The following is a 72,089-nucleotide window of genomic DNA, read 5'->3' on the forward strand; positions in this document are numbered from 1 at the left end:
TTGTATAATCTTTGATCTTGTGATTTCTTCTTACACATGAATCCCCTTCAGAGAAGAAATCATAATGTAGGGTCTTCAGCCAATTGGAACACAGAAGTAGAGACACCTGTGTTTGTACTTTGAGATATGCCTTGTGAATGAACCGATTTGTTGTTTTATGAATCCTCGGCAGTGTCTTTCTAAAAGCTGATACTCAAAGAAAATATTTGTCAAATGGAAACATTTTATGATTAAAATTTTCTTGAGGTGGTGGAGAATCAATGCCCAGCATATCAATGGCTCAAGTGCATGTAGAATGCATTCAATACCACACTTTAAATCTGCTGTGCTCTATGCCTTGAAAGTCAGCAATGTTGATTCTGCTGATAAAAATAACTACCATTTCTTGAATATCTACTTGAAACTAGGCACTTAACTGAGACACATTCCTAGTATATACCAGGCACTTACAGTCATCCTTGATCCATACAGGATAGCTGTGAAATATGCATCACCCATCCTCCCTACCCCCATTTTAAAGATGAGGAAATGGAGGGTTAATAACTCATGAAAATCACTCAGCTAGTGGGTACAATGCAGTGCCAGAACCAGAACTTTGAACTGGGGAAAACTCAAAATCACATTACTTTAATGGGAATCTTCAACATCAGAGGTAGACCCTGTGCCAATTAGCAATGGATGACATTTTGAAAGAGTCAGCAGGAAGAGTTGGCTTGACACAGCATGGCCTGTTTTTCAGTCCAGGTCCGTGATGGCTCTTTCTCTTTCTCTTTAGAGACAGGCCAACCCAGTCTCCATTCCAGATACATAAAGCATCATAAGCTGCTTCTGGAAGTGGGACCTACGAGTCTAACTAGTTAAAGTGAGAGGTTAATCTTCCAGCAGGATTGTAAAATGACAAGACTGGAGATATGACTTCAAGTTGTAGAAAGCAATATTATTTGTCAGCATCTTCTATTATATAAAAATGAGAAAGTCAGAGGTAGAGAAGGGAAGGAGGGAGAGAGACAAACACACAACTAAATAAATTGTGCCAAGTAAAATCATCGTGTTAAAATGTAGGGCTTAAACAGACTGTTTCCATCATAACTATGCAAAACAATACTTGAACCTTTTGCTTAACCTCTCTGGGCTTCAGTTTCCTCAAGGGGAAAACTATTGGTGCTACTCTGATAAATACGGGTGACAGCTGAATGGTTGACCAACTGTGGACCAAGAGTTCTAGGGATTAAAATCTTGGCTCCACTACTTTGTTTCTTCACATATAAAATGAGGGCAGTAACAGTACAAACTTTATATTTAAAAAAATTAACTTGAAACCAGCCCAGACTTTGCATTTCTCATTATGAGAAAAAAATTTCCTGCAGATGATGAACTATATGACATTTAATGACACATGGTAAAAATTTTAGCCCATATTCCTCTGAGTGACTCATAATGTGTTTTCTAGAAGAAAAAAAACTGTCCTGTAAACCAAGAAAGGCCTTCTGAGAAAATGAGAGAACAGAGGTCTGGTACTGGTTCTGGAGATTTGGAGAGCCCGCTCAAGAGGACTGCTTTCCAAATCGTGGTCTCCATCTTGAGCCTGTATACATTCGTTTTACTTTAATAGTGTGGTTTAATTGGGAAAAAATGGATACTTACTGTATAAAGAGGATTTTAGGAAGTTTTATGGCAGCCACTCAAGTATACAAGCATACAAACAAAACTATTTAGCACATTAAAATATTTACTTCTGATCTTCATTGGTTTTAGAGCCAGAATTTTATGGATACAGTTGAAATCTCACTGGTATTCACCTTATTTTCATCATCTTGCCACTCACTCCAAGGGCAATTATCATCTTGAAATCAGTGTCTCTCCTTCCACAGTGGAGTAATTTTACTCCATCAGTGAAAATTTAAAAAGAGTAAGATTCCATTTTAAACATCTGCATGCTTTGTTTTTTAGGGAACAAATCAAAGTTTAAAATTAAATTTATGTTTTGGAGATCTATTTATATTGATATATATTAGGTTAAACTGCATACAGTTGCCAATAATCAACTAATTTTGACCTATAAAAATAGTGGTCTTATACAAGTAAACACAGTACATCAACTTCGCTCAGTTTAAATGCTGTACTACACAACTTTCCATACATTCCCCCATTGTTGCACACTGAACTTGATTTCTACTTTTTACGATTATAAACTGTACTATAATTAATTTGCCCAAGTCTAGGTCAAGAACTTTTAAAAGTCTGGAGTTTTACCTTATTCATAAGCTAACAATTTTGTCTGCCACAGTTTCATGAATTCTGGCAAAAGACATGAGGTGCTTGCGGCAGAGGCAAAGGACTTTATTACACCTGGCTCATGAAAGTTAACATATCTGCACCATTTCCCCTTGCCTCTCAGTTTCCATAGGCGTAACCTGTAGGGGAACAAGTAGATACTATGCATGCAGTGGACTTGCGTAGTAGCTGAGGAGCCCTGAGCTTAGGGAACCTGATTTTTTTATAATTCACTGTGGGTTGATTAATACACAACACTGGTCCCTGGAGAATTCCCAGTAAAGTAGTTATTGGTATTGGTTGACTGACCTTATGAGACCAGTAGGAATATCTCAATGGACTATTGGTCATATGACCTTCGCAAGATAGCCACACCTTTTTTTTCAATAAAGGAATCATCGTTAGTCCTAATGGGTTAAGAATACAAAAAACTGAGGAATGGAAGAGGGGATTCTCCATTCCCCAGATTTTTCAAGAGTCATTTTCCTTACACATACTCTTGACTTTTCTCAATCTGTCCTTTTCTTCCTCCTCTCCTAATGTGGAATGATGTATTAACTGGAAAATTTAGAAAGAATAAGCAGACATTGTGGGCTCAGGAATGAGAGATCATTCGCTTCCTTTTTCTGTCCATAGAAAGTATATTCCAGGGCTCTCTCCTGCCCAGCAGGTTCCCATTCAGGCAAGACTGCTCCAGTCTATGCTGGTAGGACTTGGTAAGTGAGTTTGCCTGATTATACCATTTATATTAGCAAATCTACTTGCCTTTTGTTCTCAAGACAGGATTCTCCAAATTGGCCTTGATCAGTAATAAAAGTGTTTTTTAAAAACCCCATCTGCCATTCATTTGTTATATATCTCAATTTATGCAAAACTCCAATAATAGAGAGAGATGCTCTTTGTTGGGAGTTATTTAGGCCCCCAATGTGTAAAATAAGCTTAACATGCTGTTTTGGGCTGCCGTAGCAAAATACCACGGATTGAGTGGCTTAAGCAACAAAAATTAATTTCTCACAGTTCCGGAGGCTAGAAAGCTCAGATCAAGATATTTGATTTCTCCTGAGCTGTCTCTCCTTGGCTTGTAGAGGGCTGCCTTCTCTCTGTGTCCTCATGTGACCTTCCCTCTGTGTGCATGCCTCCCAAGTATCTCTTCCTTTTTTTATGAGGACACCAGTCATATTAGAGCTCCATCCTTATGACCTAATTTAACCTTAATTATTGTGTTAAAGGCCTTACCTCCAAATATAGTGACTTTGGGAGTTAGGGCTTCAACATGAATTTGGGGGGAACACAATTCAGCCCATAACAAACACCTATAAAAAAAACAGCTTAAAACAGATATTTAAAATTTCCAGGTTTTTATTATTATAGATACAACTGATATAAACAATTGTGTATAGGTTGTCTTATGGACATAAGTGTTCATTTGTCTGAGGTAAGTGCTCAGGAATACAGTTTCTAGGTCATATAGGATTTGAATGTTTAGTTTTCTTAAGAAAGTGTCAAACTGTTTTCCCATTGTCTGTACCATTTTACATTCCCACTAGCAATGTATGAGTAATTCAGTTTCTCTGCATCTTTGCGAGCATTTAGTGTGGTTATTACTCATTTTTCAGCCATTTCTATGGGTATATAGAGATATCTCATTGTGATTTTACTCTGCATTTTTCTAATGACAAATTATGTTGAACATCTTTTTATGTGCTTGTTTGCCATCCATATGTCCATACCGGTGAAGAGTCTTATCATGTATTTTGTTCATTTTCTAATTGGAGTTTTTGGATTTTTATTGTTGAGTTTATATCAGATACTAGTCCTTTGTTAAAAGGTCTGCAAATATTTCCTTCCACTCTATAGCTCTTCTTTCCATTCTCTTAACAGGGTCTTTTGCAAAAGAGATGTTTTAAATATTGCTAAAGTTCAATTTATCCATTTTTAAAAATAGATATTGCTTTTGATGTCAAATCTAAGAACTCCTTGCTTAACATTATAATCTGGACATTTTCTTTTATGTTTTCTTCTAAAAGATATATAGTCATATGCTTTATGTTTAAGCCTGTGATCATTTTGAGTTACGTTGTCAATAAAATGTGATACTTAGGTAGAGATTCATTTTCTGATTATGGCTGTCCATTTGCTCCTGCACAGCTTATTGAGATGGCTATCTTTCCTCCATTGAATTGTTTTAGTGTTTCTGTCAGAACTTTGTTGACCACGTTTTTGTTGGTCTATTTCTGAGTTCTCTGTTCTATTCCATTGGTCTGTGTTTCTCTTCTGTCAATAACACACATTCTTGATTATTGTGACTATACAAGAAACCTTAAGATGAGGTTGACTGTTTTGTTTTCTACTTTATTATTGTTTTTTCAAGATTATTTTAGCTATTCTGTTTCCTTTGCCTTTCCATACAAATTACAGAATAATCTTGTCTGCATCTGTAAAAACTCTTGCTGGAATTTTGATTGGAATTTTATGAAACATGCATATCAATTTGGGAAGGATTGGCATCTTTTCTATATTGAGTCTTCTGATTCAGAAACATAGTATATCTCTCTGTTTATTTAGATCTTATGGCACTGCTGTAGCACCCGAAGGAGGGATGCTGCTTCATTACTGCCAGGTAGAAGCAGGAGTCGAGGTTTCCCACTTGGCCTCTGTTGGTAACCCCAGGGTAGGCTTCTCATTACTGTTGGGATGTGGTAGGAATCTGGGTTCCCCTCAGGGTTTCCACTGACACTGGAGTGTGGATGGCCTTATTACTGATGCGTGATGGTCAAAGTCCTGACTCTTCACTAGGCCTCTTCTGTCACCAATCCAGTGAGGAGTGGAAGGGGCATCTTGTTATTGCTAGGCTGGGGTAGAAGTACAGAATCTCTACGTGTCTCTACTGACAGTACAGATAAAGAAGGACCTTCTCATTGGCCAACATGGATACGAGTCCAGCCTCCTTAATTAGCCTTCTCTGATACTATGCCAGCAGCAGTGTTAGGGGTATCTTGTTACAGCCTCATGAGGGTGGATGTCTAGCCTTCACTCGCATGAGTTGGTCAATTTTTCTGTTTTGTTTGGCTAGAGTGGCTATTGTTTAAAAGTTTTCTGTCCTGTTAAGCTGCCTGTTTCTTCATCCTTTGACTAGAGAGAGCAGGCTTCTGTTGGGGTTTATTTTTCATCTGTATCCATTGGTGTTTCTAATTCAGTGGCTTATTTGTCTTCAAGGCTGGGATATATGATGAGAAACAAAACAAAACAATCAAAAACACCTAAAGGCACTCACAACCTTTTCATTCCTTGGGTCCTGTGGTCCCCAGCCTCTTTTCTCTCCAACATTCAGAGCCTTCTTTATGTTTGTTTTATGTATAATATCCAGGGTTTAGTTGCATTTATCAGGAGTAAAACAGAAAAGTACATGTATTCCACCTCCAGGAAATGAAAGTCCCCGCTTGACTTTTAAGGAGACTAAAGAGGTGAAAGTACACACAAGATTATCATTCATAAAAATATTGTAGAAAACCTTTTGTGTCAGCACATACAGATGTTCCCTGGCCCACACACAGCAAATTTGGACAACAAAATAATCTCTAGCCCCCTAAAGCAATTATCACTGGGAAAATTATATTCCTGGAACACAGTATTTACCATTGCCAAAAAGCATAGCAGAAGCTTAGTGATATGTGAATGAAAGGGAAAATCTTCTTGGTATGGTCTCACCACAGTGCCAATCAACTGATGACAGGTTGCTGGAATTCATGACTTGTAAACTCACTTGGGAGAAATCTCCTACCTACATTTTGTCACTATGCATCCACCTATTTCAGAAGGAAATCTGCCAGTACATAACTTCTTTCTAGAGGATACTCTGGTGTTCATCTTGAATTCCTTCTGTAGTGCCAACATACCCACATCTTCATGGCCAGCAGCTGAATCCTTCACTAAAACTAGTCCTTGGCCACAGAGTTTACTTTACTCAAGGCCACGACCTTCTCAAGGAGCCCTGATCAGGACAAGGACTGACTCAGGTAGGGATACAAAGTCTCCTGCTGCAATTTGGGACAGCTCTGATAGGTCGTCCCAGCTCCAGAGCTCTCTGTAAGACCTGCTGAGGCCTCAAATGCAGCCACACCATGGATCAGTTCCTGCCTTTGCTCAATTCTGCCTTCCACACTCTGCTACAAGTGTGTCTGCAGGTAAACTTTCTGCATGTATTCTCTGTATTAAACTATTTTTTTAGAGAAAGCAGTTTTAGACACTCAATTTTCATTTCTCCCTTGAGCCTTCCACTTCTCACTTTACTGTTCTGAAGTGAGTGTAAAATAGCATCTACATTCATTTGGAAACAGAGAACTTTGGTCTTGTGCCTCTGTAACTCTTTCACAACTATTTGATATGGAGTTATTTTGGCTTAAGATATCTGCTTCCCCAGATGTTTTCTCCCTCATATGCTCTTAACCAATTAAAGACAACTAGAGGCTTCATGTTGGAGAGGGACCATTTGTTGAGTGTATAGCCAATACTGAGGGATCCAAGGTTTTGCATCTTCACAGTGTTCTCCTTGGCCATGAATCCAGCACGGCCTTGGGGGCAGTGGATACAATGTTCTTATCTTAAGCATTTTGTGATGGGATTATTTCAGTTGCTTGGGTCAAAGTCTTGACTTTTCTCTCTCAATAAACTTTGATCAAACAGTAAATTCTATGGGCTCTACCTTCAAAATATATCCAGAATCTTTTTACTTCTCATTGTCATTAATTTGTGCCCTTAAGTTCCCAATCTACTTCAGCCAAAGACATGCTCCAAATCTTGTGGATCTAAAGGTAATGGGATACCTCAGAATGGAAGTCTTCAAGTTACAAATTGCTCACTTGAGTCTAAGGATTCCTACCTCTTCTATTTGATTTTATATTCATGGCTGATAAGGAAGTTTTCTTGGAGGAAATTGTGGCAAGAGATTTTGTTTTGAATTAATTATTATTGGAGTATAGTTGCTTTACAATGTTGTGTTAGTGTCTGCTGTACAGCAAAGTGCATCAGCTATACATATACATACATTCCCTCTTTTTTGGATTTCCTTCCCATTTAGGTCACCACAGAGCACTGAGTAGGGCTATTCAGTAGGTTCTCATTGCGGCAAGAATTTTTGATAAATACTTCATTAAGAGGAAGACAATGATGATATTATGGTATGGAACGTCTGTCCATAAGTTCTCCCCAAAATACAGGAATATAAACCTACTGGAACTCCCATTCAATACCTTAAAGAGACTAAGGATGATAGACCGGGAATCATGGCATTAAGAACTTTACAATGTTATCATTTCCCAATATTTTTAATTTGTAAAAAGTTGTCTTCTCCAACTGGTTTTCTATAAGTGATCAGAGATAAAACACAGAACATAATGATTTTACACTAAATGATTAGATAAAAGCCTTGTCTAGGTACTGTCACTACTCTCCTTCCAAGCCAATGATGGAAACTCCAAATCAATCACAACAGTTTTCACTGAACCTGGCCTCACAGTGCTTCTCAGAATTCCATGATGTCTCTGATGGTCTGAGCCAACGAAGGGGAAGATACTTGCTCGCTGTTCCTCACCTAAAGGCTTGTCTTTGAGAGCAGCAATAAGGAGCTGGGGTAAGTGGTGAGCCTGTTGGGGAGGGCAATCTGAAGAGGCAAGACCCCATTACTCTGCAAGGCGTAGACATGCAGAGAACATTCCTAAAATGTAGAGTATATGGTAGCAGTTGCTGAAAAGAGAGAAAAGCAGGCCAAGTGTCTGGAGTCCATGATAAAGAAAAGAAGAAAGATTAACATAAGACACCCTGCGTCTGAGTCTGAGAAAGAGTACAGAACCTGAGCAGGAAAGAGGCCATTTAGGACTATACATTGGACTCAGTTTATACACTATCCTAAATGATGCCTCCCATGTACCCTGACTCTAGCTGAAGACACTTGTCTTGCTTTCAGACTGGAGAGAACCTAATAAGGGTGTACGTCCCCTTCAATGCTCATGGATCCAAATTGCTGTTGCTGCTGCTACAGACTGAGTTGCCCCATGCACAGCTCTGACTTATAAAGAGATCACCTTGTCTGTACACTGGCCAAAAGTATCCTGGGGGGCTCTGGTTTCCACAGAGAAGTGCAATTAATGCTCCACGAGGTAGACTTTGACCAATAGGAGATAAAGGACAGGAAGGAAGGAACCAGAAGGAACCAGAATATATTTATTCTTCTTTCTTCCCCACGGTATGGAAAGAATGTTTTGAAACACTGTATTTTGTTTAGCCTATTTGAAAACATCTTGTAAGATCAAGGAATCAACGGCTTGTTTGCAAAGCATTGACTAGCTTGGTGGCACACACCTTGAATTTGTTCTCCTTCTTTTCCTACCCGTTTTTGCTTCCCTCCTGTTTCCTTGAGATTGCATCCCCCCAGTAAGTTTTTACTTCAAGTTCTGGGGTGTTTTGTTTTGTTTTTTAATCTAACTAAGTCAAGCTAGAATACATCTCATTCATTTATCCAACAAACATGTGTTAAGCAGTCACTAGGTATAAATACCAAGTACAGCATTTATAAACTACCACATAGGGTATTTGGTGAATGAAATGTGTCAACCTATGCATATGTCAGATACTGTCTGATACTAAGCAAATGTCCTAGACATGTGAAGCCATTTACTTTATTTTTTCCCCATCTTTTCTGTGATAATGGGAAAAATAAACAAGCAAACTCTGTCATTATTATTTGGTGATTGTGGTCCTTGGCCACCTTTGGAAAAGGAAGGATAAAGGGTGGCTATTAAAGGAAGCACCATCAATGGTTTGGTCTCTGGGTCAGACTGTCCTGGTCAGGCCATCCATTGCCACAGATGAGCAATTCTATTGTAAAAAGACCAGAGTGACCATTCTTTGTGATTTGTCCGTAAACGCATTTTAAATACCTCTTCTGCAGGAAATGAGGAAATGCTGTGACGACACAGACAGTCATCAGAGGTTTGGGAGCTGCAGTAAGTGTTGGATACTCTGGCTCCTGGTGCATTTATAGTTGCTTCAAGCAGTTCCCAAACCTTAGAACTAGCTGAGGAACTTTGACACAAGCTCAGCCCTCCATTTCAGGATTCACCCGTTAAGACTTTCTCATCAGAATAGAGATTCAATAAAATTTCCTGAGTTCCTACTTCGTGCCAGTCCCTGGAAATGGACAATGGCAAGATAAGCTGCAGCGCATATTTTGGTTTGGCACATATAGACATAGGCAGTAGCAATGCGATGTGTAATCCTATGGGAGCAAAAAGCACACAGAATTATGGTACCACTGAGTAACAGAAGAAGCAGTAATGAATCTTGTCACTCTGTTCTGGTAGGGACCCCAGAAGGCCACATTGATTGGAAGGTAAGTTTGCTCTTCATAGGTGAATCTCAAAGGGATACTGGGCTATTGCAGTTTAGTAGAATGGACACAAACTTTGATTTAGACACACTTGAGCTTTAATCCCAAACCTACTTCTTAGCTGTGTGAATTTCATTATCACCTTGATCTCTTTTCTTTCCTTGTCTGTCAAATGGGCATAATAGTGCCCCACTAAATTTGTCTATGGTGAGAATTAATTATATAATGTAGAGTTGGGAATACACTAAGCATGCAATAAGTGATACTAGTTACCAATCTCTCAACATGGTGTCACCTCAGAGCAGAGTTTTGAGGTTGTGTGGACATGAGATAGAATCTTAGATTTTCTATTCAGCATCATTTGACCTACAAGAATGATATAACATTTCTGAGGCTCAATTTCTTCATCTAAAAGTGGAGATAATATATTGTAGAGCATCTGAAATGTAAGAGCTGTTTGACAATATTGCTCTCCTACTGTGAGTCTTCCATGAAATGATTTATCCAGATTTAGTTTGAAACTATGTATCCTTAACCCATAATAAGTTTCCTGGGTTTTTTTGTTTTTTTTTTTTATTCCTCCAGGTCTCTCTCCTGCTTCTCTCTGAGTAGAGAAAGTCAGAGGGCCTCATCTTCTCCAAGTGGGACTCTTGTCTAGGTGTTGAAAACCTTTGTTCACTGGGAATCCACAATGAGGGAACCAACAATAGTATTGGAGGAGGGCATACACACTTTTTGTTATGGATACCACTCTTCTTCTCTCCTTTCTCAAAAAACAGTGTACCCATAAACTTGGAAATGGTTTCAATAATTCTTTTCTAAAGAACTTAAACAGTTGCTTTAAAGTTATAGAAAATATACATGATTCCATGTATGTGTGTGTGTGTTTGTGTGTATGTATATGTGAGAAGTTTGTATGTGATGATGGAGATTAGGAGAAATACAGGGACAGAGCATAGTTTCCTTGGTCTACCTTCTTGACTCTCTTTCAGAAGAGTGTTATGTAGGCGTCTGTTGATCCCTAGATAGTCCCTACAGTTTTTGAGCTGCCCAGGTGAAAAATCCCCTTTTCTCTAAACCTGCCATTCTCCCGTACCTCTGCTGCATTTTCCACTTAATTCCTCTCCCCATCTTATAGGATATCAGTGGTCTTCCCCTTCAAATAATCAAGTATCAATCTCCAGATATTTTCTTATACCTTGCAGATTGGACAATTTCCATGATCAGTTTCTGTTGAGGAGAAGGGAACGCTCCCTGCAGTGGCAGAGCCTGCCAGCCCCACCAGGGAAGGAGTTAGGATGAGTACTAGTCACACACTTAAAATAAAATGAAAAATATTCCTGTTAAGATCAATCACCTTCTTCAAAACCACTGTCTAATAATTACTAAAATATTTATATTATTCTCATTTAGATGCTATTTCAAATGAGTGAACAACTCTGGACTGATTATACAAAGGAGAGGTTGGTCCCTCCCTGTCCTACTGTTTCTCTCACATAACTACATGGTTGTATAGTTGCTAACCTGTTTGTGTTTATTCACTTGTGGGTAAAGATGAATAAAGAAAAGGGTCCTTGGGCTTCCCTGGTGGCACAGTAGTTAAGAATCCACCTGCCAATGCAGGGCACACAGGTTCGATCCCTGGTCTGGGAAGATCCCACATGCCATGGAGCAACTAAGCCCGTGCGCCACAACTACTGAGCCTGTGCTCTAGAGCCTGCAAGCCACAACTACTGAGTCCTTGTGCCACAACTACTGAAGCCCACACACCTAGAGCCTGTGCTCTGCAACAAGAGAAGCCACCACAGTGAGAAGCCCGCGCACCGCAACTAGAGAAAGCCCGCTAGCAGAAACGAAGACCCAACGCAGCCAAAAACAAAATAAATAAATTTATATAAAAAAAGAAAAGGGTCCTTACTGTATAGCACAGGGAACTCTACCCAATACTCTGTAATGACCTGTATGGGAAAAGAATCTAAAAAAGAATGGATATATGTATATGTATTACTGATTCACTTTGCTGTACTCCTGAAACTAACAGAACATTGTAAATCAACTATATTCCAATAAAAATTTTTTAAAATAAAAATAAAAATGTCCTTTCTTGATAAAATGAAAGTACTGATGAGCCAAGGCCAACTCAAAAAAGAAAAAAAGAAGAAAAGAAAAGAAAAGGGTGATTTCAACCATCCCATGCATTTTCCCCAAGTTCGACCTCTTAAGGTAGGACATCTATAATGTTTTAATAATAATGTGAGCTAACATGTCTAAGGCATCTTCCATTACTCAAAGTTCTTTTCACTCATACATTACCTAGTTCACCCGCATAACGCCATCATGAGGTTGGAAGACTTTCATTCACATTGCTTAAAGATAGTGAAAGAGCTTCAGAGAGGTTAAGTGACTAACCCAAGATCACATAACTTATAAATGACAGAACTAGATTCCAAACCAATGTCTTCTGAATTCACCTAACAAGTCCCTGACACATAACAGAGGGCAATTTATAGTTAATGTGCTTAAACAAATTTAATTAAGTTGGTAAACACAGTTGGATAATCTCTAAGATTCCTCTAAAATTTATCAGCTTAATATTTGGAATTTATTTTGAATAAACATTATTGTCTTCATGCCTCACTCAGTATTTTTAAAAACATGCAATATAGATAAACCAGAAGTATCGTTCATTGTCTTATTGGAAAAGAAAAATGATGCAGCAACTCTATCTTTGATAAGCAGTTTGCACAAGAATTTGGAAATGACTGTTGATGCACCATGAGTTAATTACACAAGTGAGTTTAATCTAATTTCGGACACCATATTAAGTCTCCTTGAACTCATCATATCTCTATATGGAGTGGTAGCTAATGGCTCTACGTGTCCTCCTGTCTGCTGCCATGAAATTCTAAGGATTATTTTCTTACCTCTAACTAATAGGCACCTCTTTCATATGTGACCTGGAAAAGTGTACAGTGGTTGATATTAAACAAGAGTCCTTTCCACCACCACCACCACCCCCACACACACATGTTCATGACCATAGTGAGAAGTTACTATGTAATCATTGGTCAGTAGCTGACCTTGTCAGAAAAATGAAACAAATTCAATAGACTCTTCAACTGATGGTTAGGCTATTCTGACCACCTTAGAAATGCTTCGACCTTAAACATGCCATTTCAATAAATGGCTTTGTTTCAACTCATCAGTGGTCAGATTGCTTTCAAAATGTCCAACTTTTCTCCAAATCTAGCTCCAACATATTTTTCCAAATTAAACTTTTCTCCACTGCCCTTTTTTACTGAATTACCCTGTAAAACTGTAAGCTTCAGACCTCTAAACACAAAGTCTCTGATATTTGGAACAACTGGCCCATTTTCCACTTGCCGAATCCTTTAAGGATCAAAATCAAAGCTACCTCTATCCTAACCACTTAATACCTTAGTTTTAAAGATGAATATTCACACTTCAATTTGAATTATGACTAACAACTATTTTGTCTCTTCTACTAGATTGCAAGTTTTTGAAGATAGGAGCCTTGCTTGATTCAGTACTTTATTGGTGATAGGGCATGAAAAATAATTAAAATATAAACTAAAATATATTGAATAAAGCAATAGTTCTATAAGTGCAGGAGAAAGAAACAGTTATCTTGGGATAAAATTAGAGATAGCACAGTATTAAAAATAAATCTCACAATCAACTTTGATCCATAAATGTACCACTCTTATGTTATAATTATTGGTCTGTATATCTCTAAATACCACTGGAACGACAACTCTTTTTCTTGGGACGGTGTGAGGGAAAGTGTCTTCTATCTTGTATCCCCAGAGACTATACACAGAAGGTTGATAGTCATTATTTGTTGAATGAGTAAATGAATTGCCAAAGCTTTATTCCTCTTAGCTCTTAGCTACCACCTAGTGAGAGAGTAATAGTACTCCTAATCCCAGATAAACATCGTCTTATTTTCAGACTTTACTGGGACACTAAACCCTTTACTCTTCTTTTCCAGAAGTGGTGACCTTTAGTTTCCTTCCACTGTATTTTCTAATCTTCTATTGCTCAAAAGTAACAGGGCAGAATGGCTAGTCAGAATTAAGATCCCAGTCTTAAGTCCCAAGACCTAAGTCTGATTAAGTCAGTGTGATACAATAAAACGCATTTGGGGATAAAAATATCTAACCTTGACCCTCTTCCTGACTTGCTAAGTGACCTTGAACAAGTCACTTCCCTTCTCTGGTCCTCTATGTCTCATTTGTAAACTGAAGTTTTCAGGCAGAGATAATAAGTTCCTTTCTGGACAGTGAAACAAGACAGTTTTCAGGGTAATTAGAGAAAAATTAAGCTCTCTGGAATAAAATTATCAATAGAAAGAATGATAATTCTTGGAAATAATTAACTTCAGTGAAACAGTGAGTTCAGTACACCCCTCATGAGTTCAGCAAAATGGCTTGTACATTTATATACACACTGACACTGATTTACGATGCTATAGAAAGAGAGCATCTGTTGAAGTTTTGGGGAAAATCAAAATTGGTACTAATTTTCAATGGCAGGAAAATATGATCATGGTAATTATGGCATAATTATGATGCCCTAAATCTAATTTTAGCATCTGGGTATAAGAAAGAATGGAAAACCAATATAAAAGAAGAACAAAACATACCGACTTTCCAAAGATAATGGAGCCATAAGAAATAACAGGATTGGGTTATAAAAAGAACAAATCTTATCCACAAACCTGATTATAATCCCTTCCCAAATTTTCTTTTGTGAGAAATATCCAATTTTCAGGCCGAAATAATTGATGATGAGTAATCCTTAAAAAACTCAATTAGACAGACCCGCTGCTGTTGGGGAGAGACATTTCTGAGCCAAGTTGGACCCACAAGACATTTTTCTCAATACTTCTACTGAGTGGGGTTTGATTTGCATGCTGATGCCCAGACATTGTTCAATCTAAAAATGGATTCATGAGCTAAATAATAGCACACTGCACTTTTGTACCCAAAGAAGAATAATGTTCTGATCCTCAGAATTGATAGACATGTGAGCAAAAGAAAGAAGTTTTGGTGTAGGGAAAGAAATAGCTAGAAGAACATGGACTTGAATCCTTAATCCTCCACTTATTAGTTTTTAGACCACTTATTAGGCCACAGTCTTGGCCTCTACTTATTATCTGCAAAATGGGATAATAATACTTATTCATAAGGTTGTTTTGAAGAATGATGACAGTATGTATAAAGCATCTGTCAGTGTTTGGCAAGTAGTAAATGTTCATTAATGAAATATTTGCTCTCTTCCTGGTTAAGGGAATGTTTCTCAAAGTATCATCTTCTAACCAACCACCTGCATCAGAATCACCTGGTCTGCTTCTTAAAAAGAGAGATGCCTTTAAAAATAGGAGAGCACTTCACCTGATTTTTCTTGGCCTCTAAAATTTCCCAGGTAGCCAACATACTAGATGACATCTTTTGATATTTTCCAGTATTAAGACTAAATGCTACTATATATAAAATAGATAACTAATAAAACCTACTGTGTAGCACCGGGAACTCTACTCAGTACTCTGTAATGGTCTGTATGGGAAAAGGATCTAAAAAAAAACATGAGTGGATATATGTATACATATAACTGATTCACTTTGCTGTACACTTGAAGCTAACACAACATTGTAAATCAACTATACTCAATAAAAATTTTTTTAAAATATGACTAAATACTTTTATCACTAGTACTGAAATGTTGTTATCAGCTTCCAGTCATTCTATGATTACATTCAGTGTTCTCACAAATGTGGATGACCGGAGGTGTAGACATCTTCCCAGCCCACAGCAAGCATGGGAGGACATTTTCATACTTATTCATTACCTAGAATAAAGGGCTCAAATGAGTTATGAGAATTCACAGTTCTTCAGGCAAAATGATAAAATCAAGTTTAAAGGTCAAATGAGGAGAAACTGTGGAGAGTTGTTCATTTTTTCTTCTCTATTTCCAACCCAACGGGCTTAATGTTTGGGATCCTTAGTACCTTTATTGCATGTGATAGCTCATTCTTGTGATTAGAAAACTTTTTTTTTCAACAAAACCAATAAAAACACACGCATAAATCCAAATACTTGTAGGTGCATACAAAAAGTGATTGCATTTATGCAAACTAATTCATAAAAGTCCTTAACAATACTTGTAATTTAGGTTTTTCCTTTTTTTTTGTCTTAAGCAAGTGATTCCATTTTAAAGAAAAAGATGTTTTAGTTTTTGTTTTGTTTTTTTAATTCTCCCTTTCTTCTCCTCCACCCACCCAATAGGTTGGTTTTGTGGGTTTTCTTTCCTTTCACTCCTCATGAGACCACCCTGTACAACAGAGCCAGAAATGTAAAACGGGGCACACTTTTATATCTTACACATTTTTTCCACATCTGCTTTTTTCTTCTTCAGCCTGATTTCTTTATCCTTAAGCATAAGTGACTGTAACATCAGAAGTTATGAAAGAAAAAGCAAAGAAATGTTACTTGGGACCAAAGTGATTCTTGTTTTTAAAGAAATTTTAATATACGCAAGTTTCCCATAAGGGGCAGGAAATGTCATGAGGTTTAAACACTCCTAATATTAGCTGATATTCTTTCTTCTGTGAAGTAACATCCTCAACTTCAGTGGTAAAAATTCACTTTTGGAAATGCATACCTGATTTGGATACAGATGCCTGGAGTCTGAACTAGGGTAACTCTTTGGCTGTGGGGTCCATCCACAATAGACTTAATTAAGGGGGGTATTTGATCCCCTCCTCTCATATGCTGGAAGGTCATTCAAGGCCATTGAAGAAGATGACTCTCATCAGTGCCAAAGTACTTACAGTTTCATTTTAGAAGACGAAGGTTTTTTCCAGTCCTACCCATGACCTTTACTTGGGGTCCATTCAAGCCAAATTTACATTTTACCATCAGAAAACTACACACAAAGTAGGACTTCAAAATTAAGCACTGGTAACCTATCTTTTGTCTTGAACTACTTATGGTAAATGAGATGGCAAGGCTGTGTAAAATCTAGGTTCCTGCTTTTTTTCTAGTCCATCCTGTCTCATTCATTTACTCATCCATTTGTTTCATCATTCCTTCATTCAGCAAATATTCATGCCTCATTTTGTGAGACAAAGTGTTGGGTCTAATGATGATTATAATGAAGTGATGGTGATGACGATGATGTTGATGATGTCAATCATGAACATTTGGATATCACTTCAGTTGATACTGTAACTTATATAGTTTTGTTTAACTCTCAGCACAGCCGTGTGATTTTGTTTGCTCAGGCTCATCCTCTCCATTTCACGGATGAGAAAAGTTTTCTAGTCACGTAAGAATTGAGTGGAGCAAAGATTTCAACTCACATCTCTTACTCCAATTTCTATATACTTTCACTCATGTAAAGGGGTTAAAAAATGAAAAAAACTTTTGTCCCTGTCCTTAAAAAACTTATAGTCAAATAAAATATCAAAAACATGCACAGAAATAATTGTAATACCTAGAAGAAAGACAGTGATGAAAATCATGTACATCTCAAGTGTAAACAGACATCCATTATATTTTATTATACTTATATGGTATTTTAATGTATTCTTTTTCATCTCACACGGGTATTTCTTCTCGGTGTTTCAAGAAATATTATTCTTATTCTTGCTCTGCAATCTTCTTGTTTTTTCTCTCCCTCGTGTTTTAATTTATAACTAAAGTCAATGTACTATATAAATTCATATAGTAGGAGGCAGTGATTGATAACTTAGATTTTAAGACCCCAAAATCTGAGGACATATGAATTCCGTGAACACAGGCACATTGTTGGCTCTCAGCAAGTTCATATGCTATGAGGGGATAACATCATCAACCTCACGACATAGTCCTAAAGATTAAATGAGGCAGACATCAGATATTTAACAAAGTGCTGGGTGCATGCCAATAAATGTTATCTATCATTATTATCACTATCTAATGTATAGAGAGCCCTCAATCCGGGACCTGGCAAATGGGGCTATTTACTATGTTCATGGCATTGTGTTAGAGGCACACAAAATGGTAGTTATAATAATGGATATATAAATACAATCTTTATTTTTAGGATCCTGTAGTTTTGGTAAGAAACTTACTAAAAGAGTGGTAATTTTGGTTTGACATAGAGTTTTTGCTTCCATCCTGAGAAGCTTATCTATCTATCTTGATCTTATTCTTTCATTCTATAAGATAGGAATAATGATGGTTATTTCACTGGGGTGTTGTAAGACCTTTCATCAGAGAAATGTATCAGCAAGGGATGGAGGAAATGATACGATGAAGCTTTAAGAGAGAAAGGAAGACCCACTGGAGGAGGCAAAGTCTCTATGGTACAGGGTAGCCTATTAATTCTGTTGGCATCAATCTAACGCTTGAAGAGGAAAATGATACTCCTCCCCACCAATGAATTTTCTACATATTCTTTTAAAAAGCACAAATATATTGTGTTATATATGTATATGACATATATGAATATAACATAAATATATAGATATAAATTTTATATATATATATGTATACATGCCACTTTTCACTACAAGCTTCTCAAAAGCCTTTGAACTCAGGAGTTCTGTTCTGTTTGTGTTATTTAGGCTGCTCAGTAAACATGAGTTGATGAGTGAATGCAGGAATACATAGAAATTAGAATTGCACTTATACATTGGCATTGCATTCCTCAAAGAACATTAGAATCAGGGTAAAACACAGTGCTCAGGCCTTGGACTAGGATTTACTTGCTGTGTAATAAACTTTACATAAGCAGTTAACCTCCCTGATTCTCAATTTTCTCCTCTATAAAATTGAGTTATTACTAAAATCTTTGTTACATAGTTTGGGGTTCAATTAGGATAAGTTAAATATTGGAAATCTGAAGCATTCTGCAAATGTGAGACATTATTATCATGATTATTATAACAGTATTGCTCTTACTTGTAATTGCTGCATCTTGAACAGTCTATTGCTCTGCAGACATCACTTTCTCTATCTTCCCCAGGGTGCTGGTATACCAGGATGCTTCTGTAGAAGAGAAACGATATGTTTGATCTAAGGAAACAGAACTTTCCATCTTGGCATTTTCATAAAGGCCACACATGCACAGGCTTATAATGACTTCACCCACAGCTTTCACACTGTGGTAGAGTTTGCTATGTGCCCTCTAATACCCTGTTGTCATTTATTAATACAACTTTTAAATTTAAGATAGGCACATGTCTACTCAGAATAAAGATCGCCTTTCTCAGTCTCTTTGCAATGAGTTATAACTACATGTCTAAGCTTTGGTTCATTTTTGGTGAAAGGAAATGAGTATGTGACTCTTAGGAAATGTCCTTAAAGGGAAAGCCTCTTCTCCCTTCCTGCTGACTGGAACACAAACATGATAATTGTATTTGAGCAGCCATCTTGAACCAGGAGTTGGAAACCATGTGCTAAGGATGTTGAAGCTACAGGATAAATAGATCCTGGGTCCCTGACACTGAAGAGCCCATACCAACCTGAATTGCTGTGAGACTGCTAAAGAAAGTAAGCAGCATATAGATTCTGTCCATGCACTATTTTTTTTTACCCATTATGACTCTTTTTGCTGTAATATGGAATCTCTTGTCCTAATCTATTGCTCATGACTAGAATCTGCTGGAAGCCTTATTCTGGTTTGATACCTTTGATCCCAGGTAACTGTGCAGTAAGTCTTATAATCTTATCTCAGGTAACTGTGCAATAAGTCTTATAATCCAATTCTAAAAGTAGCCTTTTACATACACAAAGCATTTTGGTTAGAGAGCACAAAAAGTTTCTGCACAGCTACCTCAGCCATAGAAATTTGTCTTCTTAAAATTGCTTAATCAGTGCACATCTCTGGTGTCAGGAGGGAATGGACACAGGGAAAAGGCTAAAGAATAATGGAAAGGGTCTGATCCTTTGGATTCCAGTGGGTACCCAAGCCAGCTGAGCTGATAATAGTTCATGGCAACCAGAGTGCCCTGAGAAAGGCTTTCTAGGAAGCTGAGGTACTAGCACTGGCCCGTGAGGCACAGCTCACTCTACTTGTCCCTGCCAAGTAGAGAGGAGATTGTGTGCCATGGGAGAGGAAGTCCACGTGTAGAGATGGCAGCATGGAGATTATCCCCTGTTTCTTTCTATCTCTGTCTCCCAGGACAAGTCACTCACAGAATGGCTGCTCAGTAAAGATTGTTTTTCACGGAATACGTTAATTTTAGCTCCTGTTCTGCTGCTAACTGGGGCAAGCCATTTTACCTTTCTAGGTGTCAGTCTTCCAATCCTTAAAATAGGGGTGATAATAACATTTACTTCCAGGCGAGTATTAGGATGAAATTAGATACTGCATTCAAATAAACTTTAGAAACTCTAAAATCCTATAGATGGCTTGAAACAGAAAAAGAAAATTGTCTCTTTATTTGTTGCCTTTAAAATATGCAAAAGTATTAAGATTTTTGTGTCTGTAAAGCAGTATTCATTTCCTCACTGTGTAATAGTTATGATTTGTTTCATTTCAAGGGACAGAAAACCTACCAATTTAAGTTAAAGAGACAATGTATTAAAAGGATACAGAGGGATTATGGAATTCAAGCTCAGAGATGCATCTGGAATGAGGAATGTGAATGTTATAAAGATTCCCTCTCTTTCCTCATTGCTTCTCTTTGCTCTTCTGCCTCACTTTTCTTTTTTTCTGCAAACTCCCTTCCTCTGATTCTCTGGTCCACATGGTGGGAAACATAGCTGACCCAATGGTTTCCAACCTCATATTTTATGTACTACAATTCAAGATACATAAGTTTTAATTTCAAAATTGGGTCCTCAAATTCCTATTCAATCAAATCAGGAGGGGTCCAAAATAGCCAAAATAATTTTGAACAAGAAGAACAAAATTGTAGGATGCATACTTCTTGATTCCAAAATTACTACAAAGCTACAGTGTTGGTTTCCTTTAGCTCATTGAGCATATTTATGACATTTGATTTAACTTCTTTGTCCAGTAAATCCAACTGCTAGGCTTTCTCAGGGACAGTCTCTGTTATTTTTTGCTTATGAGTAGGCCATGTTTTCCTGATTCTTGCATGCTTCAATATTTTGTTAAAAACTGGGTATTTTGAATATAATAATGCAGTGAATCTTGGAATCAGATTCTTCTTCCTTAGGGTTTGCTGTTATTGATTGTTATGGGCTATAGTTACCTGTTTATTTAGTGACTTGTCCAAACTATTTTGCAAAGACTGTATTCTTTGTTGCATGTGAGCACTGAAGTCTCTGTTCATTTATCTTAGTGGTCACCCAGTGACTTGACATGGATTTGCTTAAACCCTGGCATCAAAAATGAAAGGAAAAAATACTACTGTCCAGTTTTTGTAACTTGACTCTGAGCTGGAGCACTCCCTCAATGATAAGTTAGCCTGTCTATAACCCTGCCTTAGCCTTCACCTCCTTCTTGTGCAGCACCCACAGATTTGCCAGAGATATAAACCTAGAGTACCCTCAAGTCTTTCCTGGGCATGTGTCTTTTCCTGGACATGCACACTGTTCTCCATCTTCTTTGGTATATACAGAGGCCCTTCTAAGCCCTTACTCCACCAAGAAATTTCCTCCTCAGCCCTCTCCTTCCCAGGCTTCTGCATCTGTCTGATGATTGCCTCATCTTCCATCTCTTGCCACTGGCAGACACAGATGGTGTATGCCTTTAAATCTTTTGACAGACTCCTCAGCTGCCACCAAGAAAGCTATTCCAGCTGAGGGAAGGGGGCAAAACAAAAGTCAACCTCTGCACTAGCCCCTAACCCCTGTGTGAACTGCAGTAACAGACACAAATTTACAATCACAGCATTTTAAGAATAAGTTTCATTCCACTAGCTCCAGCAAGCCCCACCAGGAATGTGAGCCACCATCACCTGACCACCTGACCACTACTGCTATGTTGTGGAATGATAGGCAACAAACAGAAGTGCCACAATATTAACAAAATTTGGTAACTTTTTTCTTCATCAAACACTCCCTCAGTTACCACAAGTCTTCAGTTAGAATCCAGGGTTCCAAGAAAGTTGATTCTGTCCATTTTCCCAAGTTTATGGTTGATTTAGTGGAGGGACTGATTCTTTGAGCACCTTACTCAACTGATTTCCATAATGTCATTTAGATATACTATTTTAATATTGAAGCATTTTTAAAATGTGGCTCATAAACATTTTATATTTTTGAATTTGCTTTTAGTTTTAAAAAGAAGTTGTTCTGGAATGGTCCAGCCACATTCAGCAGGGAAACTCTTCTCCCCGACTTCCAGGTGGATGGACTTCTGTTCTACATTACTTATATCCAGTCAGCTTGGTGTTTTGTGCCCACCTAGAGGGGTGGGATGGAGAGGGTGGTAGGGAGACTCAAGAGGGAGGAGATATAGGGATATATGTATATGTATAGCTGATTCACTTGTTATAAAGCAGAAACTAACACACCATTGTAAAGAAATTATACTCCAATAAAGATGTTTTAAAAAAAAAAATGACATGACCCCTCTTCTTAGAGAGACAGTTCTTTTTTTTTTTTTTTTTTCATGGACTTTTGGCAATGTATTTTGTTCTCAAAGTCTGATCTAGAACATGTTCACAAGGAACCAGGTTAGCTATAGTATGTATATATATATATATATATATATATATATATATATATATACATATATATATATATGTATATATATATATATATATATATATGGCAGTTTAACTATAGTACTGAGGAATATTAGATACATTGACTATAGTAAGAGTCATAAGTGATCCTTCAACAATTCCTCTATAGGATTATGCAAAGGAGTTTAAGGAGAAATTGTTCTGGCTATTTCTGCCTCAGATCTAATGGTGAAGGAATCAAAACCTCATTACAGTGAAATATATTAAGAACTAACATTTGAGTGAGGACTAGATTTTATTTCCACATCTGTCAATCACGGAGTCACAACTTCTCAGAGCCTTAATCTCCTCTTTTGCAAACTGGGATAATAAACTCTACCTACTTAACATAATTAATGTGGGGTTTCAGATGAGATAATGCATAGGAAAGCGCTTTACAAGCTGTAAATTACTTTACAAGCATGCGTTATGGTTTAAACTGGTATATTCTTATGCTAAAAGCACATTGTTCTCTTTGGAAGATGATTCAAAGAGTTGATTCTTGATTTACAGCTCTTTTCACCAGAAAACTCATGCTCATGATAAATCAAAGTGGGTCAGTAATGTTGGGGTATTGGTTTTATTGACATCACACAAATCAATCTTCTTTCCTAGAGATTTCTTCCAATGTCTGAACTCAGTTATGATGGTACCAGCTAAGCCATAGCTTTTTCAGGACAGGGTTGAAAGCAGTTCTTGAATTGGAGTTAGAAGGGACACAACAAAGTCTTTGTTGTTAATGACCAAAATATTCAACCTAAATCAGTGAATTCAATCATATATAAGATAAACAGTGTTTACTAATGGCACTTCCCTAGTAATTAAACAAGAAATGAGTAAGGTATATATCCTGACCTTGAAAAATTCCCAGCCTCCTGCAGGAGGAAGACAAATGACAGAAAAACAACTCCACGTGATGGCTGCTGTAATCGACTCAATATTTAACGCATTGCTGTGAGGATAAAACAGTAATTCTTCCAAGGGAAAGATGGGTAATTAGTGAAAGATTCAGAGAAGAGGTCGTAGTCAAGGTAAGTGATCTCTAGGTAGAAAAGGGAGAAAAGGGAGTCCAGGCAAAGAAATTAGCCTAAGAAAATATATGGAAGTGAGAATGTGCTTGGCATTTTGCAAGCATGCGAGGTAAAATAAAGACCATCCTCCAAAGATGGCCATGGCTTCCTGTCCAATGTCTGTGAATATGTCAACTATGTGGCAAAAGGAATTTTACAGATGTGTTTATGATAAAATTCTTAAAATGGGGAGATTATCATATACCATCTAGATGGGCCCAATGTAATTATAAGGGTCCTTATTAATGAAGGAGGGAAGCAAAAGAATGTCAGAGTCAGAGAGAGACGTGAAAATCCTGTTGTTGGCTTTGAAGAAGGAAAAATGGAGTCATAAACCAAGGAACGGCAGGCAGTCTCTAGAAGCTGGAAAAATTAAGTGTATACATTTTCCTCTAGAGCCTCAAGAGGGGACACAGACCTGTACTTATTGATTGTAGTACAAGAAGACTGGTGTGGGACTTGTGACTTCCATCATTATAAGATAATCAATTTGTGCTTTATTAAACCACTAGGCTTGTGGTGATTTGTTACAGCAGCAATAGGAAACTAATAGAGTGGGAATAAGAGAATGGCTGAAATGTAGGGTGGTGTGTGTGTATGTGTGTGTGTGTGTGTGTGTGCGCGTGTGTTTCTGAGGATGGAGGAAAGAGAAGTGTGAGATGGTAAAGGAAAAGAAGATTGGGACCTGTTGTAGAGGATTTTGATAATGTGTTCTGAATCTAAGGTGTCTGAATTTTTAATCCTCAGAGAATGTGATTCTGAAAGTCAGATCTCATGTACAGAAGCTACCATTTCATTAGCTCATTGGTCTGGTTAATTCCCCGAGTATCATAATTGAAACCTGTAAATCTCCTCCTCCTACCTGGATGAAGTTCTGGGCCTCCATTTGAGAATTCTGAGGCATCTTCTCATCTTGGCAAGCATTGTTCTCACCCACACACATACCACAAACATGTGTGCGACACGTACAAATCCCTCACTCTACTCTGCTGGACACCATTATTTTTAGCTATTATTGGGCATTTCAGGGACCATGAGTGGTGACCATAGTTATAAAAATATATCTGCAAACTTTGATAAGAACTATAAAACAAAAAAGTAGGCTGCTACAAGACACATTAATGGGGAGTTTGTAGATATTCAAGACAGGACAGGTCTCTTTGAAGTCTCTTTGCCCCTCTCCTCCCCTTCTAATTTCCTGTGTCACTCACATCCTCTTTTCTTATTTCCCCTTTCATCACTTTGGTCAGAGGAAGTGATCAGAACCACTGCAGAAGGGTCTAGAAAGGGTATTAATTTTTTTCTTTATCTCCGCAATTCAAATTCATCTCTTGTACTCTCGATCCCTTTGTAAAACAAAAGGTTTGGTATGCGCATGACTAAATTTTCCAGTCATGATAGTTGTTAAGGAAACTCTCAAAATAAGGAGTAGACCACCAGAATTAAGCTTGAGAGAGGAAAGAGAATATGTGATACTAGAAGTTCTTGGAAGCATAAGAAAGAGGTCTTTTGGATGTCAGCAGGATTTCTCTGGAATTGGAGTGGTTCCTCTGCTGTGCATAGCATTGCAAAACACACTGTTTCAAAATCACTGCATGGTTTTCCGTGAAGTCACTGATGGCCTCTTTATCCCCCAAATCACTTCCCAGTGAACACTTTGATCCTCTATGATATCAGTTTCTTGGGACACTAATTGCTTCCAAGTGAATTTAGGCTTGCCAAGTGTCTGGGTGGCGTCTCCCCTTAGATACAATTCTTTGCACTTATATGTTTGTTTGCTTCCAAGTTCCTCTGAATACTTTAACAACAGAAATCCTCTCAATACAGTAGAGTTGAAAGATACAAAATCATCTTGAATCCTGGGTACCTGGGATATTTCCTGGCACTGTAGCTGACTCCCAGGGGGATACACTTAAGGCACAAATCTCTAAAACTCTGGTTTGCACCTTGAAGGATATTTCTAGCTACCTCTATGGATTTCAAGGTAATGGTATAAAGAGAAACGTGAAAAATATTAAAACCATTCAAAGAAGACAGTCATATAAGACCCTGGCTTTTCAACTTTCTAGAGACTTTGAATTCACCATTGACTATTCCTCTTCCTTATTATTACATCCAGTTAATGACAATTCTATTAATTATGCTTTCTGAACTTCCCCAATATGTTGTATCCTTAACCTTTTGCCCTCCCTACCCTACCCTCTCTAACACCATTATTCTGGCATTGACCTACTTTTGGTCTCCCCTAGAATTTTAAGTAGTTTCTCGACTTCTAATCATTCTTTCATTCCCAGTTTCAAGCATTAGACCTTTCCTCTGTTAATGAACATACTAATGCTTATTGCTTTTGGTTCATAAGGATTAAATGAAGCAAACCTCAGTATATCTGTGAAACCCCCCAATAAATTTCCTGGCATATAGTCATCACTCAATAAATGTTCCCTTCCTTCCTCGATACTTAGGATCACTCACTTTCCCCATCTTAGTCAGACTTGTCTTTCTAAGACAAAAATTTGATTATCTCACTACTCTCCTTAAAGAAAATCAATGGCTTATTATTGCTCAAGTTATGAAGTTCAATGGCATGGCCGGAACTTTATAATCTGATCTTAGTCTATCTTGCTACTCCCTTATCCTATGACTCTCCATAACACACCCCTACTCTGGCCACTTCAAATTGTTTTAAATGTCGGACATTCTCATTTCTCTGTGCCTTTGCATGTGCTGTTCCTTCTGTCTGTAATGAGCTCTATCTCACCACTAGCTTGCATTCTTATCCTTCTGTTGAATTATCTTCCTAACTTTTTCATGTGGCAAACTTCTTCATTCTTTGTGTCCTACTTCAAGTTCACCTTTCTTCCTAAGTCTTTTCAGAATGCTTGAGCCCTGCCAATTGCTCATAAAGCTTCTGATGTTTATCATTGCCATGATACTTAGCACACTGAATCATCATTATTGATTTGCATTTGGAGTTTCCAGCCAGGCTGAGAGTTCCTGAAGCATCAGGAGCTAGTTTTATTTATCTTTATGTCTCCATTGCTTAGATTTGTGTGTGACGCATAGTAATAGTTTCCAAATCCTTACTGAGCAAATACACATTGCTATTTTATATTACACTTGTTCCTTCATTCATTCATCCAATATAATTGAGTATCTGCCATATGCCAGACACTATGCTAGGCTCTGCGGAAGATAAATTAAAAATAGATCTTGCTCTCAAGAAATTTATGTTCCAGTTGAGAACACAACAAATATTTCACATACCAAGAACAGAGAACAAAAAGTGTCAAACTACTTCCAGAAGAGAAAGATAAAGCTCTCCAACTGATGAAATAGACACACTGAGTAATGCTTATAGATCAGCAAGTCGTCCTGAATCCCAACACAATTTGCATTCAACCTATTATTGTACTTAAAACTGATGATATAAAACTGGTTCCTATTCAATGCTAGGTTATGCACCATACTTAGGATATCTTGGCAACAATTCATAGAAGGGTGATGGGAAATTTTTGTTTGTGTACTAGAAAAAGGACAATACCTTATTCATTTTGTTTTTCTTTTGTACTCAGTGTACTATCTGGCCAGTGTGGTTACTTTAGGGGTCTTTGTTGAAATTGCTTAAATTGCTGACTTAATGAGATCAATGTGGAGTTCCAATGCAAATAATTTAAAGGTGATTTAAATTGCTTTGAATTAGTTACTTTGTCAAAATTGTAAAGTACAAGACTTATTTATTCATTCATTTAACCAATTTTATTCATTCATTCAATCATTGTCTTAGTCAGTTTGAGTAGCTATAACAAATACCATAGGCAGGGTGGCTTGAACAACAGAAATTTATTTCTCACAGTTCTGGAGGCTAAAATGTCCAAGATCAGAATACCAGCATGGTCATGTTCCGGTGTGGACCTTCTTCCTGATTTGCCTCCTTCTTGCCATGTCTTCACATGGTGAGGAGAGAGGGGGAGAGAGAAAAAGAGAAGGGGAGAAGGAGAGAGAGGAAGCAAGCTTTCGCCTGTCTCTTCTTATAAGGACGCTAATTCCATCATGATGGCTCTACTCATGATCTAATAACTTCCCAAAGACCCTACTTCCACATACCATCACATTGGGGATTAGGCTTTCAGCATATGAATTTGTAGGGCAGGAGGTCACAAACAATCATGTATTTATTTATTCATGCAATAAGTCAATAAATGGTAATTAAACTACCTCTTCCTATTCTTATCCACTAATTACCCTCTCTATCCTGTGGATTACTTTTCATTTCCCAAATAAATTTTCATTCACCAACCAAATTTTAAGCCGCCTTAGGGCAAGGGTCTAGTCTCTCTCTTATACTAAACTGAGCAGATATTCAATGCTAGAAATTTACCTGATAACTTCCCACCCTCTTCTTAACTATGACAAGAAGCTCAAGCCTCAAATATAGACTTAAAATGGATTCCTATTTATAAAAATCAGAATTCATCAGACAGACTCATTTCTGTTTCATCTCCATGGAAACTTTGGCTGTGGATGAGGAAGCGCCATTGCAGGAGATGACATAACCTTGGAACAGCTCTCCTTTCAGGTTGGAGCACTTAGTCAGAAAGCTCTGGCTTGTGTTTTGAAGTCCCCAGCCCTGGGAACATTAGGAAACTCGTAAAGATGGTCTTGAGAAGCCAGAAGATTAAACAAATGCCAGCTCTACAAGGCCATTCTCTTTCAACAGAAGAGGGACACCACGTAAACAAAGAACGTGAAGGTGAAAATGAAATTTTACAACAGCAAGAGCACACAAAAGAAGGATTCATACCAGGCCAGGCTGGGAGAGGAGAAAAGCGAGGATGCGTGGTACCAAAAAAACAGAAAGGTAAAAACTGTGAGTCATTTGCTTCCTGATTCGAGGGGGACTAGTGACAGGATTCAATCCAATTTAACGTTTATTAATGGTGGGGTAGAACGAGGAAGCGTGGGTGGGAGAGGAGGTTGGAATGAAGTCTGGATTCTGGGTTGTGGGAATGGGAGGTCTGGGGAAGAAACATTAATTGTTTTACCCTACATTGTGCCAATCTTTCTATATATTAAATATTAGTGAGTTCTTACAGCAAACCTTTGATGCAGGCAGTGCTCTTCTCATATGATAGATGAGGGAAGCAAGATTTGGGGGCTCGGTAACTTTCCCAGTCACACAGTTAGTAAATGGCAGGACCCATTTCCAAATTTAAGTGTGCCTGATTCCAAAATCTATGTCCTGTCCTCAACCTCATTTTATCACCATGCCTCACTCAGTGCATTATGATAGAATCTGAGAGTAGGAATACAGCAAAGAATAGAAAGCAGTCTTTAACATCTTTAAAAATGTTCTGGACTAGTAAGGAAAGAAAGGCATGTAAACAATGAGCCAAATCATGTGATAGAATGAAATATGCATTTGGGTAGTTATAAACAAAGTAATGAGGATCTCAGATAAAAGAGCATTTCATTGAGATTCTTGCAAGGAACAGGAAATGCTATCTAAGAATGTGGTGTTAATGGACCGGAATGAAAAGATCTTGGATCAAGTTTAATAAGTGAAGAATTAAGGGAAGACTATCATACATGAGGAAAGGGAAGGGATTATCATGCACAGGACATGGAAATACAACTGGAAAAATTGCTTGTAACCGGCCCATGGTGACCCTTGAGTACAAGCCTAGGAAGTTTGGATTCTGTACTGTAAGCAATGGAGGTCAACAGGAGAAATTTGAGGAAGGGAGAGAGGTGGTCTGTTACACAGATGTCTGGGGTGAAGCACTGCCTCAACAATAGTCACAGCTTACTTGGAGTAAGTGGCATAAGGTTAAAGAAAGGCCTCTGCCTCCAAATTCCTATTCCTTCCTCACCTTTAGCTAGAAGGCGTGGAATTTTCTTTCTTTGCATTTAAAGTTTATAACAAGTAACCTAAGGATATAAACTAGAAGTTTCAGGACTTCCCTGGCAGTCCAGTGGTTAAGACTTCACCTTCTAATACAGGGGGTGTGGGTTCGATCCCTCGTGGGGGAACTAAGATCCCACATGCTGCATGGCCAAATCACCAAAACATAAAACAGAAACTATTGTAACAAATTCAATAAAGACTTTAAAAATCGTCCACGTCAAAAAAATCTTTAAACTAGAAGTTTCAGTCTTGTAATTTCCCACCCATTACAAACCCAGAAGAAATGTCATAAGGCTCCTCATCTTCTCTACCTATCTGGGATGAATAATACTTAGATGTTAACTACAGGCTGAAATAAGAAGAGGACCGGCAATCTGGCAGTGTGGCAGAGGTAGAGAAGAGGATTTAGCTACAATGAATGGGTTCAGAATCATAACTCCAGGCCCTAGGAACCCCAAGGTAGGGACCCCAATCCTAGAAAACGTGGATGCCAGGAAGGTACTTAGATATGAGAATCAGTTATAAAATGCAGATCTTGAAGCCAGAGTTTAGAACCCAGGGCACAATTTAGAATAGAATCCAGGGTTTCACTGTCCTGATAATGGATGATCAGGCCATGGGATTATTTCTCTTCTCAAGGGAAGAGACTGACTATGAAGAATGAAGTAAGGTTAAATCTGCTGGCAAAACAGAATAGCTCCAGTTGTAAGGTCACATGAGCAGGGTAGCAGAAAATTAGGCTAAGCCATGGAACACAAAGAGGCACTAAGGATTATCATAAAATAATGAGCCAGGGAAATTGAAAGCAGGAATATAAAGAATGGGAAGAAATTCTGAGAAAAGTTTCCTTGCACTCCACAAGGCAAATATAACTCCTGGTCTCAGAGCTATATCTGGAGAAGTTAAGCATCTATAGAGTACATACATTTGAGAAAGGGCAATGGATGTCAGCCTAAAGGAAATCTCTAGTGAAACAAAAAAGAAAACTCGAACAGGTTGCAGGGTAGAAGGTCAAGCAAAAGTTCGAAACAGAAAGAAGCTTGTTCGCAGAGTTGCTTAATTCCAATGTGTTTTATTCCTTACAGCCTAATAAGAATGATGCAACATTTGGTAGCAAATAGATGCAGGCTTGATTACCAGCTTTGCCGCTTACTTGGTATGTTATAGTTACTTAATTTCTTAATGTGTGAAATGGGAATAAAACTGCCTACCTCGTAAACTGGTTAAGACAATTCTAATGAAATAGTTAACTTGACATCCAAATGTTAACAGAGATAAGCTACCTGTGATAGGCAGACTCTAACGTGATGCCCACCTGCTGGTGTTCATGCCCTTGTGTAATTCTCTCCCTTGGTTGTGGGCTGGTTTAGCAACTTGTTTTCCAAACAGTAGAATGTAGTAAAGTGGTAGAATATCACTTCCTTGATAAGGTTACATAAGGTTATAATTTCCGTCTTACTAATAGACTCTTCCTTGATGACCTTGATGAAGCAAGCTACCATAATGGAGAGGCCCATGTGGCAAAAAAGCAAGAGCAACCTCTTGCCAAGAGCCAGCAAGGAACTTAGGCCACCAATCCAATAGCATGCAAAGAATTGGATTCTGCCAAGAACTGATGAGTGTGGAAGAAGATCCAGCCTTCCCTGGTCAAGCCTTCAGATGAGACCCAGCCCTATCCAACACCTGGACTACAGCCTGTGATGGCTCATGTTGCATGTCCAGTTGGCTAAGCTATAATGGCCAGTTGTTTGGTCGCACCAGTCTAGATGTTGCTGGAAAGGTATTTTTTAGATGTGATTAACGTTTAAATCAGAAGAGTTTGAGTAATGATTAATATTTAAATAGAGTGAATAAAGCATATCTTACATAATGTGGGTGGGCCTTATTCAATCAGTTGAAGTCCTTAACTGAGCAAAGACTTAAGTTCTTCAAAGAAGACAGAATTCTCCTGAAGACTGCGACATAGAAACTTTGCTTGAGTTTGTAACCTGTTGCCCCGCAGAATTTGGTTCAAGAATGCAACTCTTGCATGAATTGCAGCCTGCCAGATTTTAAACTTGCCAATTGCATGAGACAATTCCTTAAAATAACACTCCCTCTCTCTCTTACTTTCTTCCCCATCTCTCTCTAAATATGAGAGGCCTTGAAGCAGAGAACCTAGCTAAGTTATGCCTGTTATTTCTAACCCATAAAAATAACGAAATAATAAATATGGGTTGTGTTAAGCCCCTAAATTTGTGGTAATTTGTTATGCAGCAACTGTCCAATGAGAGATTTTTAAAACTTGTTACAAAATATATATCCTATGTCCACTGGGAAATCCTGTGTCCTACCCAAGCTTTCTGTAACTTCTTGGTGGTATCATATTTACATTCTCCTACTTACCTTTAGTTATGAGTTTTGGCATCCATAAAACTCTACTTATTTTCATCTCATTTTTTTTCTATTTATTATCATCTATTTATTTCAAATTAATATGAAACACACTCCCTTTCCTTGGTATACTCTCAAAGTCATTCATACTAGGCATTAGTGTGCCCCTTTTCTAAAAATTTTTGGGAGGTATAAGTTTCTAGCACAATAATTTAAACAATATAACTTTAGCAATCAGACATTTAATTTATTTTTAAAACATCTTTATGTTGCTCTGCCATTTTGAATTTCTTTTTGGCCACTTTTCTGTGTGGGCTCCAAATTCTTGTAAGATTATTTAGGACCTCTATTTCCATTTCTGCTATCAACACCAATTTCCTGTTCATTTATCTTGCAGAGTTTTGAGGCCTTAACTTGCCCATCCAAAGTAGTCTATCAAGATATTTTCCCAAATGAAGAGTTTCATTCCCAAGGGAAGCTTTAACTTCAGTAGTTAAAATAGTTTCTTTACTTTGTTACATACGAAAAACTCCCAGAAAAGAGACAGAGAGAGAGCAAGTATTTGACAGATATTAGTGTTCCCTTCTTTTCCCTCCTCTCTTACTTTTAATCTGCTATTTCCCAGGCATCTATGACACTTATGGGGCCAGAGCAATTGGGTTAAGAACCTGGTTCTTCATGAGTTTTACTATCAGGGGGAAGATTATCTAAAGCAGTGTTTTTCAAATTGTCTATGGTGAAGTATCAGATTTTTTTCTCTTTAAAAGTGTTCAATATATTATAGATAGGTACTTTTGTAAAATCTAATAAAAATGAATGTCAGACTAAGGATCTCAAATTATGTCTTCTGAATTTTGGGGAGTCGTTGAAAAGTTTTCTTTAGAAGGGACACATAATCAAACTTGTGCTCTCGAAAAATAATTCTGGCAGCCAAGTACAGGATTCATGGTGTGTCTTGAGACCCCTCGGGAGCTAGATGATATTCTAGTCTAGAAAGGAAGAGAATGTACAACAGAGAGATTTTTTGAAGTTACATTTTGCAGGATTAAGCCTTGTTGGAAAGAAAGGAAGGAAGGAAAGAAGACAGATTGAGAGAAAGGTAGAGGTCTGAAGGTAGAGGTCAGGATGCTAGTTCATGACCCACTGCCTCTGCCCTAGATCAAACTGCCATAACTCTTTTTAAAATTGCTGCCAGAACCTCTGAACCAGTCTCTCTGACTTTATTCTTGACTCTTCTCAACAACTTTTTATATTCTAGACATAAGATTCATTTAAAAATCTAATTCTCATTACATTGGTATCCTACTTAAAATCCCTCATTGCTCTCCGCTGCCTTCAGGAAGAAGGCGAACACGTTTATATGGCCTACAAGGCCCTGTGGTGATGTCTGCTTATTTCTCTAGTCTTAATATGTCTCAGTTTCCTCATCAAATATTTAAAAAATATTTTTAAAAAAACAATGCCAGGACTTTCTCAGTGATTGGACATCTCTGCTGTTTCTCCAAACTGCATTTTAAAAGACAGTGAAAGGATTTTAAAAAGGCATAAATTCGCAAAGACAAAAAGAAGAGAAACAAGAAAATTAGCAACAATATTTTGCAATTCTGAAACCCAAGTTAGAAATACAGGGATCTTGAAAGCAAGCTATTTTGCACCATGAAACTCCAGAAAGTTTCAGAAGTTCAAAAGATCAAATACTTCTGAAAGCGGTCTCAGAATGATTGCCTAAAGACTATATAAGAAGAAGCCATACCTTTAGATACCTTTTCTCTGAAACAATAGGCCTCATCCCCCTCCTACCTCACAGAAGAATGGAGGTTTAGTCTCTGGAGAGGTTGAACCAGAAGGACAGAAGACAAAGTTGGTGTAAGAGAACCAAACAGAAGACAGAGATTACACAGAAATCCTATAATGATATTCTCTTCCTTCATGAAGCAATAAATCAGTGAGAAATAGGCCTTAACCTTCAAGGAAGAGTTGGTGAATTTTTTTTTGGGTATCCGACAAGCCAAAGAGAAAAGATATATAAATACTGACATGTGGGAATCCCTAAACACAATGAACAATCCAGATCTCCCTATAAAGAAGTCCATCAGTTGACAAGGCTTACCCATGCGTGGTAGGTTTCAGGTAGCTTTTAATATCTGATGCTTCACTCTTATACATAAACAAACAAAAATGCAAAGTTAATAGGACATTTAAAAATGAGTCAAGGCTTCCCTGGTGGCGCAGTGGTTGAGAATCTGCCTGCCAATGCAGGGGACACGGGTTCGAGCCCTGGTCTGGGAAGATCCCACATGCCACAGTGCAACTAGGCCCGTGAGCCACAACTACTGAGCCTGCGCGTCTGGAGCCTGTGCTCCGCAACAAGAGAGGCCACGATAGGGAGAGGCCCGCACACTGTGATGAAGAGTGGCCCCCGCTTGCCACAACTAGAGAAAGCCTTTGCACAGAAACGAAGACCCAACACAGCGAAAAATAAATAAATAAAATTTTTTAAAAAATCAGTCAATATAATTCAGCATATTAACAGAATAAATGAGAAAAACCACATGATTATCTCAAGAAATAAAAAACAAGCATTCATGAACAAATTCTAAGCAAACTACATCTACAAAAAAATGCTATGTCTAACATCATATCTTATGTTTTATGACTGAATGCATTCTCTGGAAGAATAGGAATAAAAGAAGGATGTCCACTTCCATCACATCTATTCTGCAACAAACAGAAGATCCTAGTTATTGTAGTAACGCATGTCAAAGAAACAAAATGCATATAGATTGAAAAGAAAAAAAAAAAACTACTCTTCTTCACAGACAATATTACACGTACATAAAAATTTCTAAGGACTCTACAAAAAGCTTTATGAACTGATAACTGAGTTTAGTAAGTTTATAAGAACAAAAGGTCAATATACAAAAAAATCAATTGTGTACTTATATACTAGTAACAAATAATTGGGAAATTTTTTAAAATATATATTTATAATACCACCAAAACCATGAGAGATTTAGGGATAGGTTTTACAAAATATATGCAATACCTATATACTAAAAACTACAAAACAGTGTTGGGAGAACAAAAAAAGAAGACATAAATAAGTGGAGAGCTATACTCTTGTATAGCTTGTATCAAGAATATTTAATAACTCTTACAACTCAATAATAAAAATCTAACAACCCAAGGTATTTCAACAAACAATTAATATATGAAGATATAGAAAACATCAATAAGAATATCCAATAATACTCACATTGCTAGTCATCAGGGAAATGCTAGTTAAAATCACAATGAGATACCACTAAATATCCACTTAAAAAGTCTGGAATTAAAAGGCTGATAATACTAAGTGCTGGTGAAGATGTGAAGCAGCTAGAACTCTGGAAGTGTAAAATGGTACCACTCTTTCAGTTTGACAGCTTTTTATAAAGTAAAACATGCACTTAAATATGACCTAGATATTCCATTTCTAGGTATTTATTCAAAAGAAATGAAAGCATGTACCATAGTCCCTTGGTATCTGCGGGGTATTGGTTCTAGGACCTGCCACAGTAACCAAAGTCCACTGCTGCTCAAGTCCTATCCCTGACATTCCACGTCTGTGGTTCTGCATCCATGGATTCAACCAACTGTGGGTCATGCGGTACTGTAGTATTAATTGAAAAAAATCCACGTTTAAGTGGACCCATGCAATTTAAACCTGTGTTGTTCAAGTATCAAACATATTCCTACAAAGGCTTGTCCATGAATGTTTATGGCAGCTTTATCCATTATAGCCCAAACTAGAAACAACTCAAGTGTTCATCAACATAGGAAGGAATAAACTAACTGTGGTATAGCCTTACAATGAATACTGTTTAACCATAAAAGGGGGCAATGAATAATACATGCAAACGACGTGGATAAATCTCAAAAGCATTATGCTGAATGAAAGAAACCAGACACACAAGAGAACATGCTGCATGATTCCATTTGTATGACATTCTGAAACAGGCAAAACTAATCTATGATGACAGATCAAGACTTGCCTAGGGCCAGGAATAGAAGGGAGTTGATTGCAAAGGAGCATGAGGGTCTGTCTAGGGATGATGTATAGGTTCTATATTTTGACTGGAGTGATTATATGGGTGATTATATTGGTCAAAGCTCCCTGAATTGTAGCCCCAAAATGTATACTATATCCTGATAACATTTATTTTATTTTTTTTAAATAGGAAAGATATTGTGGAAGAAAAAATTCAGGAAAATTTAACAGAAATGCAGGATGTAAGTTTTCAGATTCTGAGTAGGTGTTCAATTAATATTTTTAATTTGATTGATTATATAAGGTATATGAAACACCCGTAGCACAGTGCTTGGTACATGGAAGAGACTTAATAATTGTGTATGGAACAAATGCCTGGATGGGTCCATTAATCTTTAATATCCATTAACTTCCATTTATCTTGAGTTTGTAGATGCTTAAATTAAGAAAAAGAAATGTATAATGAGCTTCTTATAAAGGTACAATCTGCCTTTCTCCCAAGGAGGTACTTCTCTTGTTCTGAAGCAGAGGCTGGGTAGAGAGATCCACTGGAAATACAAATGCAGTTGCTAAGGCAGCAAATTAAGCTACTGTACAAAGAAGAGCCCCAAGGCTCAAAGAGGAGAAAATGCAGGTAGTTAATAAGGTGAAATCTGACTAGTAGAGTGGGACAAAAGAACAGCAAGAGCCTAATTAATGCAAAGCAACTTCCTGAAAGGAAGCTCAGAGTATGATAAAATGGCCCAAAAGGCTGATGTCAGTGATCTGAATCACAGATAGGAAAGAGGCTTGGGCCTGGGCCATTTCAGAGCTCCATCCTCTTTTGAACACCAGAAAAGGCCTTCTATTCAGCTACCTGCTCAACTTCTATTTAATGGGTGAGGAAATGAAAGCCCGAGGAAAGGAAATGACTCTTACCCATTGGTGCATAGGCATGGGCTCAGAATTGTTCCCAGATCACCTGCATTTTCATCATGGTTGTGTTTGTTGTCTAGCGCAAGTCAAAATCAAATCGTTTCAGAACTAGATTCATAGGCTCCGAGAAGAGGCAGTTTCTGATTGGCTCAGTTTATGATACAAAACCTGGCCTTTTGACTTTTCTCTGCTGTGAACTGAATTGTGGCTCTTTTGGAGGAATAAGGGCATGAGTTCCTGGGGATAAATATGAAAAGAAATTTGTTCTGTGCCTCAAGGGGTTTCAACCAGCCTTTGGCCTCCCAAGTTGTGGCAGCGACACTTTGCTCACAAAAGGGTGGTGTCTCCGGGTGCTCATGAGCAAAGACGGAATCAGTCTGAGCTGGTTTCCAGCCGGCACTAGTTGCAGCTGTGGTTTTTAGGGTCTCAATCTACTCCAGTTATTGAACTGCATTCTTTTTTTGTGGTTTTATGTGCCATCTGGCTGCTTATGGCATGTTGCTGTAATTAAAACCCAATTCTTGTATTTTACTACAAACATCACACACACTTATTTATAACCTTCAAGGAACATGTTCATCTCATGCATCTTACCATATCTAGCCGGTGCTGTACAAGGCTGAGGGCGTATTCACATGGGGGGGCTATAATTACATCCTTTCTCTAAATTGCACTAAAAGGACTACCCAAGTGACCCTTTGAGGACAAATCACTTCAGCTTTTTGTTTTCAATTTTAAAACTGGATATTGCTCCAATTGATGACAGTATAAGGCACCATGGTAAAGTAAAAATAGCTCAGGATTAAGAATCAGGGGATAATCTTGAGGGAAGTTGAAATAGAAGATAGGTGATCCCTAGTATCAGAAGGCAAAAGAACAAAGCACCTGTCTTAGTCTGTTCATGTTGCTATAACAAAATACCATAGACTGGGTGGATTATAAACAGAAATTCATTCCTTGCAATTCTGGAGGCTGAAAATCTGAGATCAGGATGCCAGTATGGTCAAGTGAGGGCCCTCTTTGGGGTTGCAGACTTCTAAGCTGTATCCTCACATTGAAGGAGGGCTAAGGGAATTCTCTTCGGTCTCTTTTATGAGAATACCAATCCCATCATGGGGGCTCCACTCTCATGACCTAAGCACCTCTCAAAGGCCCCACCCCTAATACCATTACACCAAGCATTAGGATTTCAACATATGAATCTGGGAGGACACAAACATTCAGACCATAGCAGCACCCATTGTTTGTTAAGTACTTGTTACGCATTTGACTTACTATGTTCAACTGTAAACTTTAAGCAATGTAGGGACAGCCTTATATCTATTTTATTTAGTTTTTATACCAATGCTCATTACAGTACCTGACACTCTTAGTAATTCAACAAACGTTTTTAGAATGAATGAATGAATGAAGAAAGTTACTATTTTTAATTTTATTTTTCAGATTGAGATATTAGGCTTTAAAATTTAGGTAGTTTGTCCAAATTCACACAGCTGTCGTGTAGAAAAGCTTAAGATCAAATTAGAAGTGATCTCTGATTGCAAAGCATATCCTCTTCACTACACCTTGGGCTTTTAGTCAACCAATAGATAATTACTTAGATGTGTCCCAGTTTAGGGGAAGTTTGGAAGAATTGGATTGCAATGTAAGGAGGAGTATTAATCTTAGTTATGTTTTAAAAAGATGGTTGAAGCATCTTTGTGGAGAACTATAGTGGGCAAATGTGGAAGGAGAGAGTCCATCTGGGCATTTGCTGATGGACAATATGTAGAGAAGAAAGAAAGAGAAGAACAGGGAATTATTTTAAACCTTGGTTTCAAATACCAAATGGATGATGGTACCATTCTCTGAGTGGTGAAAGTCTGAGGGAAGAATAGTTCTGCAGGGTAGAGAATCAAGAGTTTTGTTTTGACCATGTTATCATCGATATGTGTATTAAATAAACAGGTAGAGATGTGGAATGGGCTGTTGGATATATGAGGCTAGAATTCTGGAAAGAGGTGAGGGTAGGAAATGGACATTTAGGAGACTTTGATAGTAAGGAACCCAGAGCTGCTGTTTAAACCCAGGGCTCCTTACTGTAAAGGCCCCTTCAAAAAAATGGTACACAGTAGTTAGACAACCACACCATATTTGCCAAGAACACTCATTATACCTTAGAGTGACTTGGTCTGATGATTGCTCCCCAGCTTTGGCAGAAAGGTTGCAAGTAAAAACAGTCTTTACTGAGAATTCCTTCAGGCACAATATCAGATTTGAAAAATAAGAGTAGACTTAGCTATAGACATAGGCAGACGGAGAGAAGATGCAACCACTGCAAGGATTAGAGACATTACATTGAGTTTATGGGTTAGTCAAAACATAACATTGATATCAGAAGTTCAGCTATGTGCAGTCTGGATATGCTGACTTACTTTTTTCTTTCTTTCTTTTTTTTCTATCCCAGAAAAGAAAACAAATGGCAATGCACCATATCCTGGAGATTTGATGTACTGAATTTTGGGGACTCTAATATTTGGTTGCCACTAGAGAACTGACTGTATGACATTGCAATGCTTCATTCACCGTCTGCTTTCCCCCTATATTCTGAGATCCTGAGGGCAGGAATAAACCCTTTCTTAACCATATCTCCAGCCTCTCAAAGTCTCTGGAACATTATACTGAATTAACCATTGTGGGTTGAGTACTTGAGAAGGTTAATCTTCCAAATATGCAACAAGAAGTTTACAACACAAAATAAAAATAATAATTCTATGAAATTTTATTTCTATGAACAGCAATGAGTCCTCATACTGGTGACTTATAAAATATATGGACATTTCCTGCCACCAGTGTTTGCTTCAGTCCCCTTTCTATAAGAGCAAAGGATTATATATGTACAATACATGCTCACGGGTGTTTAGTTTCTTCAAACATATTTCCGTGGAGCCCTGCCCTCAGGCTAGCCACTTAGACAAGTCAACCACTAGCTGTAACTAAAACTAGCCATTCTCTCGACTTCTTTTTTAGAACCCAAGAGCAGAAGAGGACATTCTGTCTCCCAGATCCAGGGATCGCCTTATTTTATACACTGTGTGATTGATATGTCATTCAGAAGAAATCCCCAATGGATTAAGGTAATTTACTAGATATATAAATAAGTAAGGTCAAGGCATTTATATCTCTAAAATATTTTTCAACAAATAATTTCAAAAGTTATAAGAAAAAATTTTCAAAGGGCCCTGTGTCTCAACCTTTAGTTCATATAACATGATATTTTTAATTTAGGCCATTCATAATTATCTGCTATTATTGTATTTGCTGTATGCTTATTTATTTCTGTGCCCATCCCCCAATCAAATGTGAACTTCAGTCCAGAGCCCTATCTGACCTATACAATAGACCTGTCCTCTATTGTATACTCAGAGCCTAGCACAAGCAAGACACTTAAAATGTGTTCAATAAATATTTGTTGAGTGTATGAATTACCTCCAGTCTTTATAACAATCTTACAAGTTGGAGAGTACTATCTTTTCTTTTTAGAACAATTAGGTTTCAGAAAAGTGACATCTCTAAAGTAAAGAAACTGAGGTATGATTTTAAATCCTGCCTTGTTTTATGCCAATGTAACTGGTTAATCATATTGTACCACTGTCACTGTCAAAACTTGGTGAATATTCAATGATTGCAAATTTCTATACCTCTGGCTGTGTTTTTACAGTGATTAGCCATACAGACTTTTTTTTTTTTTAAGGCATGCTTATTTTTTTAGGGTTCAAGACTTCAGAGAGTGAAAAGGAAACTCAGGCAACAGGCAGATGGTGGAATATTCAAAAATGAAAAATTAACCCAAGAAATATTTAAAGGAAAAAGAGGACACAGTGAGAATATGTGTTACAAAGGGCTATGGATACCTAACTAGCAGAAGGATATGTGAATTCCTGACATTTATAGCTAGTTTTTGTTGACTTGTAGAGAAGTCTCTAAAAAGAGATTCTAGGCATATATTCTTGTAGCATTTTAGTTATAGACAAGAATGATTTTTAAAAAGAATATTAAATATTAGAATGCATTTCTAATGGAGGTCTCTCAGAAAAACAAAATTAGGAGACATGTCTTCCATTCAGTTTTGTCAAGACTCTTGGCATAGATATGTCGCGATCAGTAGAAGTCTAAACTGAAGGCTTTCTCAAATGTGCATTCTGGAATATATACTATTTACTTTGTGATTTTAGAGACACACTTTTTGGTGCCTCAGTTCTTACATCAGGGAAAGCAAGCCAATATATAAAGAAATTTACTGAATATGAACAAACCATACTATAGAAATTAGGTCCATGCCTATTAAGAACCTAAAACTTCAACAAATTGAAAGCAGACTGTATATGAACCAAGTAATATGATGATGCAAAAGAGGGGAATTTTTCTGAAAAGAACAGACGAACTCTGTCTTGTAACTATACGATTTAAAGCCAAGATGCAGATGGCGCATTTTGTTTTTATTTACTCTTAGCAAATAGGTTGGCATAGTTGTTCAAAATTATTAAGAAATGGTATCTCTGGCTAGAACGTGATTATGTCACCATTTAGACATTCTCCTGAAACACATTTAAGTCTTATGGTCTTTGGGGTCTAAAATTCTTTGATCTTGTGATTTGGGTTCTTGTAGTTGGTGGAAAAGCATTCACGGAGTTAAAAAAGCAAATCAAATCTGGTGGACAGGTTAAAACAAAATGCAACAAAATGACTAATGACACTTCCATTCTCCTTTTCTCTGCGCTAGCCAAGATCATCAAGGCCTTATTTCATCATGGATGGTGTGGGCAGGACATATTGGGTCTGAATGTTTGTACTTATGGAAGTAAAATTGAAAAAGATGAATATCCCTCACTACATGGGAGATAAAAACACATTATGGGAACACATTCACACACACAGACGATATCCCTGACAAGATGGGTCCCCCAAAACTATATTGGATCAGGAAGAAATTTGGTCACAAACAGTGAAAGAAATTATTCCGAGGGCCTGGACACTTAAAATTCATCTTTGTGGATGCCGATGTTTGGCTACTTTTCTATGAATCCAAGTAGCAGAGGGTCCTTGACTGGTTAGAATTCACTGCCAGGGCTGCAAGGCAAACTTTTTCTTAATAATAAAGAAGTGATGTAAAGCCTTTGCATTACGTATAAACATAACTAATAAATGATTACAAGTCCTTATTAAAGAAGGATTGAAAAGAACACAAGTAAGGAGACTGATTGGTTACTTCTGTGATAAACCAGGAGGTAGATGATGGCAGCCTGCATGGAGGAAGTGGCATTCTGGATGAAAATGAATAGCTGGATTCAAGATACAGCGAGGAGCTGGAATGAAGGGGACCCATCTGTGGAGGATGAAGAAAAGAGAGGAGTCAAGACTGGAAATGGGACATTCGGTTTGAGCACAAGATGGATGGGATAGATGAGATGAATGGAAAGCCATTCTCTGAGACGGGAAAGAAAAGGAGTAGGGGGAGGTTGTTTTGGAATTGCAAATGGTGGAGAGTTGAATTAACCAGATTTTATGAACATGTTTTTATTTAGTGGCACCTCTTTTAAAAATAGAGAAATAGCCTGCATGGGATGTATACTTCAATCATTCTTAGAAACCTACCTTTCCCTATCTAATAGTGAACATTAAATTTGGATTTGAAAAGGGGGGAATGTAAGAAACACTTTTAAGCCTTCAAATTGTAAAGAATTATACTGTATCTTGCAATCTCCATTATCTCATGATATTACCATCCTAAACCTATATATAAGGTGAGTATTTATATCCTTATATTCGAGATGCTGTCCAGTAACTTTACTCTCTTTGTTCAGGTCATATAGCTTGCTGGCATTTGAAGTACTGCCATATGAAACAGGAATGAGGTTTGTGGTGTTTTGTTCCTGACAAAACTCCTAAGATAAGTGAATTCAAATTTGGGGTAGGTTGCTTAGACACAATGTAGAAGAGCAATATCTAACAATTAAAACTGTCTAACAATGGTGTTTGGCTTTTGTGGGAATCAGAGAACGAAGGGAATAACTATACGTCAGGATTGCTGTAGGTGAAGAAACTTTCTTCATGGGGTGGAGGACGGGATTAGATTATCTCTAAATCCAGATTTAAAATTCTAGTGGCCATACCCCAACTTCTTTACGTATTTACTATGTGTGAGACAGCATGGCAAAAGCTTTTCACAAATTATTTTATTAATCCTGCTGAAAATTCCATGAGGTAAATATTATTATTATCTTCATTTTGCACTTGAGGAAACTGAAGCACAGGAAGACAGGGGAAAAAGTCCAAATTGTCACATGGCTCTTACATGTTGGAACCAGACTTTCACCTGAGTTTGCCTTATCAGAGGAGTGTCTCAGCCTCAACACTATTGACATTTTGATTCGAAATATTCTCTGCCGTTAGGGCTGCCCACAAGATATCTAACAGCATCCCTGACTTCTATCCACTGGCTGCCAGTAGCACCTCCTTCCCTAAATTGTGACAACCAAAAATGCGCTAGAGTCTGTCAAATGTCCCTTGGCAGCAAACTTGCCCCCAGTTGAGAACCACTACCTTACTATTCTGCCTGAGTCCAATGCTGTCTGTCACCTCTGCTCTTTGCACCCTGCAAATCCCGTGTTCTTCATGTAGAATTCTCTTATCCTTCTGCCTAAACATTTCTTTCAGTAATATAGAAAGCCTGCCCTGGTTCTACGATTCTTTCAATTCATTCTTCAAGAAAGCAGAAAGTTCTCCATAGCATAGAAAAATGAGTTCAAAAAGGAAGCTACTCCATAGATGACTGCTCTTACCATCATTGTTGATACTATTATTGACCAATGTGATGGTGGAAGTAAGGGTGGAACTCTGAGGAGCCCAGAAGAGAAGGTCTTTTAAAAGCTGTGAGCAAAAGCACCGAGAAGTTGGGAGGCGTCTGAGCAGAGTCGAAGGATGAATGGGAGTCGGCTAACGAAGGGAAGACAGATGATCCCAAAGGAAGTGACAAGGAAAGGTGCAGAGTATAATGAGAACACGGTGCAGTGAGAGAGCCACAAGCAACACTGGATAAAAGAATGGTGGTCAGGGACCTCCCTGGCGGCCCAGTGGTTAAGAATCCGTGCTTCTACTCAGGGGGCACAGGTTCAATCTTAGGGAACTAAGATCCTGCATGCCTTGCAGCATGGCCAAAAAAAAAAAAAAAAAAAAGGATGGTGGTCGTAGGGGAGGTGACTGCCTGAGAGGAAACCAGTCATGAATGTGCTTTTTATAACCTCACCCTTGGTTCTCAGCATTTGGAAGAGTAGTTTCTAACCTTGGCTGAATATTGGAAACACCTGAGGACCTTTAAAATATAACTTATGTCCCTACCCATCCCCAAGATTTTTTATTTAATTGGCTTGGAGTGAAGCATGGCTATCCCAGAAAATAAATTCATGTTTTCCAAAATGTAAGAGTACGAGGTACCTGACCTGTGAGAAGAAGAATCTCTCTCTCTATTTCTGTCACAAGGCATTTTGGGTCTAGGAACTCTAGAGCTCAAAACATTATTGAACCCCAAAGTCCCAGTCCATCCCCCTCTTTCCTCCCCTCCCCCTTGACAATCACAAGTCTGTTCTCTATGTCTATGAGTCTGTTTCTGTTTCGTAGATAAGTTCATTTGTGTCATTTTTTAGGTTCCACATATAAGTGATATCATATGATATTTGTCTTTCTCTTTCTGACTTACTTCCCTTAGTATGATAATCTCTAGGTCCATCCATATTGCTGCAAATGGCATTATTTCATTCTTTTTGTGGCTGAGTAGTATTCCATTGGATATATGTACTACATCTTCTTTATCCATTCCTCTCTCAATGGACATTTATGTTGCTTTCGTCTTTTGGCTATTGTGAATAGTGCTGCTATGAACATAGTTTGGGGTTTGTAGATGCCAACTATTACATTTAGAATGGATAAACAACAAGGTCTTAATGTATAGAACAGGGAACTATATTCAATATCCTGTGATAAACCATAATGGAAAAGAATATAAAAAAAAGAATGTCTACATGTGTATAACTGAGTCACTTTGCTGTACAGCAGAGATGGGCACAGCATTGCAAATCAACTAGACTTCAATAAAAAATATATAAATAAATAAAAATAAATATTAAAATTAAAAAAACATTATTGAATTTGTAAAATGAAAGAAATGGAGTTATACCACATATAGATGAAAACATTCAATGACATTCATTTGTTTAGTTAATTCAGTCAGCAAATAGCTAAAGAGAACCTCTGTGGTTCTACTCCTCTAGGCTCTGAAGATATAGCAGTAAACAAAAAAACCAAATTCCTTCCTTTCAGATATCTTACATTTTAGAGAGAGATTCAGAAAATAAACAAATTGGCAGATTGTAATATGTTAAATAATGAAAAGGATCTTGAAGGAAAATAAAGCAGGAGTAAGGGAAAAGATAGTGACTAGGGATGTATTTCAGACAGGAATATTAGAAATGGCCTCCACGGAGATGATATTTGGGTGAAGACTTAAGTGGTGAAGGAGAGGTTTCTGAGACCATGTGGAACAGGACATCTAAGGGCAAAGGACCTAAGGTTAGCATGTTCAAGGAAGAGCAAGGAGACCAGTGTGACCGTATGGACTAAGCAGTTACAAGTAGGAGATAAGGTTGACCATATTGTGAAGGACCTCATAGATCATAGTAAGATATGGATTTTGTTCTAAGCATGATGGGAAGATGATAGAAGATTTTGAGCAGGGAAATGACATAAACAGATTAAATCTTTAATTGGGCTACTTGGTTTGTTGTGTAGGGAACAGAGTAGACTTTATCAGGTGAGAGTGGAAAAAAAGAGGCCGGTTAAAAAAAAAAAACTATTGGTTTGGACCACGCAAAGGATAACTGGTTGTGGAGTAGACTGGGAGGTAGCACAGGAGATGATGAGAAAAGGTCAGTCTTGTGAAGGTCAGTATAGTGAAAATGTGGAACTACCAGGTTTAGCTATTTCATGATGAGTTTGAAAATAATGTAGGAGGGGGCACTTTTCAGTGTGGGGATGTGAATGAAAAGCTTGGTTTTGGAAAAATTAGTATTTAATCCTTGATAGGCATCTAAGTGAAGATGCCACGTTGGAAGTTGGATATTTGAGTGTGAATTCAGGGAGAGATCAGGGCTGGAAAAATAAATTTGAGAACTATCAATTTACAGATAACATGTAAAAATCATGACTCTCAATCAGGAAGAAGTCTGAAAACTGAGCCCTGGGGTCCTTCAGCACTCAGAGATTAAAACCCTAACCCTCAACGTGATGGTATTTGAAGGCGAGGTCTTTAGGGAGGTGATTAGTTAAGATGAGGCCAAGCGATTAGAGTTCCCATGATGGGATTAGTGTCCTTATAAGAAGAGGAAGAGATCAGAGTGTTCTATCTCTCTCTTTCTCCACCATGTGAGGACACAGCAAGAGGGCAGCTGTCTGCAAGCTTGGAGGAGGGCACTCATCAGGAATCAAATCTGTGAGCACCTTGATCTTGGACCTCCCAGACCCCAGAACTGTGAGAATAAAATGCTTGTTTTTTAAGTAACCCTATCTGTTATTTTGTTGTAGCAGCCTTAGCAGACAAAGACACCTAAGGTTTCTTGTCATGAGGTCAATGTCACGGTCTGTCATGTTCCATTCTCTGAGGATGGTCCAGAGTATGGGCAGAGAGTCTCATTTCACCAAGGTAGAGTTTTTCCATTTAAGTACTGTGGTAGGCAGAATAATGTCCCCACAAAGTTGTCCTCATCCCAGTCCTGGGGCCTGTGATTATGTTAGGTTACATGGATAAGGGAAACTAAGGCCGCAGATAGAATTAATTTTGTCAATCAACTGACCTTGAGATGGAGACAGCCCTGGATTATCGGAGTGAACAAATATCATCACGAAGGTCCTTATAATGGGAGATACAGAGAGTGTAAACATAGTGATGTCATATGAGACTTGTTCAACCATCATTGACTCAGGATGGAAAGGTGCCCTAAGTACAGGAATGCAGGTGGACTCTAGAAGCTGGAAAAAGTAAGAAACCAATTCTCCCATAGAACCTCCAAAAAGAAACACAGCCCTGATGACACCTTAGTTTTAGCCTGTGAGACCCATTTTCATTTTATGTCCAATGGACAGAATTGGAAGATAAGGAATTTGTATTCTTTTAAGGCACTAAATTTGTGGTAATTTGTTACAGTAGTGATAGGAAAATAATCTAAGTACCTGGAAAGAGAGAGAGGCAAGCATGTGATTATAATAATAGAGCATGAAATATAAATGGTATATGGAAGGACATGAGACCAGGAGGGGATTGATGACAGAAAAAGAAGGGTAGGTAGATCCTTCCTAATGTAGAATCATTCTGCATTAGAGTTCTCAGTGAGGTGAAAGCATTTTGAGAAAGGGGGCACTAGAAAGAGATGAAGAGCTGAAAAGATAGGAGGTGTTGGTCAGAAAAGGAGAGGTTTGAAGTTGATATTTTGGGGTGGGGGGAGAAGGCAATTATTAGTAATGGTCAGGTCTAAGCTATGACCATGTAGTTGGATAAGTTGAGGTGTGAGGAGAATGAGATCTTGAAAAGAAGATGGGCTATTGGATAGATCCACTTACCTGAATACAAAAATCACCAAACAAGGATGACAACAGTAGTCATGGAAAGAAAATTCATGAGGCATTTGCTAAAATATTTCGTAAGTAAAAGGGAAGTACCCAGGAGTTCTGTATTCAAGGTATAAAGTAACAGATGATGTAGCCCAATTGTGTCTTTTTCAAAGGATGAGACGTTTTAGACAGAAAAGAGGGTAAATAGTTAGGAAGTGCCAATAAAGAGCCAGGAGAACATCTACTCCCCCTACAGACCCACAGATTACGTGGGAGGCAAGACTGACTCTGATTGATAAAGCTTCATGGGAAGCAATATCCTCAGGTTTAGGTTATAGAGGAATTGCTAATGACAGACTGTGGGTTCTTGAGTACGTTATGGAAAGGTTTGGGGAATCAGGGACAGTGTGAGATGGGTCAGATTAAGGAAAGTACACTTTTATTGGGTTGAGGTAACGATGTGTGGGTTTGTCTTAAGTCTACATATTCAATGACATTCCAATCAATTTTTCAGTAGAGTTTTTTGGGTTTTTTTTTTCATAGATCTTGACAAAATGTTACTTAAAATTCATATGGAAGAATAGTTGTTCAAGTAGAACTAAGAAAATTCTGCCAAAGAGCAAAGATGTGATACTTACCCTAGCAGACATGAGGACTTATTTTTAAGCCACACTAATTAACACAGTGTAGGATTGATCAACAGAACTACGCATGCAGAGACAGACCCTGGCATATAAGGAAATTGTTGAACTGATGTACGAACTAATGGGGAAAATGGGCTTTTCAAAAATAGAGTGTGGATAGTGAGCATTCCTTACCTAAAAAAATAAATCTCAAACTCATGCCATATTAACAATATATTCCAGGTGATCTGGACATTGAAGACCCAAATGATAGAGAAAAAACTTCAAAGCAATTTGAAAAAAATATGTATATAAAACATGTGTGTTTGTGTGTGTGTGTGTGTGTGTGTATTTTACTGTTGGGAAATAATTCTTAAATAAGACACAATATCTTGCCTTTTTGATAAGATGATGCTGTTCATCAGAGAAATAGTGACATGATTTTCTGGTCAACAGGAACCCAGGGTCCTTGCCAAAGAAATAGCTATATGTATAAGAGGGTGGCAGCTAAGATTTTCCTATCTTCTTTTAACTAGTGGATCTATTCCACTTCATGGAGCAATTACTGTGACAGCCACAAGTTGGGATTCTTAGTTGCTGAAGTACTGTAGCAAGTGAAATTTATTTTCAAATTCTTGCAAGAGTTTGAGAGTCATGGTTTTCAGTGTTGGGAGCTTTTGAGTTTTTGTCTCATTATGTATCAGAATGATTTCAGGAGAAGACAGAGGAAAATATGTCAAGACCTCATATGTTATTTTAGAGCAGAAGTTCCTTGAATAGAATGTCAGGATGATCTGGGAATACCCAGGTGAAGAGGAGGACGTTAGGTGGAATAAATGCATTCATGACTTGTCAACCTCGAATGGAGGAGACAGTGGTGGGGTGGGGCTGGCCCTCAGACAAGGCCTGTTACCCCTTTTGGCCTCAGCTAGTTAAGTGAAAATATTTCTTGCCTTACCTAACACACAAGGTTGTTTGGGAGAGTCAAAATCACTGGAAAAAACTTCTTAAAACATAGTTACTGTTTGCAAAATAAGCAGCAGGCACAGGGTGAGAAATCAAGATGTACAAGACCTACCCCGACCCTCAGCGGGCATCCAGTTGGGAAGCCAGACCTGAAAAATGCTACCAGGCAGCATTAGGTGAAGTAAGAAACAGAAACAAACAAATAAACAAACAAAACACAGAGTCATTAAGATAACAAATCTGGAAGTTCTTTTTAGACCACAACTGTTTTCCAAAGTAAAGGACAGCTTTGGTAATCATGATAATGTTACTAATGTTAGATTATGCTACTTATTTTATATTACATAATGTTGCTTATGTCAAGTAGCCAGGACATGAATAAAATCTGCTGCTCTTTTCTGTATTCTAAAATACCAAAAGTCAGTTTCCTTGACAGATTACAAGATATATGTCTGTTACCTTTGGATGAATCACACCCCTTGCCCAAGAAAGCAACTTACTAAGTCTCCATGGAGAGAAGGATGCTAAGATGCCCACATCTAGGTCGACTGTACCAATTTTTCCTTTTGAAATATTGCACTGCCAGAGACAATGATCCTACTTGATTGAAAACAGATTTGCCAATTTACAAGGCCAAAACAATAATTCTATAAAAAGCCTCAGTCATCCTAGTCAAACCACTGAAGTTGAAATGAAAATATCATGTCTGTGTACTTCAGACATGTTTCTTACCCAACAGTCAGCTTCTCACCCCCCCTTCTACTTGGGCCAAAGGGACAATCTGTTCCCAACAGCCTGAGAAATCTTTCTGTCATTTTGCAAACTTGCAAAAAAAAAAAAAAAAAAAAAAAAGACACCAAGTGCTTGGCTTTGTACGAAAAGAGAGTTTGCTGAAATTTTTCACATGTTTTTCTCTCCTTGCATAAATTTTCAGTGTTGCACTCTTTCAGGGGGTATGGGAATTAGTCCAAGTGTCTAATTGGGTGACGTTCCCTATTGCTTTGAACAACATTGTACAAACCTATCAGCCAACTGACTTTGTTAAACACTGGCCGTGGATACATAGACACTTTGCAAACAGAATAAGAAGAACCAAGATAAGCATCAGCCATAGGATCTTCCCTAAAAAAGGTTAACAGTTATGTTGGGAAGGTGTGATTTGTAGTCAAGGAACTATTTCAGCCGTAGTACCCGAAACAGTGTTCTATAGATACATTGTGCATATCATAAACTAAAACCAACTGAAGATATGTAATCTGGCTTGAATTACTAAACTAATAAAGAATCAGATCATTTCAACTCAAATTCCCATCCCCATATGGCAGATGGGAAAACTGAGGCTCTGAGATGTCTAGAGCCTTGTCCATGACCAATTGTCTAGTTTGAGGAAGAGAATCTAGTTTCCTTCCTGGTCCTTTGTTTTTCTTTACCTGTCTAAATCTTACATTCATCAGGACAAACAAACTTTTAAAACCCATAAACCTGATTCACTTCCCTTCTTTTTCTTTCAGTTTCTTTGATCTTCTTCAGCCCATATTTTCTGTACAAATCACATGGCAACTAATCACGTTCTGCTTTTGATACCTTTTCTATTGCCTTGATGTTGCATAGTAATTCTTTAAGTGTTTAATTCTTATCTACCCTGTGAAGATCGAAGTTATGTCCTTTTCATTTATTCTATAGGATCTTGCAAGTTGCCTGGCACACAATAAATATTCAAAAGTATTTATGGTTGAATAGTCTACTTCTTTTTCTACTAATTCATGCTGAAATGTTCACACTCAGAGTTCAGAATAGGCCTTAGAGATGGAGTTACAGAGAAGAGAACTGAGGCCTAGAGGAAGTGAGTGGCTTTCCACACTCCCTCCCCAATGGGTAACAGATGAGGACTGAAATCTCTACCGTCTCATTTTCAACCCAATGGTCTTTCTATTATTTTCAGTTGTGCCAGCTATGAAATAACCCACTGAACTTGTAGAATACTTGCATTTCTCCAAATTCGTTCTCTATACCCTCTGTCTTAATAAATAAATACACAGGAGATTTTTGACCAATGGACTTGTCATCAGGAATCTAGCTCTGACAACACCCATCATGAAGCTAAAGGAAGTTGTCCCTGTCCCAAAATACATCCTGTTGTCAGGGGGCTGATCCCCATGGCCGTCTGAATGCTGAGAGGCCATTGATGAGCTCAGCCAGGGGTTCATCAGAGACTCATAACGCTGGCTGGCAAAGACTTCATTCTCTTTTTCAGTAACTCTGGCCATCATCACTGCCATAACCAAGAGAGGCAAGAAGAGGCGGAACAGTCAGAGCTGGGGAATCGGCAGCCAGTGGGCCATATGGAAATGTTTGAGGATTAGGAACAGTGCCACATGTGCTCAGCTCATTCTGGGTGGGGCATTTATCCCCCTGCAGTGAGGAGGAAATCGCCTGCAGTGACTCACTTGGGAGGAAGCAAGCAGGGCCTGAGTCAAACCGACCCCAACTCCATCACTTTCTGGAAGTGGGTAGCTGTGACCACATATGACCAATTAACCATGGAGCACATATGAGGTACCATTGCTCTAATGAAGCTGCTGTGGATGGACATGAGAGAAGTGAAGTTACCTGAAGTCAAGAAAGAACAAAGCATTTCTTCCCCATCATAATTGACCACCTACTATGAGCTAGTGCTATCCATATTTATTTCTCTTAATTCTCGCAATAACCCTATGAGGTAAGCGTTATCCTCAAGTTACAGATAAGAAACCTGAGGCTCATCAAAATAAGAATCTACATGGAAGGTTAAAAACAAGTAGCAAGAGTGGGATTTGAACTCAGGTCTATCTGTCTGGTTCAAGCTCATGCTCTTTCCATTCTGCTGGCAATGTGTGTACTAGTCAGTGTTCAAACAGAGAAGCAGAACCACTAGGTATTGTAAATATGTATATAATAAGGAATTTGTTACAGGGATTTGACCTTGCCCAATCATGCAGCTGGTGAAATAATTTCTGTAAGGCTATTGTCTTTGCATTTAATGTCAGACCTTGAAGCCCACAAGGCAGGCATTGGTGAGGAAAAATTAAGGGCAAGGGCAAGCCAGAACCCCAAACACAAGTTGGAACCCAAGAAAGATGTGCTGAAATCCACGTCAATTCTCACTGCCTCTGACCTTGATGGTGTGGGTGTCTCACAGAAAGTGGCTCGCACCTTGCATCACAGAGCAAAATACACACACCTGGCCCAGAAGATGGATAAGCTTAGGAGGGAATTGGGGGAGGCTGGAGCAGTTGTTAGCCCAGCTATTGCTTCATGATGACAAAGGGAGCCAGCAGATAAGGGCCATCCTGTGCAACCTACCATATGGTGCTGTCACCCTTCAAATCTTGCATAAGAATCTCTGTTGGGTCCACACTAACCAGAAACATTCTGGAAAAAATTCTGGGAAACTTAGTTTAGCCTCCCCAAGCTAACACATTATAAAGCCACCATAATGTTTTTTGTAGTGACAGGGCTCCGGTGTGGTCCTAAATATCTTAACCAGACCACGTTGGAATCCAATAAACTTGACCTCCTGGTAGCCTTTCTTGGATCCTAAAATAGGTCCTGAGTTCTTTTACTTTGTGTTACAACCTATTTCTTTGCTTTCTAATCCTGTTTCCAATGTCCCTGGCTCCTGTCTACTGCCTAGAACACTGCATTTAAAAGGTCCAATTGCTCCTCTGGTACTAAGCTGGTTTCTTCTCCTAAGTCTCTATTTGCTCTCCCCTCTTGGACCACAGCTGCTTTAGGCTGTTATTATTACTGTTGTTATTGTTATTTTTATTGTTAGAGGGCTTTAGTTCCCAGGAGACATTTATGACCGACTTTGTATCATGCTGTTCGCTTTCTCTTCTCAGTTCACCAAACAGAGAAGCCCTATAAGGAGCAGAATGTAATGTCACTCCAGGGGACCAATTTGTACAGAGGAGTACAAATCCCTCTTGTACCTCACAGAGGAAAGAGCTTCAGATACAGCTTTTATAAACAGACCCTTGGATCTTAGTGAGGGGATTTGAAAAGTCAAACATGCTGGGGCCATGACTATAAAAGTAAAATTACAAGGCTCAGGAACCTTTCCAGAGACAGGCTTATTTCAAACACTGCTATCTCGTAGGTGTTATTCTTAGCAGAACACGGGCTCATGTTGGCTTTCATTTCGACATCCAGCTGAGGCGAGAGTCACGCAGTAGCTTCATTAGGCTGCTGAGGAGTTCATTACAACACAAGCCCGGATTTTCCTGGAGTCTTATCATGGCCCGTGAACCCATCTCCTTCCTCTCCCTAAAGGGCTCTCATCCATTTCTTAGTGGATTTGTTTATCCAGTCAGTAAAAATGGTGCTTATACTGTGCCAGGGACTGTGCTGGGTCCAGAAAATACAAAGACAGATAAGACAGAGACCCCACTATTAAGGACTTAGAAATAAGATAGAGAGAAGGGAATCCAACACACTTAACAATGTGCTGTGAATGCTGCAGCAGATGTCTGGACAAGGGAGTGACGGGAACCGAAACAGGGAGAGAGCAACTCACTGGGCATGAAGACGGGTGTAGTCAAGCCTTCGGAGAGGAGATAGATATTAAACAATCACTGAATGATGTTTTATTGCTTATTTTTGCTTTTACTTCTTTTTTAGTTGTTTTTTTTTTAATTTATTATTTATTTATTATTTTTATTTTTGGCTGTGTTGGGTCTTCGTTTCTGTGTGAGGGCTTTCTCCAATTGCGGCGAGTGGGGGGCCACTCTTCATCGCGGCGCACGGGCCTCTCACTATCGCAACCTCTCTTGTTGCGGAGCACAGGCTCCAGACGCGCAGGCTCAGTAGTTGTGGCACACGGGCCCAGTTGCTCCGCGGCATGTGGGATCTTCCCAGACCAGGGCTCGAACCCGTGTCCCCTGCATTGGCAGGCAGATTCTCAACCACTGCGCCACCAGGGAAGCCCTGTTTTTTTTTTTAATTGAAGTGTAGTTGATTTACAAAGCTGTGTTAGTTTCAGGTGTACAGCAAAGTGATTCAGTTATACATATATATAACAAATGCTGAATGATTTGACAACCTTATTGAATCAAACACATCTCATCCTCCAAGGCCTTTTGATTAGGAATTTGGGGTGCTGTCCTCCTTCACATTAGCTGTTCCTTATTATCCTCTACTGTTCCTCTGTCTGAACTTAATAAGGTTATTTGAAAGGCAGTGCAGCAAAATACCTACGTTCAAATCCCAACTCTGCCATTGACTACCATGTCACCCTAAGAGAGTCATTTAACCCCTTTGTTCCTTATTTTCTCAGATGAAAATGGGGATCATAAGCGTACTTACCTTACAGGGTTGTTGAGAGGATGAATGGAACGTCAATGGAAAACACGTAGAATATTGTTGGTGTCTGGTCAGCATTACAGAAATGTGTATCGTTAATAAGACATTTCCTTTTTTAATTTGATGTGCAGACAAGAGCAATGTTTTAGAATTAAACTTTCTACCATCCTCTCACTTCCAAGACTGGAAGATCTCCCAGAGGCACTGTGACTTCGGACAAGTCACTTAATCTTTTGGGCCTCAGTTTACCTATCTATATAAATTTAAAACTTAAAGAATACCTACTATGTGTCCAGCAGCCTTTAAACTCTTCATAAACATCATCTCATTTTATCCTCACAATAGCTCAACGAGGTGCACTCTGTCATTTATATTTGCAAATGAAGAAAATGAGATATAAGTGCCTGTCTCCAGAGGCCATGTGCTCAATACCTCAGCTATACTCCAGGAGAGGGCTAGACTTGGCCTTCACTCTTATCACACGTAGGGAGCTCTGGGCACAATGATTTATATTTACCAGCTCATTCAATTCTCAGAATAACGGCCCCCCATATGGTGGTATTATTTTTGTCCCATTTTATAGATATGCAAACTAAGAGAGGGTAAGCAGCATGCTGTGTGTGACAGAGCTAATAACTGGAGGAAACTTATTTGCTCCCAGGTCTATCTGAGTCCAACACTGGCGTCTTTCCCTACTGAGTTTGTTATGCTCTTTCTCTCCAGGTCGGGATGAGGTGAGGGAGCGATCACGTACACACGCATTTACAAATGATTCTGCAAATAATCCCAGGAGATTTACAGTTTTTCTGAAGGTCATTCATATATCTGTGGAAGTTTGTCACTAAGTGCTTTCATTCCAACTTTTACATAACTCTGACCAAGAACACTTATTAAGCTTTAACTCTGTTGGCTTTGCTGGGAAAGCAGACCTTTTCGAAGTTCACGCGTTTTCTCTAAGAGATGTTGACATTAGCCTTGCAGTCCCATCACCCTCAGTCCTTCCTGAATATTGCTGGTCCTCAGGTCATCTCTCCAAGATCTGAGTCCTTGAACTCAGGGAATTCTAAGGTTCTTCGTGGTCTAAATTTCTCTCACAAGCTAGAAGTTCCCTCCAAATCAAATTCAGTAATTTATCACCTTAGCTCTTCCATTTTTATACTCAAAGAAGACGTTCCTATACTTTTTTACCTTCGACCAGGGGTTGGCAGACTCTAGCCCATAGGCGAAATCTGGCCTTCTGTCTATTTTTTTGTAAATAAAGTTTTATTGGAACACAGCTACCCTCACTGGTTGATGCATTGCCATGGCTGAGTCTCTGTGACACAGACTGCACGGTCCACAGAGCTTAAAATATTTACCATCTGGCCCTTTACAGAAGGAGTTTGCTCACCAACCCCCTGTCTAAGATTATAAGCATTCGGTGGCCCAGAAATGTATCTCGCCTCCCTTTGAATGGAATTTGGGAGGCAGTGTGGTAAAATGGTTAGGACCCAAAGACTGGAATCAGACTGCTTTGAATTAAAACCACAAAACAATGCTTTGCCAATTCCACCAGCTGGGCAAACACAGAAACATCCCAGAGTTGAGTCTTTTTCGTCTGTAAAGTGGGACTTGACGGTGGAGATGCTGTGATGGTGGCTGAGACAGATGAGTGCACGACACAAGGACATGCATGGAGCAATTATGGCAGAACCTGGCCCCTGAAAGGCCTTCCCTCTTTATTAGCTGTTATGATGGTAATATCGAATCATTGCTGATACAGGTCTTGAATCCACTTCCTCTTCCCTGTCACCACCAGTGCCCTTTTTCAGACACTTTTCACCATTTACCCCATCGGTCTCTTGCTCCACGCCAATCCATTCCGCAGGGCAATGAGTTTCATTCCTAAAGCATAACTAGTTGTTTTACTCTGTCTTAAGAACCTTTAATAGCTCTCTACTGCTTACAACAGCTTGCAAATTCCTCAGTGCCTATTTCTCTAATGCATAGAAAACCCCAACTTGCTTCCCCTGACGTTTTGCTTCTGCTCTCCTTTCTCCCATGTACAGCTCCCACTCAAGCTATACAAAGTACTCCCCACCTCAATCTTGACACTGTCCTTGAGTAAACCCTCCTTCTCCACCTGGAGTGCCCTGCTCACCTCCCTTTGTCTGCCTTTTGAAATCTTACCCATTCTGAATGGTCCCAGTATTGGTTATATATGGAAGTAGTAGGAGATCAATGCTTGAAATTCAGTAAAAACTTTAAGTTTTTTTTAAACTTTTTATTTTATATTGGAGTATGGTCGATGAACAATGTTGTGATAGTTTTGGGCATACAGCAAAGTGATTCAGTTATGCATATACATGTATCTATTCTTTTTCAAGTTCTTTTCCCATTTAGTCTGTTACAGAATATTGAGCAGAGTTCCAGGTGCTATACAGTATGTCCTTGTTGGTTATCCATTTTAAGTATAGCAGTGTGTACATGTCAATACCAAACTCCCTACCTAAAAAACCCAAAAACTAATAATTCAAAAAGAGTCATGGGTCCTCGGGAAGATGGCGGAAGAGTAAGACGCGGAGATCACCTTCCTTCCCACAGATACAGTAGAAATACATCTACACGTGGAACTGCTCCTACAGAACACCCACTGAACGCTGGCAGAAAACGTCCGACCTCCAAAAAGGCAAGAAACTCCCCCCGTACTTGGGTAGGGCAAAAGAAAAAAGAAATAACAGAGACAAAAGAATAGGGACGGCACCTGCACTAGTGGGAGGGAGCCGTGAAGGAGGAAAGATTTCCACGCACTAGGAAGCCCCTTCGCGGGCGGAGACTGCGGGTGGCAGAGGGGGGAAGCTTCGGAGCCACGGAGGAGAGCGCAGCCACAGGGGTGCGGAGGGCAAAGCGGAGAGGTTCCCGCACGGAGGCTCGGCGCCGAGCAGCACTCTCCAGCCCGAGAGGCTTGTCTGCTCACCCGCCGGGGCGGGCGGGGCTGGGAGCTGAGGCTCGGCTTCGGTCGGATCGCAGGGAGAGGACTGGGGTTGGCGGCGTGAACACAGCCTGAAGGGGTTAGTGCACCACAGCTAGCCGAGAGGGAGTCCGGGAAAAAGTCTGCAGCTGCCGAAGAGGCAAGAGACTTTTTCTTGCCTCTTTGTTTCCTGGTGCGCGAGGAGAGGGGATTCAGAGCGCTGCCTAAACGAACTTCAGAGACGGGCGCGAGCCGCAGCTACCAGCGCGGATCCCACAGCAACAGGGGCGCAGAGGGAAAAACGGAGAGATTCCCGCACAGAGGCTCGGCGCCGAGCAGCACTCTCCAGCCCGAGAGGCTTGTCTGCTCCCCCGCCGGGGCGGGCGGGGCTGGGAGCTGAGGCTCGGCTTCGGTCGGATCGCAGGGAGAGGACTGAGGCTGGCGGCGTGAACACAGCCTGAAGGGATTAGCGCACAACAGCTGGCTGGGAGGGAGACCGGGAAAAAGTCTGCAGCTGCCGAAGAGGCAAGGGACTTTTTCTTGCCTCTTTGTTTCGCGGCGCGCAAGGAGAGGGGATTCAGAGCGCCGCCTAAACGAACTCCAGAGAAGGGCGCGAGCCGCGGCGATCACCGCAGACCCCACAGCAACAGGGGCGCAGAGGAAAAAAACGGAGAGACTCCCGCACAGAGGCTCGGCGCCGAGCAGCACTCACCAGCCCGAGAGGCTTGTCTGCTCGGCGGGCGGGGCTGGGAGCTGAGGCTCGGGTTTCGGTTTCGGTTGGATCGCAGGGAGAGGACTGGGGCTGGCGGCGTGAACACAGCCTGAAGGGGTTAGCGCACCACAGCTGGCTGGGAGGGAGACCGGGAAAAAGTCTGCAGCTGCCGAAGAGGCAAGAGACTTTTTCTTGCCTCTTTGTTTCGCGGCGCGCAAGGAGAGGGGATTCAGAGCGCCGCCTAAACGAACTCCAGAGAAGGGCGCGAGCCGCGGCGATCACCGCAGACCCCACAGCAACAGGGGCGCAGAGGAAAAAAACGGAGAGACTCCCGCACAGAGGCTCGGCGCCGAGCAGCACTCACCAGCCCGAGAGGCTTGTCTGCTCGGCGGGCGGGGCTGGGAGCTGAGGCTCGGGTTTCGGTTTCGGTTGGATCGCAGGGAGAGGACTGGGGCTGGCGGCGTGAACACAGCCTGAAGGGGTTAGCGCACCACAGCTGGCTGGTAGGGAGTCCGGGAAAAAGTCTGCAGCTGCCGAAGAGGCAAGAGACTTTTTCTTGCCTCTTTGTTTCGCGGCGCGCAAGGAGAGGGGATTCAGAGTGCCGCCTAAACGAACTCCAGAGAAAGGCGCGAGCCGCGGCGATCAGCACGGACCCCAGAGACGGGCGTGAGACGCTGGGGCTGCTGCTGCCGCCTCCAAAAAGCCTGTGTGTGAGCACAAGTCACTCTCCACATCGCCCCTCCCGGGAGCCTGTGCAGCCCGCCACTGCCAGGGTCCCGTGATCCGGGGACAAGTTCCCCGGGAGAACGCACTGCCCGCCTCAGGCTGGTGCAACGTCACGCCGGCCTCGGCCGCCGCAGGCTCACCCCGCCTCCTCTGTACACCTCCCTCCCCGCGGCCTGAGGGAGCCAGAGCCCCCGAAGCAGCTGCTCCTTTAACCCCGTCCTGTCTGTGCGGGGAATAGACGCCCTCAGGCGACCTACACGCAGAGGCGGGTCCAAATCCAAAGCTGATCCCCAGGAACTGTGCGAACAGGGAAGATAAGGGGAAATCTCTCCCAGCAACCTTAGAAGCAGCGGATTAAAACTCCACAAACAACTTGATGGGCCTGCAGCTGGTGAATACCTGAATAGACAACGAATCATCCCAAATTCAGGAGGTGGACTTTGGGAGCAGGATATATTAATTTTTCCCCTTTTCCTTTATTTGTGAGTGTATATGTATATGCTTCTGGGTGCGATTTTGTCTGTATAGCTTTGCTTTACAATAGCTTTATTTTACTTCACTATATTATAGCCTCTTTCTTTCTTTCTGTCTTTCTTTCTATTTTTTCTCCCTTTTACTCTGAGCCGTGTGGACGAAAGGCTCTTGGTGCTCCAGCCAGGCATCAGGGCCGTGCCTCTGAGGTGGGAGAGCCAACTTCAGGACACTGGTCCACAAGAGACCTCCCAGCTTCACGTAATACCAAACGGCAAAAATCTCTCAGAGATCTCTATCTCAACATCAAGACCCAGCTTCACTCAACGACCAATAAGCTACAGTGCTGGACACCATATGCCAAACAACTAGCAAGACAGGAACACAGCCCCATCCATTAGCAGAGAGGCTGCCTAAAATCATAATAAGGCCACAGACACCCCAAAATACACCACCAGACGTGGACGTGCCCACCAGAAAGACAAGAGCCAACCTCATCCACCAGAGCTCAGGCACTAGTTCCCTCCACCAGGAAGCCTACACAACCCACTGAACCAACCTTAGCCACTGGGGACAGATACCAAAAACAACAGGAACTACGAACCTGCAGCCTGTGAAAAGGAGACCCCAAACACAGTAAGATAAGCAAAATGAGACGACAGAAAAACACACAGCAGATGAAGGAGCAGGGTCAAAACACACCAGACCTAACAAATGAAGAGGAAATAGGTAGTCTACCTGAAAAAGAATTCAGAATAATGATAGTAAGGATGATCCAAAATCTTGGAAATAGAATAGACAAAATGCAAGAAACATTTAACAAGGACGTAGAAGAACTAAAGAGGAACCAAGCAATGATGAAAACCACAATAAATGAAATTAAAAATACTCTAGATGGGATCAATAGCAGAATAACTGAGGCAGAAGAAAGGATAAGTGACCTGGAAGATAAAATGGTGGAAATAACTACTGCAGAGCAGGATAAAGAAAAAAGAATGAAAAGAACTGAGGACAGTCTCAGAGACCTCTGGGACAACATTAAACGTGCCAACATTCGAATTATAGGGGTCCCAGAAGAAGAAGAGAAAAAGAAAGGGACTGAGAAGATATTTGAAGAGATTATAGTTGAAAACTTCCCTAATATGGGAAAGGAAATAGTTAATCAAGTCCTGGAAGCACAGAGAGTCCCATACAGGATAAACCCAAGGAGAAACACACCAAGACACATATTAATCAAACTGTCAAAAATTAAATATAAGGAAAACATATTAAAGGCAGCAAGGGAAAAAAAACAAATAACACACAAGGGAATCCCCATAAGGTTAACATCTGATCTTTCAGCAGAAACTCTGCAAGCCAGAAGGGAGTGGCAGGATATACTTAAAGTGATGAAGGAGAAAAACCTGCAACCAAGATTACACTACCCAGCAAGGATCTCATTCAGATTCGATGGAGAAATTAAAACCTTTACAGACAAGCAAAAGCTGAGAGAGTTCAGCACCACCAAACCAGCTTTACAACAAATGCTAAAGGAACTTCTCTAGGCAAGAAACACAAGAGAAGGAAAACACCTACAATAACAAACCCAAAACATTTAAGAAAATGGGAATAGGAACATACATATCGATAATTACCTTGAATGTAAATGGATTAAATGCTCCCACCAAAAGACACAGGCTGGCTGAATGGATACAAAAACAAGACCCATATATATGCTGTCTACAAGAGACCCACTTCAGACCTAGAGACACATATAGACTGAAAGTGAGGGGATGGAAAAAGATATTCCATGCAAATGGAAATCAAAAGAAAGCTGGAGTAGCAATTCTCATATCAGACAAAATAGACTTTAAAATAAAGACTATTACAAGAGACAAAGAAGGACACTATATAATGATCAAGGGATCGATACAAGAGGAAGGTATAACAATTGTAAATATTTATGCACCCAACATAGGAGCACCTCAATACATAAGGCAAATACTAACAGCCATAAAAGGGGAAATCGACAGCAACACAATCATAGTAGGGGACTTTAACACCCCACTCTCACCAATGGACAGATCATCCAAAATGAAAATAAATAAGGAAACACAAGCTTTAAATGATACATTAAACAAGGTTGACTTAATTGATATTTATAGGACATTCCATCCAAAAACAACAGAATACACATTTTTCTCAAGTGCTCATGGAACATTCTCCAGGATAGATCATATCTTGGGTCACAAATCAAGCCTTGGTAAATTTAAGAAAATTGAAATCGTATCAAGTATCTTTTCCGACCACAACGCTATGAGACTAGATATCAATTACAGGAAAAGACCTGTAAAAAATACAAACACATGGAGGCTACACAATACATTACTTAATAACGAAGTGATCACTGAAGAAATCAAAGGGGAAATCAAAAAATACCTAGAAACAAATGACAATGGAGATACGACGACCCAAAACCTATGGGACGCAGCAAAAGCAGTGCTAAGAGGGAAGTTTATAGCAATACAAGCCTACCTCAAGAAACAGGAAACATCTCGAATAAACAACCTAACCTTGCACCTAAAGCAATTAGAGAAAGAAGAACAAAAAAACCCCAAAGCCAGCAGAAGGAAAGAAATTATAAAGATCAGGTCAGAAATAAATGAAAAAGAAATGAAGGAAACAATAGCAAAAATCAATGAAACTAAAAGCTGGTTCTTTGAGAAGATAAACAAAATTGATAAACCATTAGCCAGACTCATCAAGAGAAAAAGGGAGAAGACTCAGATCAATAGAATTAGAAATGAAAAAGGAGAAGTAACCACTGACACTGCAGAAATACAAAAGATCATGAGAGATTACTACAAGCAACTCTATGCCAATAAAATGGACAACCTGGAAGAAATGGACAGATTCTTAGAAAGGCACAAACTGCCGAGACTGAACCAGGAAGAAATAGAAAATATGAACAGACCAATCACAAGCACTGAAATTGAAACTGTGATTAAAAACCTTCCAACAAACAAAAGCCCAGGACCAGATGGCTTCACAGGTGAATTCTATCAAACATTTAGAGAAGAGCTAACACCTATCCTTCTCAAACTCTTCCAAAATATTGCAGAGGGAGGAACACTCCCAAACTCATTCTACGAGGCCACCATCACCCTGATACCAAAACCAGACAAAGATGTCACAAAGAAAGAAAACTACAGGCCAATATCACTGATGAACATAGATGCAAAAATCCTCAACAAAATACTAGCAAACAGAATCCAACAGCACATTAAAAGGATCATACACCATGATCAAGTGGGGTTTATCCCAGGAATGCAAGGATTCTTCAATATACGCAAATCAATCAATGTGATACATCATATTAACAAACTGAAGGAGAAAAACCATATGATCATCTCAATAGATGCAGAGAAAGCTTTCGACAAAATTCAACACCCATTTATGATAAAAGCCCTGCAGAAAGTAGGCATAGAGGGAACTTTCCTCAACATAATAAAGGCCATATATGACAAACCCACAGCCAACATTGTCCTCAATGGTGAAAAACTGAAACCATTTCCACTAAGATCAGGAACAAGACAAGGTTGCCCACTCTCACCACTATTATTCAACATAGTTTTGGAAGTGTTAGCCACAGCAGTCAGAGAAGACAAAGAAATAAAAGGAATCCAAATCGGAAAAGAAGAAGTAAAGCTGTCACTATTTGCAGATGACATGATACTATACATAGAGAATCCTAAAGATGCTACCAGAAAACTCCTAGAGCTAATCAATGAATTTGGTAAAGTAGCAGGATACAAAATTAATGCACAGAAATCTCTTGCATTTCTATACACTAATGACGAAAAATCTGAAAGTGAAATTAAGAAAACACTCCCATTTACCATTGCAACAAAAAGAATAAAATATCTAGGAATAAACCTACCTAAGGAGACAAAAGACCTGTATGCAGAAAATTATAAGACACTGATGAAAGAAATTAAAGATGATACAAATAGATGGAGAGATATACCATGTTCCTGGATTGGAAGAATCAACATTGTGAAAATGACTCTACTACCCAAAGCAATCTACAGATTCAATGCAATCCCTATCAAACTACCACTGGCATTTTTCACAGAACTAGAACAAAAAATTTCACAATTTGTATGGAAACACAAAAGACCCCGAATAGCCAAAGCAATCTTGAGAACGAAAAATGGAGCTGGGGGAATCAGGCTCCCTGACTTCAGACTATATTACAAAGCTTCAGTAATCAAGACAGTTTGGTACTGGCACAAAAACAGAAATATAGATCAATGGAACAGGATAGAAAGCCCAGAGATAAACCCACACACATATGGGCACCTTATTTTTGATAAAGGAGGCAAGCATATACAGTGGAGAAAAGACAGCCTCTTCAATAAGTGGTGCTGGGAAAATTGGACAGGTACATGTAAAAGTATGAAAATAGAACACTCCCTGACACCATGCACAAAAATAAACTCAAAATGGATTAAAGACCTAAGTGTAAGGGCAGACACTATCAAACTCTTAGAGGAAAACATAGGCAGAACACTCTATGACATACATCACAGCAAGATTCTTTTTGACCCAGCTCCCAGAGAAATGGAAATAAGAACACAAATAAACAAATGGGACCTAATGAAACTTAAAAGCTTTTGCACAGCAAAGGAAACCATAAACAAGACCAAAAGACAACCATCAGAATGGGAGAAAATATTTGCAAATGAAGCAACTGACAAAGGATTAATCTCCAAGATTTACAAGCAGCTCATGCAGCTCAATAACAAAAAAACGAACAACCCAATCCAAAAATGGGCCGAAGACCTAAATAGACATTTCTCCAAAGAAGATATACAGATGGCCTACAGACACATGAAAGAATGCTCAACATCATTAATCATTAGAGAAATGCAAATCAAAACTACAATGAGATATCATCTCACACCTGTCAGAATGGCCATCATCAAAAAATCTAGAAACAATAAATGCTGGAGAGGGTGTGGAGGAAAGGGAACACTCTTGCACTGTTGGTGGGAATGTAAATTGATACAGCCACTATGGAGAACAGTATGGAGGTTCCTTAAAAAACTACAAATAGAACTACCATACGACCCAGCAATCCCACTACTGGGCATATACCCTGAGAAAACCATAGGTCAAAAAGAGTCATGTACCAAAATGTTCATTGCAGCTCTATTTACAATAGCCAGGACATGGAAGCAATCTAAATGTCCATCGACAGATGAATGGATAAAGAAGATGTGGCACATATATACAATGGAATATTACTCAGCCATAAAAAGAAATGAAATGGAGGTATTTGTAATGAGGTGGATGGAGTTAGAGTCTGTCATACAGAGTGAAGTAAGTCAGAAAGAGAAAAACAAATACAGTATGCTAACACATATATACGGAATCTAAGGGGAAAAAAAAAAAAAAAAAAAAAAAAAGGCCATGAAGAACCTAGTGGCAAGACGGGAATAAAGACACAGACCTACTAGAGAATGGACTTGAGGATATGGGGAGGGGGTGGGGTGAGATGTGACAGGGTAAGAGAGTGTCATGGACATATATACACTACCAAATGTAAAATAGATAACTAGTGGGAAGCAGCCGCATAGCACAGGGAGATCAGCTCGGTGCTTTGTGACCATCTAGAGGGATGGGATGGGGAGGGTGGGAGGGAGGGAGATGCAAGAGGGAAGAGAAATGGGAACATATTGTATATGTATAACTGATTCACTTTGTTATAAAGCAGAAGCTAACACACCATTGTAAGGCAATTATACTTCAATAAAGATGTTAAAAAAAAAAAAAAAAAAAAAAGAGTCATGTACCACAATGTTCATTGCAGCTCTATTTACAATAGCCAGGACATGGAAGCAACCAAAGTGTCCATCGACAGATGAATGAATAAAGAAGATGTGGCACATATATACAATGGAATATTACTCAGCCATAAAAAAGAAACGAAATTGAGTTGTTTGTAGTGAGGTGGATGGACCTAGAGTCTGTCATACAGAGTGAAATAAGTCAGAAAGAGAAAAACAAATACTGTATGCTAACACATACATATGGAATCTAAAAAAAAAATGGTCATGAAGAACCTAGGGGCAGGACAGGAATAAAGATGCAGACCTACTAGAGAATGGACTTGAGGACACGGGGAGGGGGAAGGGTAAGGTGGGACAAAGTGAGAGAGTGGCATGGACATATATACACCACCAAATGTAAAACCGATAGCTAGTGGGAAGCAGCCGCATAGCACAGGGAGATCAGCTCGGTGCTTTGTGACCACCTAGAGGGGTGGGATAGGGAGGGTGGGAGGGAGAGAGACACAGAGGGAGGAGATATGGGGATATATGTATATGTATAGCTGATTCACTTTGTTATACAGCAGAAACTAACACACCATTGTAAAGCAATTATACTCCAATAAAGATGTTAAAAATTAAACAAATAAATAAAATAAAATAAGACAATTGAAATTTTAAAAAAGTTTACATACAGTTGGTGTTTAATAAATGTTTTCTAAATAAAATTTAAGAAAAATAAAAAATTTATCCTAAAATTCAGGGATCCAGAATTCCCTAGGAATCTCCTCCTAGGTGAAAACCATAATCATCGTAGGTTTTTCCACTAAGTTTTCATGATTCTCTCAAAGTGGGCACACTGCCTTTTTTCCTTTCCGGAAATTCTTCCCACTGCCGGAACTCCTTCCCTCCCCAAAGCCCTGCACTGTGGTGTGGAAAGCGCTGCTCCTGCTGCAGAATGGTGGGGGCGGGTAGCATGTTTCTTGCAGCAAAGACAAAGACTAAATTGTTTATTGCCTCTCCTCAGAATAAGATGATGCAAGAAAAAGATGAGACAAGATGGGCCTATGTGCTTAGCGGATGGGCATCTGGACAAATGAAGGAGAATAATCATCTTTTGTTGGACAATTAAAATAGGGGGAACGGGTCAAAAGATGCAGAGACCCCTCCCTCCTTGTCTGAGTCTCGAACTTTCCTCTTGTTTTACTTATCAGAGAAAGGTCTGTACTTTGGAGCTAGTAAATCTGCTTGGCAGGTAATCGCTACCCATCCACCAGCTGCTGCCTTGGCAAAAGGCGCATCGCCATCGCCATGGTAACACAGAGGCAGCAAAAGGCGAGCAGGCCTGGCCCCGGGCCAAGGTAACCCTATGGCACTGGGCTTTGTTAATAGAAAGAGAAAAGCAGGCCAGAGCCACTTGCCTCTGCCTTTGCCAATAAAGGCTGGACAGGAGCAGAGTGCAGGGCTAATTAACTGGCCTGACCAGCTGTTGGCTGCCGCTTGCCAAATCCGACAAGTGGCCCGGGTTTTCTCTGTCCCTAACCCTTGTCATCTTCCAGGGAGGCTAGGCCCTGGGGAAACAAGGGCCTTTTCTTGGTGATGTCATCTGAGTATTTGTAGAATTTCCTCTTTGTGGGAAAGTTCTCTGACAAAGTATAAAGGGATTTAACTTCCCTCGGAAGACTCCTTGGCCTTTTGAATTTTGAAGAAAGATTTTTCCAGATGAGAAAGGAGTGTGGGGTTATGGAGGAAGTGGGGTGGTGAGGAGGATGGGTCATCCGTATTTTAAGCCGTGCCTAATCTGGAGCAGCTTTCAGGGACGGACATTTAACGTTGCAAAATCCCTCATCAGGTGAAATAAGGCAAGGACTATCTTCAATTAGGAAAAATGGATTGCCTTGGAAAGACGAGTTGTGAAGGAAAGGGAGCTAACACATTGAGTGCCTAGTAAATGACAGATGGCTCATGTGTACAAAATGCCTGCAAGATAGGTTCTGTTATCACAACTGTACAGATGAGGAAACTAAGTGTGCAAGAAACTTGCCAAGGGGCTTCCCTGGTGGCGCAGTGGTTGAGAATCCAGCTGCCAATGCAGGGAACACGGGTTCGAGCCCTGGTCTGGGAAGATCCCACATGACGCGGAGCAACTGGGCCCGTGTGCCACAACTACTGAGCCTGCGCGTCTGGAGCCTGTGCTCCGCAACAAGAGAGGCCGCAACAGTGAGAAGCGCGCACACCGTGATGAAGAGTGGCCCCCGCTTGCCACAACTAGAGAAAGCTTTTGCACAGAAACGAAGACCCAACACCGCCAAAAATAAATAAACAAATAAAATAAAAAATAATAATAACCATCTCACTAACACTAGCATGCTTTGAAAAAAAAAGAAGCTTGCCAAGGTCACACAGCTGACCTTGTAGCAAGGTACTATTCCATGGATGAGCTGAGATTAAAGCCCAGATCGGTCCCAAGCGCATATCCTTTCTTTCAGTCCACACTACATTGACCACAATTATTCTCACAGTATTATTGATATCCCAAAGAATATCTGGTTTCATAGGAATAAATAATATGACAAAAGATTTCTTTTAATTCATCAATATGTGCATAGTAAAAGCTTTACAAAGATAAACAATTTGGCTTTCCACGACCTTTATTTAAGATAATAATAATCCCTACATTAAGGGCCCATGTACTAGGCATTTTATGTACATTATTATTATGTTCCAAAATAGGGATTCTAACCTCATTTTATGAATGAAGCAACAAAGGCTTGAATTGCCTAGGGGGAGCAAGTGAAAAAAAATTGTATGATAACAGGGTTGATCAAACTGGAAAATCTGGAACACTTGGTGAGTATATATGTCTGTGGCCTTGAAGTCTTAACAAACAGGTATCGGGAGTAAAGTTAGGAGGGAAGGGCAGGGTTCCTGTGCTTGAGGGATGGAGTTGGGACATGAAGAAGGGCAGAGCAGAATCTAAGACAGGTTGTCTTTTTACCCCAGAAGCACCATCTACATCCAGGAAACTGGCAGGTCTGATCTCTCTGAAACTGGCTCATTTTTTTCCCCAAATAGAAATAGCACTTCCATGGGGAAAGAATCAGAGCAGAATAGAGAAAGAGTTCATGACCAAAAGAGAGTGATATTCTGGTGCTTTTCATGGCCTCTGCTTGAAGCATTTACAGCCAGAACCATGGAATGGAATGTCAGAATCGAGGAAAGGAAGGAAAAGATTAGCATTCATCACACCAGTCACTCTATTTTCCTTTTTTCATTTAATGCTATGCTGTCTGTAAGGTAGATATTATAATTTCCATGTCATATATGAAAACTAAGATGCAGAAAATAGTGAGTTAACTTACTTAAAGAAGAAATGGAACAAGAGGACACATCTTATCTTCTTTAGTCATTGTTCTTTCTGGCTTTCCGGGATCCACAGGTACATCTCATATAGTTCCAAGTCAGGAATGCGGCCCAGTGACACTGAGCATGAATTAACCTGGGCACAGGAAGCCAGAAGTCTAGGAAAACAGGGGCCCAAGAAAGGATGCTGAGCCGTAAAGTAAAGAAGCCAGTACCTTATATGGTTCAAAGTTAAGAGTGGATTTAGGAAATTAGATAACACTGAGTCAGGAAAAAGGCAAATTTAGGGATGTGGTAAGAGACAATACATAAAACCATAAATGAGTTGTGAAGTAGATATTAAAGATAAGATTCTCAAAATGGATTGGCAAGGTGCAAGAGAGTTGCTGTAGAAGAAGATCTGGAGCAGCAGCCAGACTCAGGGTTGGCTTTCAGCTTTGTGATTTTAACACTTAGGCATTTCCCAAATGTCAGGCTTTATGTATATAACCTCACAGAATCCTCCCAGGAACCCACTGAAATAGTCATAATTAGTTATCTCTATTTAAAGATAAGAAACTGAGGCAAAAGGAGGTTACATAACTTGTCCATGCTCCCTGTATCTATCGTTGTATAACAAATTATCTCCAGATTTAGAGACTGAAAATGATACATATTTATTATCTCACATTTTCTTGGGTCAGGAATCAGGATATGGCATATCTGGGTTTTCTGCTTCACAGTTTCCCATAAGGCAGCAATCAAGGTGTCCTCTATGAATGGGATCTCATCTGAAGACTTGACTGGGAACGGATCTATTTCTAGGCTAATTCACATAACTCTTGGCAGAATTCAGTTCCCCACTGTACAACACAAGCTGTTGGCTAGAGGTCAGCCTTATTTCTCCCACAAGGCAACTTGCTTCATCAAAGCCAGCAACAGAGAAACTTTGCTAAGAAGATGGATATCACAATATTTTGTAACCTAATAACCAAAATGATAACTGTACAGTGTTGCCATATTCTACTGCTTAGAAGCAAGTTAAGGGAAGGGGATTACACAAATCTCTGACTACCAGGAAGTGGGATCAATGGGGAACATCTTAGAGGATGGCTGCCCCAACTCGCCACCTAACAAGGAGCAAAGGTAAAGCTTGAACTCAGGTATTCTTTCTCTACAGTCTGCATGATCTTTTTTTTTTTTTTACTTTTATTTATTTTTAAAATTTTAAATATTAAAAAAAATTTTTTTCATGGAACGTCATTTTATTTTAAATATAGCGGTCCATGCTCTTAACCACCATTCTCTTACAGCTACTCAGCCATGTGACCCAGGGCTAATGACTTTACCTTTTCGAATCTCCATTGTCCTTTTCTATAGAATATCCATTCATAATATTTGCATTTCAAGATTGTTGTTGGGATCAAATATAATGCACGTAAAAAGCCTAATACATTCACATTTCCTAGTGTGTCAAAGGGTACTCAAATAAACTGAAGTGGTGGTTAATACAGATATTGTTATCTAATCAGAATAATTCAGCATAACTTGGAGGATAAGGGGGGACTACCAAGGTCCCGTTGTATAGCACAGAGGCTATACTGACCTGTGTTGAGTCATCCTTAGTATTTGGATTTTCCTTCTGCTTAGAAGCCCCATTTAATTTTCAACATTTCCGCTCCTCCCATTGCAGTGGGATTGATGTTCCCTTCATCATAGAATTGCCTCTGGGACTGAGATGTACCAAAGCCTTCACGTGTGGTCTATCAATGGACCATTGGTAGAAAGTTAAGGCAGACCCTGAAATATTCCAGAACACCCTTTCAAACTAATATTCTCACCTGTCCTTTTACTTTGCCTTTCTTCCTTTCATCCTACTGCCTCACAAAGTTGTAGGAAGCTAATGTACGTCCCTGCCTGTCTTCTGACCTACTTTAAAGCTGTTTCCCCACAGCATGACCGAGGCACATGTCTTATCCTGGACAAAGGTCCTGGATAAATCTCCGTCCATGTAGAAGCTTCTGTCACTCACCACTTGGCTGCAGAGATTGTTTCTCTAGAGTGGAAACAATGTAAGGCACAAGTTGGTGTTCACTATTTCTCTGTTGTGCCAGGTATCCTCACTCTTCTGTTAAAGAGGGAGAAAAGAAGAAAATCTCTAGGCTATAGAGAATAGCATCCTACGAGGGTCTTACAAATCTAGACTAATTGATCTTACCTTTACTAGTCTTAGTTTTATAGAACTTCTAGAACTTCCTCAGTGATGACTCTTCTAGCCCACATTCTTGACATTGTTATCTGAACCCACCCCCAATACACCCTAGGATCCAGGTGACTAAACCTGAGAAATACTGTTTTTGATCACTGCATTGGGAATTGGGACAGTGGAGTTAAAAAATGAAAGCATACAACTATAGGGCTCCATCAGGTATGTTTTAGCTTAACTTCTATCTCATGCTTAATAGTGGCAAGAGACCTGGATTCCAGTCCTGGTTCTTAAACCATCATTGTGTGGTTTCGAATAAACTCTTCCCTCACCAGGAATCAACTCCTTCAGCTATCAAATAGAAAGCTTTGATCATACTCTCTACGCATCCTAGGATTGGATTGTAAGATCACTTCTTTCTTTGCATCTGTCATTGAGTTTTCTGTGTGAAATGCAACTTGAGGAAAATTCTATGTGAATCTGTACTCCAAGCTATCCTAAATATGGCAAAGCAAATCCATTTCCTGTTAAGTTTCCTTGGAAGCACAAAAAAGCAGAGATAGTGACTTCTCAGTTAAGTACATTTTTTCCCCAGACCTACTTGAGGGAGGATGGGGTGGGAACACTGTGTCAGACAAAATTAAAACGTACCACACAAGTGGAGCCCTCGGCTAATCCAAACAGACTGATGGGGGTGGATGGTCAAAGTCTGAATAATTTTAATGCAGGCATGAAGATAGGCCACACAGTTAGATCCGAATTTCAATAACCTCACTTCACATGTTGCATTTTAAAGCCCCCTCACAAGCACTCAAAAAACTTCCAAATGTTTCATTTTGAGAAGCAGATGCCACTGGATGTAGACCATTCCTCTATTGTCTTCTCCTTTCTCCCTTCCTCAGGGTTAACCGCTTGTTCTCCAGGACTGAGAATTCTGGAAGATGGCGATTCCTCTGAAGAGACAGTAAATGTCTCACTGTTTTGGCCTGATTCTCATATGATATGGGCTTGGTAAGTGACATGTTCATAGGATCATCTGAGACAGTGTCCCAAGTACAGGCCAGAAGATGCAGGTGTTTGTCAGCAGCTATGTGAAGCACCACCCGATTGGCCAAAACTCACTGAGCATCTCCTCGATGCCAAGAACCACTCTAGGTACCAGGAATAAAGTGGTGAGCAAAACAGTGTAGTCCCTGCCTTCCTGGAACTTATTGTCTTTTAAATGTAGCCAGAGGAAAGATTTAAATTACCCATGAAGAAAGTAAATTGGTGCCAATTCTCTTGTCCAAAGGGTGAGGTGAGATCATAAGGGGACAAGGAGTTCAAAGGTTCAAAGTGAGTGGGTTGATGTGAGGTGGAAGGCAATATAGGCAGAGCAAGCTGTTCAGAAGCAGGATATGGAAGAAGGTGAGAATAGTGGAGGCCTACTTCTTGTGGAGCAAACTGAGTAATAAAAATCAGATTGTTTAGCTTTAAAGAACTCTTTTGGATAGGAGAGTAGACAGTCAATAAAGACCTCCTTCTTGCTTTGTCTTTTATTCTGCCAAACCAGATATTCTTTAATCTTAAAATTATGTAGTTTGAATATTTTCATTTGATATATTCATATGTATCCCCCTTCTTTCTTTTCCTTTGTTACTCTTCT

The 72,089-nt window shown here is 39.4% G+C and overlaps 1 long non-coding RNA gene across 1 annotated transcript; it reads left to right on the forward strand.

Annotated features, from left to right (window-relative positions):
• Positions 1–28,302: 28,302 nt before the first annotated feature.
• LOC309646831 lies at positions 28,303–56,740 on the forward strand. Its single transcript, XR_014255618.1, has 3 exons — positions 28,303–30,737; positions 30,773–53,542; positions 53,848–56,740. It is a non-coding gene; the product is annotated as an uncharacterized lncRNA (long non-coding RNA).
• The last annotated feature ends 15,349 nt before the right edge of the window (positions 56,741–72,089 follow it).

The sequence above is a fragment of the Balaenoptera physalus genome (assembly GCF_965194825.1).
Source record: "Balaenoptera physalus genome assembly, chromosome: 17".
Lineage (NCBI taxonomy): Eukaryota > Metazoa > Chordata > Mammalia > Artiodactyla > Balaenopteridae > Balaenoptera > Balaenoptera physalus.